This window comes from Sceloporus occidentalis, unplaced genomic scaffold (genome assembly GCF_023333645.1).
Source record: "Sceloporus occidentalis isolate IW3139 unplaced genomic scaffold, rSceOcc1.0.p SCAF_1, whole genome shotgun sequence".
NCBI classification, from domain to species: Eukaryota; Metazoa; Chordata; class Lepidosauria; order Squamata; family Phrynosomatidae; genus Sceloporus; species Sceloporus occidentalis.
In genome coordinates, this window is record NW_028316981.1 from 78707561 (window position 1) to 78762293 (window position 54733).

General features: G+C 42.3%; 1 protein-coding gene across 6 annotated transcripts; it reads right to left on the minus strand.

Annotated features, from left to right (window-relative positions):
• Positions 1-477: 477 nt before the first annotated feature.
• Positions 478-43674, minus strand: LOC149321667 (receptor expression-enhancing protein 2-like). 6 transcript variants are annotated; one of them, XM_089526595.1, is made up of 10 exons: positions 43566-43578; positions 41425-41497; positions 36959-37041; positions 26478-26554; positions 25401-25521; positions 17696-17809; positions 16884-17031; positions 15318-15478; positions 13003-13155; positions 478-4643 (listed from the first exon to the last, which is right to left on the minus strand). In XM_089526595.1, exons 4-9 carry the CDS (start codon positions 26543-26545, stop codon positions 13081-13083), a joined length of 687 nt encoding a protein of 228 aa, XP_089382721.1. In that variant the 5' UTR covers positions 26546-26554; positions 36959-37041; positions 41425-41497; positions 43566-43578; the 3' UTR covers positions 478-4643; positions 13003-13080. The 6 variants fall into 6 exon arrangements, with proteins under 6 accessions (XP_089382721.1, XP_089382692.1, XP_089382700.1 ...); XM_089526566.1 differs by lacking the exon at positions 36959-37041 and having other exon boundaries at positions 43566-43674; XM_089526574.1 differs by lacking the exon at positions 36959-37041 and having other exon boundaries at positions 12965-13155; positions 43566-43674.
• Positions 43675-54733: the final 11059 nt, after the last annotated feature.

Below are 54733 nucleotides of genomic sequence, written 5' to 3' on the forward strand. Positions count from 1 at the left end.
ATGCCTATAATTTGAAATGTCCTGTCCAGGAGACCTATTTGATTCTTGTTTTCTCTCAACATGGCAAAGGACAGTGAAAATAGTATTTATTATTTTATTATTATTTTTTTTAAAAAACACAAAATAAATTAATGATCTTCAGCAATCATGTGTTCATGGGTTCTGATAATTTCAAGCATTGCTGTCTTATCATGGACATTATGTACCTTTCATTTTATATCTTTTATGATGTTGTTGGCATTTTTAGTTTTGCTTTTTTATTGGTTGGCCATATATGTGGAAAAGAAATAACAATTATATACTGTAGAGAAGCACATGAATAAACTAAAGAGAATGGGGAATGTCTCTTCTAAGATAATGCCTGCTGCAAGACATTAGTGCATTATCTAAAAACAAGTTACAACTATTATCTTATGCAAATTTAATGAGTAGAATAGATTACATAAAATTAATCAACCAAGATTTCTGCAACTGGTTGACAGCCTTTACAATTTCAACATCATATTTATTTATTGATGATGATGATGGTGATGATGATGATACTTGAGTGGAGACAGCACTAAACCTAAGAGTAAGTAACACTAAAGACTCATCCAAATGCCACCTCTGATTTCATTATATCAGTTGTCAAAATGTTTTAAAGCCAGTTCTCTACGCTGTTATTTTCTTCTATGCTAATAAAAGCCTGTGAACTGTTGCCAGGAAACAACTGCTTATCTCATAGATGACAGATTTTATCTTACATTTTAGAGACTAACCCTTAATAATGTACAAATATCACTTTATACTTCTGATTTTTTTTACCATTCACCCTATCAAACCCCTCCATCTGCTGCATTACATTTCCCCATAAACAAGATTTTTGAGGCCTTATTATTTCAATTTCCTTTCTTCCAGCCGTTTTTACAAGGACCCCCCTTTTTTAGAGAGGGCAGCATCAGGCTACTATTGTTTAATATTAAAGAATATTCTAAGGTCCTATAAGTTCACACACACACACCTTTTTTTTAGTTGACATTTTAACTTTAATTCCGCACCTCCTTAGTTCCTGAACAGTGTCTGAAGATTTAATATGCTACTGCAAAGGCTTTTAAAATACTTTGCTTCTAAAAAGTATCCAGTTCCAGGTCCATCTGAAAGTGACATTTTTCATAATTTAAGCTCTTCATGACTTGGGACCTAGATTCTGCCTGAAGGATTTCTTCACTCCCTGGTGAGTGTAGTTTAGTTGATAGCTACAGAAAACAGGGCCATATCCATTGTGACTCCCCCAGCTCTGATGTACCTTCCCCAGACATTTTTGCCTGGCATCAACTTTTTATTTTTGTGTAAGACAAAGACCCTTCCCTTTCCCCAGACTTTTTAATGTAATTGATTTGTTTTTACTCTCTGCAGCATGTAATTTTGTGTTATATACTGTGGACTCTTGATATCCACTGGAACTTGGTTCTAGGACCCCCTGTGGATACCAAGATCCATGGATGTTCACATCCCATTAAATAAAATGGTAGTAAAATGGTGTCCCTTATATAAAATGGCAAAATCAAGGGTTGCTTTTGGGAATTTCTCTATTTCTTGAGTATTTTCAAGCTGTGGATCTTTCAATCTGTGGATAAGAATCCGTGGATATGGAGGACCGACTGTGCTTTTACCTAGAAACATGTACATTCAGGAAATATGACGAACAGAAGCCTGTGGTGAAACTGTTTCCAGTGATGTTCAGTTACTTCCCCTGAAAAGTTATGGGTTACTTAGGTAAGGCATCCCACCCTCTCCTTCAGGTCATTTCACCCAATACTCATCTATACTGAAACTTCTGTAATAGTATAACATTTACCATTCACCACTGTTTCTGTTTATAGAATTTGTATAGAATTTTACACTCAGGGACTTAAAATTCATGTTTTTTTCACTGTGTTATTTGCCTTCAAGTCTGCTTCGACTTGCAGTGGCCTAGAAATACGAGACTTTCAAAAGCCCTCATCATTCAGGTCTTGTAAACCCAGGTCTATGGCCTCCTTGGCTAAATCAAGCCATTTGTAATGTGGTCTTCCTCTTTGCCTACTAACTTCAACTTTACTAAGCATTATTGTCTTTTCCAGTGAAAATGTGATGTATAGTACAATAAAAATCAAGTTCAGTATTTGGAATATTTGAGCAGTCTCAACATCCCATTAGGAGATTTTGTGTCTGCATGATATGCACTTGGCCAGGCATAGAATATCATTATATCAGCATGATCTCCAATGGATGTACATAAGCACAGACATATCCTCCAACATTTTACAGGTGTCAGCGGGGACACATGTGGTCAATTATCATCAGAGTGTAGTCAAAATGGCAAAAGTTATTAATAAGGAAGAACAGACATCCTAGGAGAGGCTGGAGCAGTTTGCTTTTGCCTGATACTACTACTTCTCTTCTCTCCCCCTTCCTAATTAGTTGACGGCAAACCACTCTTGTACTTTGGACTCAATTTGCAGTAGCAGAAGTAAGTTGAGGACAAAGGGGGAACTAAGTGGACGAAGAGGAAAAAACATCTCAGACATGCTAAAAGCAGCTGAAAAAGTGGGATGACAGAGAATTAATCAGAAGTATCCCTGCCAAATCAGGATACTTGGAGGGTATGAAAAGACAGTACTCAGGCACTAGAGTGTTGCAAGTCTTCTGCATGCAACAGATATATGAACAGTGTAAAATCACAGGTGCAATAATCCTAATATTCTTGTCAGCAGGCAAGATATATTTCTAAAAAGAATAAAATGATGCAAATTGTGAACATGTTTTAGAATATAGGAAAAATGGACATGGGCATATTACCTCTTGACATTCTGTTGAATTGACAGACATTTACAAACAGCCAAAGGCAGTGGTGAAAGCAAGTTAAAGGGGGGGGGGGGGGATCAATGCTATCAACTCAGTGTTCCTTTATCAGCCTGGGATCTATAGAAATTGAAAAGGTACATTTCCCCACAGAGGCAATATTGGAAGAGAGCTGCTGCCGGAAATCTTGAAAGCTATAGAAATGAGTTGAATCCTGTTTAAAATTTCACCTCCACACAGGTCACAGTAATTAGAATCATGTCAAGGGAATAGCGGGGATGACTCCGTTGGTCCTACTCAATCCAGCGTCCCTGCAGCATTGCAGAGATAATTTCTATAGTACAGAGCCTGCTTTACTTGTGTATGCTCTGGTCCTCCCTGCATTGAAGAACCTATATTATACATGCATACCCAAGTTAACAAACCCTCTTGACAAACAAGCACCTTTTAACAGTCTTTGTATGCCAGTCCAGACCCATTTTCTTCCTCATTCCCTATCTAGCTGAATGTTTTTAGCATCATCAGCAGCAGGAAGATGGTGAAGGAGGGCAGACTTTGGGTGCTGGTTGCAACAGTATGTCTGCAGTAAACAAAGCTACAGCTGGGAAAGAACAGGATTCTATGCCAGCCAATCCTATTGCAGCTGTGTACACCCACCTACATGAGGCAAGGTAAATAGAAGCTGCCTTCAGAATCCTTTGAGCATGAGTGAACAGAAAAAAGTGGAAAGAGATTTAGCCTGCCCCACCAGCTACCCCCCAACATGTTAAAAAAAAATCTATAAATCTGAACAAAAAAATAGATATTATAGAGAAGTTGGAATTGGTGAATGAAAATCATTCCTGGATGCAATTTGAAAGCTTTCAGGTAATCTCTAAAAGGATCAAAATGGTTTTGTTAATTTATGCAAGGCTTACCTGACCGAGTTATACATATTTTTAGTTTTGAATTAAAATGTTTGATGAAAGGTTTTAATTCTCTGCTTCTTTTTTGTGGTGTAGGAAACTATCCTTGTTTGTTCCATGTTATTTCTGCCTTTGGTACCAAATTTTCTGTTAAACAAGTCATGCTCAGGAACCCATCTAGTACTCATATACACCTGTATTAGCACAGTCTATTGCAGACATTTATCCTGTGCTGTGTGGAAGGCTGGAAAAGACAGGTGAGGAGGGGACGGAGCAAAGCCATCAGATTCTCATCCTTGCTCTTCCCTTGCTGTACTTCTAATTCTTGTGGGGAAGGAATAGAATTTTTGTGTCCATGGGAAATAATGGAGAGGGGAGATGGTTTGAACTAGCCATACTTTTAGTGTAAAAAAGCAGCCTCTTCCTAGATCAATATAAGTTGTTTTCAACAGATTTGTCTTTGGCATATTTCCAGTTTAAGAAAGTTGTTTCTAGAAAGACAGACATTCTTTAAAAAACAAACAGACAACAGAAGCAATATAGCAATTGGTGGAAGGAAGTAGGCAAGCTATATGATCAGTCTTTCTAAGGTTGGGGGATGATTCAGTATTGAAGAAACAGAAGCCATGTTTTTTCTACATTCCATATTATTTCTGATTCCAATTTGTCATTGCAAACAGAACAGTAGCAGCTTTAATACTGGACTTTGCTACAAACACTTGTTCAAATATCTGTCATCCTCAGAGACTAAAAGTTCTAACATCAAAGTTCATCTCTGTGGTCAAGAGTGTTTCCAGGAAAGGTTGATTTCACAGTCAGAGCTGCTGTAAACTTTTCTTCTTCTTTGTAATCTCACTACACATTTGATCCCAATACTTTGGTCCCAGACTGCAGCCTTTCGACTGTTGTGACACTCTGTTGAGGAAGGGAGAAATTCAGCCACCGTGGTTTTGAAGTGACAAATATTTAATTAAAGAGAACTCCAGGACTGCTCAGGTTGTAGAAGAGGAAAAGAGACAAAACCCAGTCATGATCTACTTAGCCAGGTGCATTGCAGAAGCTGTAAACCTTTATATAGCCTTCAAACAAGCCTTTAGTACATTTGGTGATATTCCCTTCCCAGCTGCCCATGTGATATGATTCTAGTTAGCACATAAAGTACAAACACACTAAAGAAACTATGAAAATTACCTGTACCCAAATACTTTTTTCTTATTGGTTTCCAACTACATAAAAGGCTCAAGTAAAAACAACACAATTCTAAATAACCTGTTCTGAGAGCATTTAGTTGTACACACTAGTCTAACAGAAGCGTTTATCAATCACTAAGAGCCTGTAAACAATAAATATTGGTGAAAGTTCAAAAATTAATACTGGTGAGTGCTATGTGCACAGACTTAGGGTGATCATACATGTTCTTGATGTGTGAGCACAGATTCCAGAACATTTGCTTTCAAACTTTCCTCTGCCAACCACATCATATTTTCTAAACAAGTCAGATACGGCACAGTACACAGACTGCCACTTGGGGGAACAATAGTTTCCTAAAGAGCTTAAGCAAGTTCTTTCCTGGAATGCAGCATTTTCTTATACAGCAATAAAAGAGAACTGTGTGTTCTCTTCATAGGAGATTAATTATTTTTCTCCCCTGCAAGGATACAGCTTTCTTAGGGGCTGCCCCTGATAGTGAAGATTTTCTTAGTTTGCATGCTCCTAAAAATTTCCATTGAGACAGAACACAGACTCCTGCAAAAAGAAAAGCTCTTGGGACAATCTTTCCTGGGATATCAAAATTACTTGTGCTGGACAGAGTAGCAAGATGAAAGACACAGGCAACAATCCAAATCTGAAAGCACCAGCTGTTGGTACAGTGGGTACAAACAATTGTGCAACATCAAAGGCAATTTGTTTTTCTGAACATCTGGTCCCAGCTGGCAAGTTTGGAATGGTTAGTATACATATACAACACCTTGACAGAGGGAATACGCTGGAGAAGCTTGCAAGGACAAGTGCCTCCTTGCCCATTCAGCTGCAAGACAAGATGCGGCTGAGTGTAAAGTAGCTGGGCTCAGTTAGCAAAATGGCTGAGAACAAAGCTCAGTACACGAGAAGGAAATGGCTTCACTCAGGCTGTCTACTGATATATTTCTCTGTTTCTATTACTTCACATAGCTGACTCATGCTCCAAGTCTAAACAAATCCGAAGAATAACTGGCTGGTATCCCATCTCTGTGGAAATCCCCTTTCATTCTCAGTTTAGTCACACAAATCCCGTGGGAGACCTTCTCTAGCCATTTGCTTAGCATGTTATAGCTCCTTGCCCTGTCCTGCCATGTTCAGAAGTCAAGACATTCTTTGTTTGGGTACCTGTTCTCTGGAATAATAGAAGCAGCCCCAATCCAGTCCTGTATAAAACAGGATGTGGGATACTCCCTGCTGAGGAGGGGAAATTCTTACTCTAACTCCTAAAAACAATAGCTACCCATAGTCCCATAAAAGTCAAGGCATAAGTAACACTGACTAGATCAGATCAAAAGTAACTTCTATCTGATCCATTTCATTCCTAAAGGAATTTTATTTTTTAAAGGATTAAAAGATGTTTTTGAACTGTGGGATGCTGTTCTTATCCATGTGGATATGAGAATAAGCACTCTCACAATTTTGAAAAAACAAAACAAAAATCTTTTACACCATTCCATTTCAGCTCCTTGCCTGAACATGACAGTTACTTATTTTGAACATTATCCACAACAGTATGCAAAGGGATCTTGTAGCACCTTTGAGACTGAGAGAAAGAAGGTGGAGCATAAGCTTTCACAGACTTATGGGTGAAACAGACCGCCCCTCTGTGCTGCTGTCTAGGTGGCGTCAGAGCACAGCACTTTGACAACACATGCTCTGTAGCCGCCTGGAAGCCGACTTTATGCCGCTCGGCTGCCCATATGTTGGCCGGCTTCCAGGCACCCTAGTAGCATGTTGTTTACATGGTGCATGCCGCTGGAGCACCTGAAAGCTGCTTCTGTCTGCAGTGGGGCAGAAAATCCGTTGTTTTTTTTTTGCCAGTGCAAAAAAGAGTGGCTATTTGCCGCTTCTTTTTGGGCTGGGAAAAAGGCAGAATGGAGCTGCAGCATGTGGTTGCCGCAGCCTTAATCTGGCTTTGTCCCAATCCCTTTTGGGGCAGTCCGTTTTGCCCTTTAGTCTACTTCCTCAAATGTACCCACAACCATCTCTAAAACTGTGTGTTTACTTTTGTAATTCTGTTAATGCTGAGAGCATGCTCTTACTCTCCCAAACCTTATACTGTTTGGCATGCTATAATATCTGTAAAATCAGTTTGACCGGAGCCCATGGCAGTAAAAGGGCAGTGGCAGGGAGATAATGTATGTAATACAGACAATGAGCACTCTATAATACTGCCTCCAGCTCTCTGATAAACTGTTCTTTATAATCATCAGTATCTTTACTGAGAACTAGCGCATTGTCCAAAAAAACCCCAAAAACCCACCACTGAAGCAGCTCTAACAGAACAAGTGGACTGGAGCTTAAGAGACCACCCAACAGGTTTAAGACTTTTAAATAAATTTGTTTCATCCAGTTTCATTCACTTCTTTGTTTGCATCCTGCTGTTTTGCTAACAAGAAAACATATGGCTAAAGAATGCTATTGTTGTTGCTTCTGTCCAGGTGGGTGGTGCTTCCATGGGGCAGCGCTTATGAGGGTGGGACCAAAAGGCCAGCCTCCCCTCCCAAGTCCACACTGGACTCAAAAGGCAGACTCCCCCCCATGCCCTTTGAGTCCAAGGTGGACTTGGAAGGCACACTCCCTCCCCCCTCCATACCTTCTCAGTCCACATTGGACTCAGAAGGCAGCTGGAGGGAGCAGCGGTGGCACGCTAACCCTCCACCTCTGTCCTGGGCTTTCTCCCTGGAGAGGAAGTCCTGAAGAGAGCAGCCTGCAAGAGCACATGTGCGTCCCTCTTGCCCCGAAGGTGGGAGGAGGCCCAGCTGAGTGTCACCCAGCGTGTTCCGCAGCCCCACCCCCACCCCCCACCCCCAGGACACCACTGCTTCTGTCTATTTCAAAAAATAAGGTTAAGTAGCTGGCCATCCAAACAATGAGCCTCTCTTCTGGGCTCTATTCCTGTTCAACCATTCAAATCCAACCCAGTCATTTCTAAATCTTTGCAAAAGGATTGCACTGTCCCTTTTATGCAAGTGAAATCTGAATGTTGCTTTCAGAGAAGCAGATCAACAGCTTATCTATCAATCAATGATGCCTAGAAATGACTCTCCAGTGGAAAGTTCTGTGAAACTCCAGTGCTTGTATATGCTTATATCAATGGAAGTGAGATCTTAATTTTTCTGTTCCACACTAGATACAAAGAAAATATTACCTGTTACTCTGATGTATCACAAATATTCCAGAAGGAGAACATAAAGACAACAGTACAGGAGCTATCCTTATAGCAATAAGAAATACTTCAATCTACACCTGGGCTAGGCTGCTTGGAGCCCTCTATATATTTTGGAATACAACTCTCATCAGCCCTAGCCAAAACTGTCATTGAGAATAACTGATGGGAGTGATAGTCCAAAAGGCACTGGCTGGAGGATATTGGCTGGCCTACCTCTGGTCTAAGCAATGCTGCAAGGCACTCTTTACCTGGAACAGGGAAGACTGTATAGATGTCAGGATGAATGTTTTTTGCAGATCACCTCTACCCCTGAAGAAAAGTGCTGTTCAAAACAAGTAGGGAATTTCTGATAGTATCATGTAACAACATGGCTATTTCATTGTATTTGGTTAATTGCACAAGTGCTCTTGCTCTAACCCTTGTAAACTTACTGTCCCAATCACAATAGTGGAATATGGCTGAGGTAGGCAAACAGGAAGAGTATTATGTTATTGCAAGGTCTATACAATCTAAGGTTTTCTATGCTCCAGTTTACTATACGCTGGATCTTGTTTGTTTGTTTGTTTGTTTGTTTGTTTGTTTGTTTGTTGTTTATACGCTGGATCCTCTGAAAGGATCTAGCAGTGTTGCTACTGTGGATTACCCAATGAAAAGTAAATGCTCAATTCTCACATTGCAAACTTCCCAGGAAGGCAGAGGTAGAAACAGAAAGAGTAAAGAATAATGAGTTTTTCCACTGTAATTATATAGATAACATGGTTATAATTTTTTTAACCTTTCCATTTTCCCAAGATACTTTGTCAAAATCTTTTACAGTCCATACTTTTGCTTAGAAATAAGTCCTTCAGGTTCAGTGGAGCTTACTGCAAAACTAAGTTTTCATAGGATTGTCACCTAATTGTGATAAAAAAATCTAAAGGATAATAGCAGTAAGAGGATAGGAGGTCTGCCATTTTCTAACAGAATGTTAGAGAGGTTATCTTAGGACCAAACTAGACCTGATGTTAATTATGTGATTTAACATTCTTTGCATCTTCTCTCCAATCATCCTGTACATAGAAGCTGCGAGGAGGGGCACTGGTTATGGCCACAGTGCATGGGGATAGGGTTACTCCTTTCTTTCCATAGTATTAATCCAACAACAATTCCCCCTGGAAGCTCCCACTGATACCAGTGTGAGCTCCCCTCTCATGTCAAATACCTGGCAAGTTACTTTTGTTGGGACGGCAGTGTGGGAAGATACCTAACACAGTCCTGAACAACTCCCATCAGTGGTTGTTATTTATTTTTAGAAAAATCCACAGAACATTAAACCACCTATTTAATGTCTCACCTACTTTGGCCTGAATCCACTCAGAATGAAGTACAGTTGTCCCTCCATATTTGCTAGGGTTAGGGGAACAAGACCCCCGTGAATATGGAAAAACCACAAATAACAAAAACACTCTCTAGGAATCTCTAGGTCCTCCAGTGCAACTCTGTGGTCAATGTCCAACATACACTGACCATAGAATGACAATGGAGTAGCTACAAATGGTCTTTCAGTGCAACTTTTATTTAAAGTTGACCACAGAGTTGCACTGGAGGACCTAGACAGTCCTAGAGAGAACATATTAATGAAATCCGTGAATAATCAAATCTGCAAATATCAAAGCCGCAAATATGGAGGGATGACTGTAATGTCAAACACACAAATTTCAGCATAATCTTGCTCACTCCAAATCTTTGAAGCACAAAAAAGAAATAGAGCAATGTGAAATATCTTAGAAAGCATTATATTTCCTCCTGGGTGTCAAAGAACAATTAAGAAAATGCATCAAGCTCTTAGAAACTATTCTGATAAAAGCAACTCAGAATGTAACATAGGGGATGCCACAACTCCTAAAACAGTTGCAAAAAACATTAACTACCAAAATCAAGTACAACCCAGAAGCCACATATTACAGCCTGCCACGCACTTGACAAACTCTACCTCTATTTTGGTGACCTAAGACAGACAGATATTTACCAAGTCTCTGCTATGCTGCCATACATGTAACAAGAAGAACAAAGGCAGCTCACTCATAAAATGGTGAAGGGAAAAAAAGGAAAAGTCTACAAAGAAAAGTGAAACAAACCTAAAAATACCAAAGAATACTACCTTTAACTTTAAGATAAACAAACAAAAACCTATATTGACAAATATGATGTGGCAGGAAGACAGACACTCCTTCTACAAGATAAGCATATCCAGAGTAGGTTGCTTTTAAAATATACAGGAAACATTGTCTCAGGACTTGAGCCTTTTTGAGATAGGTTTGATGAGGCAGAAAGTAAAGTTATTTAGTAAGATGCTGTTGCTTACTTCTTTGCAAAATTATTGTACATAGATTATACTGTACAGAGGATCCTGGGAAGAGTCTAATATAAGTTGTGTGAAAAATGCAAGGCAATATGTACAAACAAAAACCACAATGTGCTGTTAAACAGCAATTTGATATAGTAGTCATGCTTCCTCTGTGGAACAGAATGCTCTTCCCTCTCTAATAATGCAAAAATTTAAAGACCTCAATTACAGCCAAGTGAACATCTAAATGCACTTTCCCAATCATATTCTATGTATAAGTGGAGCTGTTTCATATGCATACCACCTCACTTCAAGCCTGGCACTAGTTGCACAATACCAAGAAAGGGTTGTTCAGCTCTGCAAGAAGTACAATCTGTTTCTATGTTCTCATACTGAACAAATTAAAGCCCATCTTCCAGCTCCTAAAAGGCTACTCTGAGATTTAGGGTCAGTATCCTTGACAAATTAGAGAATTTCTTCTATCACTTGCCAAGTCTTTGGCATGAAACAGCTGCTACAAAAAAGAAAGACAAGCCATGTTGTACAGTCTTTTCCTTGTTGTTGCAGAGGCTGAACTGCCAGGTGCCCAAGACAGAAGTGCAACACAAAAGTGCAGATGTGCAACTGATCTGTAAAATATCAAAGATAGTATGTGATCCAGAAATGCCTACCAAATATCAATGAAAGGTAATACAAAACAAGGGAGCTAGCTTAAAGGTACAGTCCTAACAGCAGGCTCACTAGAAGGGAAATCTCTCTGAAGCCAGTGGAGCTTGTCTTCTGATCCAACTCCTTTGAGAAGCAGAAGATGTTAGCTTGCAATGAAACAATGGGATTTAAACCACATAGTGAAGCAACTGCACAGCCCTTCTTTCTTTCTTTCTTTCTTTCTTTCTTTCTTTCTTTCTTTCTTTCTTTCTTTCAGCACACACCCATTCAGACCATGTTGTCACCAACTTCTAAAGTCATGTGAATCAGCATATTGAAAATGAATAAACTGAAATCTGGTTTCTGTACTGTCAAAATCTCAATTTGTTACAACTTTTTAAAAGGCTGGTGGTTTTGGCACATATTCAGAAAACATAGAATTTATCACACACACTAACCTAGGGAACAGCAGGGTTGCAAAACATACTGTGTGCCTCTGTACCATAACCATAGATGAAGAAAGTCATATGTAGGTTTGTTAAACTGGCTACAAAATAATAATAATAATAATAATAATAATAATAATAATAATAATACCAGTATTAATTCACTTGTTTGACTGGACTGAGCTCTGACTTGACAGAACACTTAAGCTCTAAATGATATTGCCTCAAAATACTAATCAGAGTTAGCAGGGAGTGACAGAATGTCATAGCGGCAGAAACAGGTAGTTCCTGAGAGCTGAGTAACTTTATCTAGTTTCTACCCACAGAATCATTAATTCCATTATCACTTTCATTATTACAACATGTCACTCAGAAAACCTTGCCACAGGGGTGCCTACCCAACAGGCTACAGTGATCAAGCTCCTACCTTAATATATTCTCAGTGCAAATAAAGCATAATTGCATACATAGCAAAAATGTAAGTACCATCCAGCAGACTACCTTCAAACATCTTCCACACATGCCTTTCCCAAACAATTCTTACAAAAAACAGACTGACCTGAAAAATTTAAAATATGAAGGCAACTCCAAAGTAGGACCCCAAAGATTTGGCTGCTACATAGTGATTATTCAGAATTCCACCTCTCTGGAGAGATACTGATACCTACTCAAGTGTCCCCACACACCCTGTTCCAATAATGGCCCTCTTAGCCATTCAACAGCTTCTTCATCTTCCTGTTTTTAATCTACTTGGAAAAAAACCATGCAAAAAAGTTTTACCTTCTCAACATTATAGGCTGAGTTATAGTACTCCCATCCAAGAAAAAAAAGACTCTTAAAAACAGGCACTAGATACAGATAAAGATGCCAGCCACTTGCAAACTCATCTTTAGTCCCTCCCCCAAACATATGCAGCCTCCCACAAAAAAACAACATCCTCTTATTCAATCCCACTGTCACCACTAATGAGCCTCTGCCCATGCAGCACAGCACCAAGCAAAACATTGTTTCTGTCTCTTTCTCCTGCCAAAGCAAGTCTGGATGACACATTTTCAGTACCAATCATTTCACGTCAGGCACTTCTTAACAATTCCCCACAGCAGCTACAGCATTGAAATGCTGAAATATTATGGGGAGCTCCCCACCTCCAATTAGAATTTCAGTGGCACAAATCTTCCCCCCCCTCCCCCCCGCCTCTCTGCCAAAGATGGCTCTAACCCTAATTATAGAGTTGTTCCGGCAAAAAGTTTCCCTATTAGGGTTACATACAGAGAGGGAATCCCAAAGCGATAGGCTATATACAGACAGATTAGCTTTTTCTCCATCACAAAGATGAAGAGTAAATAATTCCTGAGGACGGCCATCCTCTGATCTGTGTGCCAAATTTCAATCACTCTCTCGCCTTGGAATGAGCTCTACAAAGCAGTAGCTGTTATGTACATGGTCTCAGCTCCATTTCCTTGGTGAGTGCCCCTTAAAGTGACAGAAGAGCCTTGGGACAGACAGGCTGGGATGTTCTTAGGCTGATTCACCAGGAGTACTAGAGCCTGTAATTTTCTTCTTGGGACGAGCTTTCACAGTCTTTTGTGGTGGCTGCAAAGCAAGGAGAAGGGATATGGAATTAGTTGTAAAGCAAGGAGGAGATTTTTTTTTAAGTGAAGGTCTTTGTTTATATCTTCAGACAGCTATTGGTTCTAGAACAGACAGAGGGCTGGTGAAACTGTTGACTGATTGCAACCTGATTGTCAAGTCCCCTTAACTATATTACAAGTTGAATCTCCCTTATCTGAAATGTTTGAGACCAAAAGTGTTTTAGATTTTGGAATATTTGCACATACATGATGAGATATCTTGGAGATGGAACCCAACTCTAAGCATGAAATTAATTTGTTTCATATAGACATTACACACATAACTTGAAGGTAGTTTTATACATAATATTTTAAATTATTTTGTGCATGAAACAAAGTTTGTGTACAATGAACTACCAGAAAGCAAGGTACTGCTATCTCAGCCACCTGTGTTTATACAATTTTGGATTTTTTTAACATTTCAGGTTTTGGAATTCTGGATAAGGAATGCTCAACCTGTATTCTCATTCATGTATCTACTGCATTATGGCATCAGCCTTAGCTTAAGATGCTGATTATAAAACTGAGGGCACTAGAGAAAAAAAAAGAGATATTTAGGTTTCAAAACAATTTCCCCCTTCACAACCATTTTCTGCTCTTTAACAGTACCTTGAAGCTTAGCTTTTCCCAGAAATAAACTGGAAAATCTTGCATACATGACAACATATTAAAAATATCAAACCAAATAAAAACTTTCATTTCATCTACTTTTGAGAGTATGCCCAGATGTGCAAAAAATATCCCAGGAAGAACTGTGAGTACTTTCACCTGGGGACACCCGAACAATCACTGTAGGAAGCCAGCTTACTCATGAAATGCATGCAGGCTGTGCTCCCTACTTGATCACATGTCAGCAGCAGATCAGGCAAACACAAGATGGGACAGCCATATTTGTTTGTTTGTGTGTCTGTTCTGTTCATGCATAAAGCAGAGGAATGCAATTTTGATTTCAAAGGGGATGCAGAGGAAAAAGGAGCTGAACTGCCTGTCCATTATGGTATCTTCCTATGATCTACAGTCCCAGACAATTTTCACACAGTACGGCCCCATACAGACTGGCCAAAATAAAGCTGCTTTGGGCCGCTTTGGAAGTATGCTGTTTAAATGATGCATGCATCCTAAAAGTCTGGAAGCCGCTCCAAAGCCATGATCCAGTCCTAAGGACTGGAGCGCTGCTTTGACGCAGCTTCTGGACTCTTAGGACGCATGCATCATTTAAACAGCATACCTCCAAAGTGACCCGAAGCAGCTTTATTTTGGCCTGCCTGTATAGGGCCTTGATTAACTTCTGGAAATGCAGCTGGTTGAGTGGATTTCAGACAATGAAGCATGGGAAGGTAAGATGAACAACAAGGAAATGGTCAGCCCCCACCCTCTAATCTATTCCCATTTTGATATTAAAATCAGTTACGCCCACTCACCACTCCTTGCATGATAACATAAATTAGGGAGACACAACCAAGGAATAACCAAACAGCTGATGCCATCATCACATCTATTTTTTATCCTTAGTAAATGCTCAAGCATTTAAGACACTGTAATAGTTTCACTAAAACAAAAGACAGAAAGATGTCTTTACCAGATGATGTCCACAGGCACTGAGTTTGTGAACAGAGTACAAAAAAGACAAACCTAGGCGTGGCACTGTTTTTGCTTCGCAGCCCCCAAACAGTGCACTGCCACTGTGGAGCAAAAAGAACCTGTAATTTCCAGGTTCTTTGTGTGATGCCGCAGTGATGTCGTGAGGCGCCGTGCGGACGCTGCATGATGCTTACACACAATGGTGGCACCTGTGTACACGGGACGCCGCCACTGTTACGACACCGCCACGTAGTAGGGTTGCGGGGTGTGCAGTCGCTCCGCCCCCGGGAAACCCTACTACGTGTCCAGGCCAGCGCAAAGCACTGGTCTGGATCAGGCCTTAGGCAGGTTTCAAGAGAAAGACACACAATTTCAGGTGGAACAGGAGCTTTAGGTGGGACTGAGTGCCAGGCTGAGGGGAAACAGTTTACACATGAAACACTGCAAGAGACACAGCATTTCCCTCACCTGTATTTTCAAGAAGAACAAGATACATCTACAAGGTTCAACTGTTGCCCTGCAAACTATCATGTTTCAACTCACCTCAGCCTTCGTTACTTTCTTAGGAGCTTTAAGGCTCTGAGTTCTTTTGGGAACTTTGTCTCCTGTATCATCATCTGATGGATCTGTTCTGGCATCAGACTGGGCTCCATTATGTCTCTGAGACACTACCATCTCCTCTGATGAAGAGTAGCAGGATGTACCTGAACAGAAAGCCAACAGTACAGCTGCCTTTTATTTTTCAAATATAAATGAAAATCAAAAGATGAAAACACAGACCTTGGTCTAAAGCTCTGGGAGGTGAAAGGTGGAAATGAGAACCTCATATCTACCTAAGTTGAGAGTTAAACTCTCAAGTTCAAACTAAATGTGATGTTAACTATGTCCCTGAATGCCATGCTTGGGATTCTCCTTCTCTTAAAAAGGAAGGAAGGAAGGAAGGAAAGAAAGAAAGAAAGAAAGAAAGAAAGAAAGACAGAAAGACAGAAAGAAAGACAGAGCAGCTGCTCCCCAGCTCCATTTAGTGTAGGTATTTATCCTTTCCTCCCACCATTTTTAATGCAATGTAAAGTGTAAAGGGGAAGTCAAACACTCCCTTCTGCTAAAAGCTTAACCTCTCCAATCCATCTCTCCAGGAGCTTCTCTCCCCATCATACTCATTGAAAAGCATCCCAAGGAACAGATTGTGAGGTTAAACAGGACGTTTATATGTGCCAACAGACAATAGCCTTATGTGTTTCCAGCAGCCATTTTACATATGAATGCAAAGATGAGCTGTTGATATCACATGCAGTCTGGCCAAAAATTACTACATTTTGTTGCTGGAAAAATGTGAAACCATCATGACTGGAAGTATTACATGTAATGTGATCTACTACCTAGTAGGACAAAGAATCATGTAATCCTCCAAATGTTGTTCAACTGCAATGCTCAGAAGCTTAGACAGCACTACCAATGGTGGGGAATGTAGTCCAAAAATATCTAGAGAGTCACAATTACCACCCAAGATTGAGATGAATGCTAATCTGTAGAGATCTATTTTGTGGCCCCTGGGGTCCCCAGCAAAGTCTCTCTCTCCCCTCCCAAGTGCAGGAGAACTCCACTTTCAGGGGTCATTACTCCCTCTAAAACAAGATATGCTCCACATGCAGCCAAAAATCTATTTTTTTAAAAAAAATATTGCATTTTTTTAAAACTAGAAGTCACCTTCTGGAGAGCCAACATGGTGTAATGGTTTTGAGTATTGGACTACAACTCTGGGCACCAGGGACTGAAACCCCACTCAGGCATGGAAACCCATTGGGTTACCTTGAGCTAGTCACACTCTCTCAGCCTCAGTGGAAGACCATGACAAACCCCCTCTGAATAAATCTTGGCAAGAAAACCCTGTGATAGGGTTGCCTTAGGGTCATCATAACTCAGAAACAACCTGAAGGCACATAATAAGTGACCTCCTGGTTACGTCTGCTTTCATTTGGAGGTGGTAGTGCACTTCCCAGAAGATCCTGAGAAAATTGGTCCCCACACCCCAGAACCTGGCCATCTCTGGTTTACTCAAATTCTCATTGATATCTGCCCTCATAGGAAATATAAATTTATGGTTTATACCTGAATCGTCAACAGTTTCAAGAAGGCCTGTGGTAGAGGTACGAATGTGTGACTCAGGGCTCCGCAAATGCACAGTGTCATCATCCCGTATCAAAGTCAAGTCCTGCATACTGAAGCTCCGTAGTTTTTCAGACAAAACTCCCTGGCCCTTTAAAACAGAGCAGGTACTCACAACTCTGCATTTGCACTGTATCTTTCTAAATGTATCATTAGGGGGCTGCAATCCTGCTGGTGACATATGCTGATATATCCTTCCTTTACTGCAGCATGTGTACTTTTCCCCTCACTGCAGGAGGAGATATCACAAAGCTATCTTTACAGTACCAGGGCATACCCTCATGGGCAACCTGGTGAAGAGCTGTCATCTTTCCAACATCCAGCAAGACCTCCACTGGGGTTCCAGAAGGACAACTGCTCTTTGTTTTCCTGGCTGCAAAACTGCAGCTAGGTGGTGCTCAGAAGCCCTTTGCTCTCTGGACATGGGAGACACATACCAGCATTTTAAAACTGTGGTATTTCTTTGAGCAGTAAAGTTGTGTTGCACTACAAGGGTAGAAGTACACCAGCAGAGCTTTATATCCCACCAGCACTGAACAGAATCTTTGCCAGGAACAGGTTAGAAAAAGTTGCAATGGAAGAAATATGGCAGCAAGAAGACAGTACAAGAAGGATAAACCCTGGGCAGATAAGAGAATGAGTCTGTAACATGGACAAGCCAAAGCAAGAAGGAGTATGCAGTGGAGGTATGATACCAAAAGTCAGTCCAACAGAAGGGAACAGAACAGACCTTGCACACAAGTATAAGGAGTTACCTTCGCTGCTGCAGTAACTGCTGCATTTGCTGCCAAATTTAATCCTCGCTTTCCAACTCGCATCATAGTTTCATAACTCTTGTCACGGGCCTGGCTGATATATTCGTCAATTTCCTAGGATTTAATGGGGTCAGGGGGAGGTCACATTAAAAGATTAGAATTGTATACCGTAGTTATATCCCTCTAGCATGAAGCACACTCACACAACAGCTTTTAAGCCTTCCAGAATGTACCACACTCATAGGTCTGAAGAACAAAATGGAACACAAGTTCTCAGATTTGTCATTGTGAGCCATCCTGGGTCAAGAATAAAAGCACTGAATCTTTGTCAAATGTCTCAGTAAAACTTTCCTGTTCAGTGACTACAAACTATTCTTGAATATTTTGTGTACTGGAAAGAGACGGTTGGGGACGAATCACATACTATGGAGTTTATCACACTGAAATTTATGCAGCTCAGATCCAGGGTGACTCCTGGTTCAGCAATGCGAATGTTTTATCACACCTGGTTGCCCTTCTGTTGTCCTTCTGAATCGAGGGGGAACTGAATTCAAGGCAAGTCACGTGATGCGGATTCATGCAAAGCAGGATGAGTGCACATTGTATTATTACACTGATGCATACCATGCGGATTCAACTTGATTCGAATTGGGACCCTTGCTCATGCTCAGTGGGGCTCTGAAGGCATCCTGAACCTTTGCACTTCCGGGGTGAAGAAGGGAGCCTGGTTCCATTTTCACATGAATGCTAGCCTCACGTGAATGGCTGCTTCACCTTTCTTCCTCCCTTCTGTTTTCCCATCCCTGGCAGACAAATTCAAAGGGGTCCTCTGTGTCAAAGCCCTCATCCATTTCAGCCTCATCTACATCTATTCTCCTGTCATTCTCCTCATCTATTTCAGCCACATCTATATCTATCCTCCGTGTCAGAGCCCTCATCCATTTATTATTATTAAGGAATTATTATTATTATTATTCACTGTAAAATAATCAGTGTAGAAGTTGCAAGTTTACTTGGAAGTAAATCCTTTGGATCTGAAGGAGACCAATTTTGGAGTAGTGCAGAAATGATCCGGTTTCCCTTATTCTCCATGCTCCCTAAAATACCACCTCCCTGAATCCAATCTACTCTCCTTCCTTTTGTAACAGTTGCCTTCTCTTAGGTTGCATCCACACTGGGGAGATAATCCGGTTTAACTCCACTTTCACTGTCCTGGCTCAGTGCTATGGAATTCTGGGAACTGTAGTGTTGTGAGACATTGAGCCTTCTCAATGTCTCACAACCTCCGGTGGCCCCCTCCTTTGCTCCCATCTCTCCCTCCAGCCTCCTGTTTATTCCCTTCATACCTGCTTCATCTGAATGTGTCACCTATCTCTAAATGCCCTCTGCTTCATCCGAATGTATCACCGGTAAAATAATAATAATAATAATAATAATAATAATAATAATAATAATTTTACAGTGAAAGAAGTTAATAATAATAATAATAATAATAATAAATTTCTTTCACTGCAAAATAATCAGTGTAGAAGCTGCAGGTCTACTTGGAAGTAAATCCTTTGGATCTGACGGAGGTTGCATCTGCATTGGGAAATAATCCGGTTTGACTCGACTTTAACTGTTCTGGCTCAGTGCTATGGAATTCTGGGAACTGTAGTGTTGTGAGACATTGCACCTTCTCTGCCAGAGCGCTCTGGTGCCTCAGCAAACTAATAACTTTTTATTATTATTAAAAATAAATTATTATTATTATTATTATTTTAAAAACATTTTGGTTTTTTAAATGATAATTATTATAATTATTCTCCATGCTCCCTAAAATACCACCTCCCTAAATCCAATCCACTCTCCTTCCTTTTGTAACAGTTGCCTTCTCCCAGGACCTTATCACACATGGGGGGGGGGGGGGGTTGCAGCTCAGATCCGCAGTCACTCCTGTTCTAGCAATGCAAAGTGTGATGTTTTTCCACACCAGATCCAGAGTCACTCCTCTCTAGCAATTCGGATTGAGGTTAAAACGTCATGTTTTTCCACACCTGGCTGCCTTTCTGTTGCCCTTCTGAAGTGAGGGAGAAGAGAAGTCAGTTTGATTCCAAGCAAGTCACATGATGCGGACTCAAGCAAAGGGGAGTGAGTGCACATTGTATTACCACACCAGAGCATACTTTGAGGGTTCACCAATTCAAATCAGCACCCTTGGGCATGCTCAGTGGGGCTCTGGACGCTGCCCTCCTTCCCTGCCCCCTCCTTAGCTGTCATCCTTCAAGGGGTTCTAGGAGAAGGCAGGGGATGATGGGATAGGTGGCTGGGGGTTGTTGGGGCCAGGATCAGGATGCAGGAGCAGTCAGGGGATGATGGGATAGGTCTCTGGGGGTTGCTGGGGCCAGGATCAGGATACAGGAGCAGTCAGGGGATGATGGGTTAGGTGGAGAGGGGATGAGATGGGGATGCAGGAGCAGTCAGGGGATGATGGGTTAGGTGCCAGGGTGAAGGAAGGGAGCAGATCAGGGTATAGAAGAAGGCAAGGATGATGGGATTGGTGGGAGGCTGAAGGAGGGGAGCAGATCGGGGTCCAAGGGGACGCAGGGGATGATGGGATCGGCTGGTTGGCAGAGAGGAGGAGATGGCATGAAGGAGGAGGAGGGGAATGATGGAGCAGGACGCAGGGGCCAAGAGGGGTGGCACTGGAGTGCTTTTCCACCCAGACCAAATCGCAGTGCAATCGAAGGCAGCCAGGAAGCGAATTCTCTGAAGCCACTTTTTTTCCGTTTTAACCAAAATGAGGGGTGACTTCAGAAATGCTACTGAAGCAATTCACAAGGGGCTCTCATAAAAATCAATGGTGTCTGATAAAACAGTCCCTTTATGAGGTGAAACCGCATTGTTGGAAGTGCAATCACTTTGGAAGTGAGCTGGAACTGAGCTACAAAACCACCCAAAAGCTCCGTGTGATATACTCCCTAGGTTGCATCCACACTGGGGAGATAATTCGGTTTGACTTCACTTTAACTGTATTGGCTCAGTGCTATGGAATTCGGGAACTGTAGTGTCCTGAGACATTGAGCCTTCTCTGCCAGAGAGCTCTGGTGCCTCAGCAAACTAATAATTTATTATTATTATTATTTTAAAAACATTTTTGTTTCTTTTAATTATAATTATTATAATTATTATTCATGCTCCCTAAAATAGCACCTCCCTGAATCCAATCCACTCTCCTTCCTTTTGTAATAGTTGCCTTCTCTTAGGTTGCATCCACACTGGGGAGATAATCCAGTTTAACTCCACTTTCACTGTCCTGGCTCAGTGCTATGGAATTCTGGGAGTTGGAGTTTGTTGCTCCCCCCAGCCTCCCATCTTTCCCCCCAGCCGCCTGTTCATTCCCTCCATTCCTGTCATCTACCCTTCCGAGCAACGGAAGCAATTGGGGCAAAATTGCAGTGCAGCATCATGGAAAATTTGCCTCTTTGGAGGTTTTGGGAGGTGTACCGGGAGGGAAGCAAAGTTGCATTCCACACCAGACCAATTCGGAGTGAAATCGTAGTGAGCTTGAATGCGAATTCTGTGAATTCACTTTTGTACCGAAGTCACCAAAATGAGGAGTCACTTTGGAATCACTGCAGAAACGCCACGGAAGGTGCTCCCATAGAAACGAATCTCGTCTGATAACACATTCACGTTATAATGTGAATCCGCATCGTTAGACTCGCACTCACGTCAGATCTGAGCTGCAAAATCTCCAAAAAGCTCTGTGTGATATACTCCAAAGTGTCTAATTCTGTCAACAGCAATCATAATACTAAAGGCCAGCTTCAAGGAAGCATGACATATGAGTAATTTAGGGCTTCAATGACTTCCATATACCCCAGAGTCTGGGCTATAAAGTATTATTTGTTATTTATAAATCCTTGAAATAAATAAATAATAAATAATTCTCTTCATTATGGTGAGGATAGTGTCCCTGCTTGATGTCCTTTTGGGTTGATCTAATTTTGAAAGGATTAAGCCCTGATAAGCTCCAAATAGAGCGGGAATGGTGCAGCGGTTTCAGTGTTGGACTACAATTTTGGAGACCAGGATTCAAATCTTTGCTTGGTCATGGAAACCCACTGGGTGACTCTGAGCAAGTTACACTCTCTCAGCTCAGAGGAAGGCAAATCTCTGAACAAATCTTGCCAAGAAAAGTCCATGATAGGTTCATTTTAGGGTCACCATAAGTCAGAAACAACTTGAAGGCACAACACAACCTCCAAATACATAAACTAGTAATTATTCAATTGCTACCCTTTGGCTTCTGTCTGGTCACCCTGTCTTCATAAACCCTACTAATGTATGACGTTTGGAATTTACTGTTCACCTTTATTTTTAGTGATTTTTAGTTAGTTACAGTTAGTGCATCACAATAGTGAAAATTATTGATGTTTGGCATGACTAGATGTGGTATGTGCATTGAGGCTTACAGTATTTTCACATAATGATCCCATTTACAAATAAACTGCAAAGAGGGAGAGTGCTGAAACCTCCCTTCTCTAACCTGTCTATGCTTCATTGCTCCAGGCACTTTCTCCCAGCAGGACTCTGATTCCAGATGTGAGCCAGGATGGAGGACAAATCCCTGAAACCAGTGAGCACACTGGCATTTTCCCAAGCAGATGCACTTACTATTCCTACCCTAGTTTATAATTAAACAGATGAGACATGTCAACAAACATGGCTGCCCTTGTCATATTTATTTTGGCTCTGAAACAACAACATTTTAGGAAGAATTAACCAATTAAATGCCAGGGAGCTTAATATTCTTAGTATTAGCCACCCTGGAGCTGGATAAGAAACTGCTGCCTCAAATCTGGGAAGGAATCTTGGTGGAGTATCCAAATAATATCAAAATTATCTGTGTAACTGATTGACTGCCAATCTTTATCCCCCCAGATAAGAGAGGTGGAAGGAACAGAAAGGAGATCAAGCAGAAAATAGAGAGGATGACTGCCATCTAATATTTGCAGGGTTGCCTTTCTGGAATGGAAATTTATTTTGTCTTTTATATTGATAAAAATAATAGGTGGTATTCCTTGGTTACATGGAGTGAGATATCAAAACCTGAATGATCCTGGAGGCAGAAGGGTGGATGAAGGTGATAGTCATGATTACCTCTCTCTCATGTAGCTCCCTAAGCACCTAAAATTTGTTCTGGTGAGTTGGGACCCTCCAGAAACATATGCTCAAGGGTACTGGATACTACAGTGAAGAAACTAGTGAAGATCACTAACCCAGTCTCTGCTAGAACTCAGTTTCCTCTATAAACAGAGTAAACTCTGGATCTCATCTATTTTGTGTCGTTGGCACTGGTTATTTCTAATTGTGTTACATTTTTAAAATGGTTATATTTATTGTTGTTAATTTATTAAGCTCTGAGGTATGGCATATTTCTGAGGGGAAACAGCATACAAATATGAATGATAATGGTGGAGATTAAGATGATGATGATATCAGATCCCCAAGAGAAAATGCCAGGTAAATAACAATTACTGCTGTGAAAATTTGCTGAATTTAGTCTTCTATCTGCATTAATATTAAAGAAAGAACAAACACATACTCACCAAAACCTTGCTACAGAAAATACTTACTGTACTGACAATTGTTTTTCTAAGCCTCTTCTATTGTAAGAGGCTTCAGGTACAATAGTTACCTCTGGTATTCCACAATGAGCAACTGAATCCCTCAGTGGCTATCAAATTAACTGTCAATGTGAGTTTTAATCCTAGTAGATGGGAAGCAACTGGATGCTATTTGATGGGAAATCGACCATATATTCTGTAACTGCTGCTGCCTGTCTTGGTGACTTTCCCTCTGTCCAGCCCAGAATTATCACATAGTTAAAACCATAAAAGTACAAAAGGAACCACTACTGAGTTCATGTTTTGATTCTCTCCAAAAACATAAGCGTTCAAATTTCAGAAACAATAAGTCTGTCTAGCTTTTTCAACACATTTTGGACTTAACTGCACAAGTCTGTTCTTGCAGCAACTGCATTGGGGGTGGGGGGGGATTGGAAACATACCATGTTGAGAGTCCCAATATTACACATCTTCAGAATCATGTGACTGAGGTTGGTGCTCCATTCTGCTCTCTTTGTGAGTCACCTTCAGCCCTGCCTCTCTGCCTCATGCCCTACCCAGCATTGTCAGTTAAAAAAAGTTTTTTAAAAAAGAAAAAGAAATGGGGGATAAATAAATGGCTCCTTGGGAATTGCAAGGGGGTTAGGGGACAGGAAGACATGCTGCTATAACATGACTGGCAATAATGTGATTGCCCCAGCAGTTATGTTTTGCACCTGTGGACTTGTGCTACTAACAGTCATTGATGGGTTTAAATGAAAAATGACACCTTAATTGTAGTTGGGGGATGCAGCAGCTGCAGGTGGGAGGTGGCGGAGTGCAATAAGTATTGCCAAAGCTGCTTTTTTCCCAGGTGTGATTGCGGCTCAATAGCCACGTGTAGGTTATGAAAGAATCAATACTGTACTATACCAGAATATCTTTGTTTTAAATGGAATCTGGCACCATCCTTATCATGAAACTAGTCAGTTCCCAATTGCCAGATCTGTGCATTTTGTCAAGAAAAGTAATCAGTTTTTATGATATTTATAACAGATGCAAGGCACATATTCCATACACTGATCTGTACCAAAATAATACTAAAAAGCAGCATAAAATCAGCAGCCCTCAGACAGAAGTGGAAAGCCTTTAACTTGTGAACTCATGGGGCCTGCCAAGCTCTTTTTTGCATCCCTGAAATACCACCAGAGAAAGTATTCAGTGTAGTTCATGAAATTTTAAATTACCTGCACATTGAATATCATGGTACAATACATGCCATTTTCCAGTGTAATGACAATGTAGACAAAGTATTCCCCCCCCCCCCCCCCCGAATTTCCAGATGCTTTCTGCATAAAATCTTAATCCTTTATTGCACTGTGATGTCATACATCTTGGACCTTCTGCCACCATATAATCCAGAAATCCAGGAAATTGTTTTAGTTTAGTTATTATAGAGGAACGGATCTTATAAATTAAGTGAACTGGCTTATTGTAGTTTAAACAAAAGAAATTCAGTAGTCTAATGAACATGACTCTTCAGGAAGCTCAAAAGCAGCAGTATAGCCTAAAAAGAATAAAAGCTCCCAGGAAAAAGAAAAGATCAATAAAACAACACCATCTGAGTATAAGGCTAGGAGCCAAACTGAATTAAGACTGAGTGGAAAGCACACTTGAGTGCATGTAGGAGCCCCTATTTTCAGTGCATAAAGAAAGCCCTGATTTTCCTTGTGCCTTAAAGAGTTCAACCCAGAAGTGTGGGGTTTCAGAAGAGCAGAAGACATTACCATAAGAAAAGTGGGATAGCCCAGTTGTATATGCAGAACTCAGTGTATGGCTCTATGGGTCACACATATGAATTGCTAGCTCCAGATCAACATTACTGAAATCAGAGCTAATATATTCTCACAAGGTTGAAAATGGTGGTAGATTGCTCCATCTGTCATCCTAAGAATGAGGGATTTCCCCCTTGGTATGCAAAAGAAGCAGTTGCCATCTATTCATTATGAGCAAGCACAGGCATGACTAACATTAAGTATCTTTTTTGCAACCTAACTAAATTGGACATAACTCAACTTTCAGGACTGAAAAACAGGGCAATCTAAAGGAAGTACCTTCTCCTTATTGGAGAGCGTTGGGTGAACAAACTTCCTGTAGAGAACGCTGGAGCCCTTGGTATAAGGAGAGAGCAGCCAGATCACAAATGCGATTTTCAACTCGAAATAGAAAGGAAACCTGAGAGAAATGGAAAAGCTGGAATCAAGCTGAGATTAGAGACAGACAAAAGACTGACAGTCCAGAGAGTAGCACAGATGAGATAAGCAAAGGGAGAAAATGAATACTATAGATGGGACAGAATCAACACAGCAAAGCCAGCTACAGTAGACACCAATCATACATTTTCTGGGATGATCCTTCCTGAAGATTTATTTTAAATCTTCTCTATAGCTTTGATAAATCCATGTGCAGGGTTATCTCGCAACTCTGCAAACAGTTAAATTCTATCTGTTGCACTGTTTAATAATTTGCCAGAAAGTCATAAACTACCATTGGTTTAGGGAAACATATCAAGATTGGTCCTCTGCCTAAGATTCAACAATATTCACAGTATCTATACCAACTAAGTCTTACAGGTAAGTGAAAGTTGGAAGTTTAAACACAGCAACTGGCTATTTAATGCAGATACCTTTGCAGGATTATTTCTTTTATCAATGCCTAGTCAACACAAATAAGTCTCAATGACAGAGGTCAATATTCTCCTACAAGGTGACAGTTTTTCAATATTATTTTGTTAAACATATGACAAATGGTTTTATTTATTGTTATTTAGAACTGAAATCATATTATTATTTATGGAAGAAAAACTTCAGCAAGCAACTCCCAAGTTTCCATTAAGTTTCAGCTTCTTTATTTAAAAAAAAACCCAGTCCCTGAAACTTGAATTCCAGACTTAATTTGTACACTCTGGGTTGGCAGGAAAGGAAGCAGAAGGCCAAAATCATCCAACAGATGAGGAATAGCATTTGCATGAATACGTTAAGAGGAAATGGTGTTTACACTTTTCAAGGACAAGGAAGTTAAACACCTTACTGAATCCCTTCACAGTGCCACATATTAGATGGGAAACTAAAAAACTAATTAATACATTCAGCAGCTCCCCCGCTTAGTTCCTAACATGGGGGAAGACTTACCAAGAAAGAATAATGTCTGTGAGTGTCTCTGCTGTGGTGAAGAAGGCAAACACAATCCAGTACATCATCCATTTGACCTGCAAGATAGCAATCCTGTTAGAAGTTAGTTAAACACTAGGACCTACCTTAAAACAAAGTCTGGATAGATCTCAAACCCAGTCATTTTGAGTCAGTTCAGTAAAAGGTTATAATCATGCCCAAATGTCAGTAATTCAGAGTTTCAAGCAATAGTTGGTTTTGTTCCTACTTCTCATTTTAATAATGTTTGATAACAAAGACTTGAACAAAACTCAAAAGCAGAAATTTTGGTTTTAATCTTTAAGACACTCATAGCATTTCTCCTCACCTTAGTTTTATTATTAATCACATCTTTATCCTTTTTGTTAATTCAGATGAAACAGAAAATTTGCACAGTCCCTTAGTAAACAATTTGTGTTGGTCTGTAACATTTATAAAGCTAATCTCAGCTACCTACTTTCCAATACAATACATCAAGGAACTACAATACTAAACTACTTTCCAGTTCTTACCATGTACACTAACCCATATGTGATGGGTTATTTGCCCATCCCATTTTACAAATAGCACTTGAGCACACAGAGACTCTCTTGTTCCTACTGCTTGCTCCTTTTAACTTTTTCAGATTCTCCCTGCTTCAAAAAGTTGTTTACAGGATTTTCTGCCTTAGTAATGCTGTACAAAATTGTGACATTTGGGAGGATATCCAAAAGTGTCATGATGCTGCTGAAACAGAAAGTAAAGATAATATTGTTGCTATTCCAAAATCTGGAGCTCTCAGCAATAAAATGTTTAGGGTGACCAGACCTAACCATATTTACTTCCCTAAACATTATCCATTTCTCAATAAAAGAGAAAAAGAAAAAGAAAAAAACCCTTTGTATCACAGTTCTGGGCAGCACAATTGAAGAACCACAGTACCCGTGAAAGGGATCTAGGAGGCTTAGTAGACCATAAGATGAACATGAGTCAACAGTGTGATCTGCAGCTAAAAAAAGGCTATGCAATTGTAGGCTGCATCAATCAGGGAAGTATTATTGCCGCTCTATTCTGCTTTGGTTACACCTCACCTGGAATATTGTGTCCAGTTCTGGGCACAATTAAAAATGTTGATGATGAGCTGAAGCGTGACCAGAGGAGGGTGACAAAAATGGTTAAATGTCTGGAAACCATGCCCTATGAGGAATGGCTTAGGGAGCTGGGTATATTTAGCCTGGAGAAGAGAGGGTTAAGAGGTGATATGATAGCCATGTTTAAATATATTAAAGGATGTTATACTGAGGATGGAACAAGATGGTTTTCTGCTCCAGAGACTAGGACACAGAATAATGGATGCAAACTATTGGAAAAGAAATTTTACTTAAACCTTAGGAAGAACTTCATGACAGTAAGAGCTATAGTTTTTTGTGGGTTTTTTGGGCTATGTGGCCATGTTCTAGTAGAGTTTCTTTCTGATGTTTCGCCAGCATCTGCAGCTGGCATCTTCAAGAGATGCCAGTAAGATTTGTTCGACAGTGGAATATGCTGCCTCCAAGTGTGGTGAAGTCTCCTTCATTGGAAGTTAATAAACAGAGGCTGGATGGCCATCTGTTGAGAGTTTTTTGATTGTGTATTCCTGCATAGCAGGGGGTTGGACTGGATAGCACTTATGATGTCAGAATAGATATAGGGTAAGCTGTTAATATCAGAGCATATCATCTTGTATGCTAGAATCAATCTAATTCAACATCACAACAAAACATTTACAGAAATATCAGTGCATGTTATTTTGCTGCAGTGAATTGGTATTAAATATCAGAATTTTTGTAGCTGAGATTACATTCCTCTTTTATACTATTAAACCAGTTTGCTGTATGTAAGAAGCTAGCTCCCTCTGCTGCCCACTAAGAATAAGTGCACTACAAAAAATCCTTTGCCTTTATAGTTGAGTGATATAGCCAGCATGGTGTGTGTTGGATTATGACTCTGGGTTGGATTCCCTGCTTAGCCATGGAAGCCCATTGAGTGACAGTGGGCAAGTCGCACACTCTCATCCCCCCACAAACCCCAAGATGAGGTCATCTTAGGGTCGCCATTAAGCCAGAAATTACTTGAAAGTTTAGCTTCAAGAACATAGCTGAGTGTTGGTGTTCAACTTATACTAAAAGAGGCTGCTGAAAAGCAGTTTCTTTCAGAATAGCCACTTTAAACCCAACTTCCCATTTGGGTGACTCACTTTCTTATAATAAAAATGTGACAGTATCAATTTTTAAAGCCACTTCACTGGTTAAGAACATGGTTAGGAACAATATGCCTAGATTTCATATCACATACCCTTTACTGACTTATATCAGTAATAAGGAGTGTAGCCTGTTGAACAAATGTTGAAGTGGGATATGATTCCCCTTTGGGGATTCCAGACAATCCATTTCATTTCTCTAATGCTCAGACAGCTGTCTAAGCTGGGTTCAGGAAAGGAAGAGACATTCGGGATCATAAGATCATATGCAAACATATGCTGAATAATGGGGTGCACTAAAGAATATCAGAAGAAAATCAGCCTGTGATTTAAAGATTATAGCAAAGCATTTTATTGTGTAGATCATGAAAACTATGGATTGCTCTTAAAGAAATTGGTGCCCCACAACATTTGATTGTCTTCATGTGTAACCTGAACTCTGGCCAACAGGAAAGAACACAGAGAAACAGAATGGCTTCCAGCTGCCAAGGGTGTCAGGCATTTTATCACTCTATCTGTTTAACTTATATGCTAAGCATATATAAAACAGGATTAAACTCAGAGGAAGCAGTGTGAAACCTGGAGAAAGGAACATCAACAATTTAAGATAGACAGCATGGTGTAGTGATTCAAGCATTGGACTACAATTCTGAAGGCACACAACAACAAAAACAACAAGAAAAGACAACACCATACTACTAGCAAAAAAGACTGAAGACCTGGAATGATTCCTGAAGAAAGTCAAGGAAGAATGTGCAAAGGTAAATTCACATCTGAATATTAAGAAAATAAAAATAGTGACCACAAATGATTTACATATCTTTAAAGCATACAATTAAGAATTTGAAATAGTTCAAGATTGTCCTTGCCTTGGCTCATTCACTGATCAGAGTGGAGACTGCAGTCAAGAGATCAGAAGAAAGCTAGAACTTGGAATGGCAGCTATGAAGGAACTAGACAAGATCCTGAAGTGTAAAGATGTATCACTGAATCCTAAAGTTAGGCTTGTTCATGCCATAATATTTCCCATTTCTATGTATGGCTGTGAAAGCTGAACAGTGAAGAAAGTAGATGGAAAGAAAATCAACTCATTTGAAATGTGGTACTGGAGAAGAGTTCTATGTATACTGAGGACTGCTAAAAAGACAAATAAATGGATCCTACAGCAAATCAAGCCTGATCTCTCCCTAGAAGCTGAGACATGAGAAAACATGACTCACTACAGAAAACACAATAATGCTTGGTAAGGCAGAAGACTTCAGGAAAAGAGGAAGGCCACAGAACAGGAGTAGGCAATCTTTTTGAGCCAGGGGCCGGGTTGCTGTCCCTCAGACAACTGGGGGGCCGAAGCCAAAAAATAAATAATTAAATATTTTTTTTAAAAAAAATTAAATATATAAATAAACCAGGACAAATGTAGGACAAAATTTTCAAATGGAAGACACTTTTTTTTTAAAAAAATGGAGGACACGCAAAAAAATTTGCTGATTTTTTAAAAAATGTTAATATAAATGCATGTTTCTGAGGCTTCTATAGACAATTGCCCCCCAAAGGCCCCAGCGGCAATCGGCAGCAGGACCGGGCTGGGGCCAGTCCCAAGGCCTCGCCGGGCCGCATCCGGCCCGTGGGCCGCAGGTTGCCTACCCCTGCCATAGAAAGATAGACTCAACAAGGAAGCCATGGTCCTGAATCTGCCAGGCCTAAACAGGGCTGTTGATAAGAGGATGCCTTGGGGGGGGGGAGGTCTCTCATTCATAAGATCATGATAAATCAAAGCTGACTTTACAGCAGTTAACAATGAATTTTGTTTCTACCAACCATGCTCAGTCCCTATTGGATTATTTTGGGGATTCCTCTCTCCTTGGGATTTTTTTTTCTCTTTTATTTTCTTTTTTGTACTTAGGCAAAATTTGGTGTTCCCTAAGCCTCCAAATCCTCCTTCAGTGCAAGGCAGTGCCATTTGGGCTGCCTACACAATACCACTCTCCCCTAGACTAGTATTAGTATATATGATGAAAACGCTATGCTCTTGTGTAGCTCTTACTACTACTACTACTACTTGTGTAGCTACTCAAACAATCCCCCACCCCATGCCTTTCTATTCTAAACAGTTTTGAAGTTTTTCATTTATGGATATTCAATACCAAAAAAGTTACTGACTGGGTCCTTTTTATTCTGAAGCAGCAGTTATTAAACACAACTCCAGGAAACTCTAGCAGTCCTGATAGGCTTATTAGGAGTTCTTCAATAAGCAGATCAGTAATGGAAGATCTGCTAACTGCAAGGCAGAAAGCAGCAACAAGGAAGTATTGGGTATATTTTAAAGTGTACACAATTCATGAAGGATAGTGGCTGAGCTGTTTGGATCTTAATGTTGTTTAGACTGGGTAAGAGGGAGATTAAATGTATAGACAGATCACAGAATGATTTGTGGTAATTTTGGGAGTGGCTTTCTAATTTAACAACAACAACAATAAAATGCTTTATTTGGATTTTATTAGCCTGTTATAATCCCCATTCTGTAAGAATTCAGAAGTGGATTTATAGTGGTATATACCTGCCATATCAGAATGTGAATCATGAAGTACAGTATTGTAATCAATAAATAGTCTGTATTTCTTTTTCAGTGTTACCTGCTTTGAACTCGCGAAAATGGAATAGAAATGTTTTGAATTAATGATGAGTCTGGAAGACACAAAATTAAGATTATGGACTGGATTTTTGCTACAAGAGACTACCATGGCTACCCTCCTGAAAACTGCTGAATAATTTTTTAAAAAATTCTTGCCAAAGGAGGAGCAGGGGATGATGGTGACAGTAACAAAGTAAAACAGCTTATCTTTGTGGTCTTTATGAATTTGCTTCACAACTGACATACCCTCAAAAAACTGACAACAAATTATTTAAGACAGTGGAAACAAAAAGAGGCACCAAAGTGTTCCAAAAGGAACTTTTTAGACCGGTGGGGGAGGGAATTAAAATGGCAAATGAAGTTCATTTTAAAGTGAGTATCTTGGAGCAAAAAATCTTAACTTCACAGACATAATGAAGGGGTTTAAGCTGGCAGTCACTGACCAGGAAAGAGATTTTGGGGTTGCAATTTGTTGTTGCTGTATCACTTCAAGTTGTTTCCAATTTATGGCAACCCTAAGGCAAACCTACATGGGGGTTCCTTGGCAATTTTCTCCAGATGGGGTTTGTCATTGCCATCATCTGAGGCTGAGAGATTGTGACTTGCCCAAAGTCACCCAATGGGTTTACATGGCTGAACGGGGATTCCAACTCTGGTTTGCAGAGTCGTAGCCCAACGCTCAAATCACTACACCATGCTGACTCTCATTGGGGTTGCAATAGGTATCTCAAAAAAGAAAGAAGCTAATCTAGTGCAGGGGTGGTTCAAAATGTGCCCCCTCTGTACTTATTAAGTCCTTGATTCCCCCAGACCACTTGAATTGCCTTTTCCTGGCTCCCAAAAGGGGTAGGGGTTCTACTCCTGGAAGCTCCTGGGAAAGGCTATTCGTTTATTTATTTTTGAATTCACATCTCATCATTTCCCCAAGATTCTCCCTATTCTACTTTTATAAATAGCTTCCAAGGGCTCCTAAAACATCAAATCAACCCCCCTCCACCCCCCCCCAAAAAAAAAAACAGATCTAGACTTCTAGCCACTTGTTTAGGTCCTTGCTTTTTTGGCATTTTGCAGCAGTCTATGGGGGCCCAGGTGGAAAACTGGCCACTAGACTTAGAACTGTTCCCCACCACAATCTAATTTGTGGCTGAAATACAAACTTCATGCTGGAGATCATTAGGAGATAATAAAAAATAAAATTGCAAGTAACATAATTTCAGTTTGTAAACATCACTTCTTTGGACTATTAAATTGCTTGAAGGTTCTGTAATCTGCAGTTCCCAAAATAACTGTTGCTAACCTTGAAAATACCTGTTTCTTCTTAGTGCATCTTAAAAAAAATATGATAAGAGATGGGAAAGTGGCTTTAGAAAGTGGCAAGCAAGGGAAAAATATGGCTGAGCCGTATCTGTACTGGAAGGAAACCCCTCCATTTGTGCCAGGAGTGGTAAAATCATTAGGATGGTGTGCCCTCAAATGCTAATAAATCCAGATGATTTTAAGTTTACCAAGGGAGATGGCTTAACTGGTTTTAGCAGTGGGTATGTTGAACCCTTAAAATCAGATGGTTGACATGATAGCTTCTAGGCATTCTCTACTGCAGGGAAGGGAATCTTCTAGCCCTTAGATGGGGCAGAACCAATCCACTGTACAGAGTCTAGAGAACTTCCATTCCCTCATTTCCCTCTCTCTGCAGTGAGGAAGATTCCATCATATTCCTTGTTTTCCCAACTAGAAAGAGTGGGGTAGGAAGAGAATTCCCTTGTTACCTCCATTTAGTGACTGGAGGGAACAGAGAAGAGCCCTTTATATGTCCTATGGGACAGTAAAGCACACAAGAAAGCCCCACTCTGGTAGAAAGGTGGCATATAAAATAAATAAATAAACAAAATTAAGGAAGAACTTTTTTTGGTGCAGATAGGCACAGGGAGGCAACTGACATCACAGGCAGATCTTGGGCTCAGAGGTCCACCTCCGGCATCATCTAAACCACCAGCCTGGTCCTGTAAAGAAATCTGTTCCCTGGATCCCACCTTTTCTCTATTTATTGCTCAATCACAGATTTCCCTGCGATTTCTGGGAGCTTCCAAATATTTGTAATACTGGTAAGCACAGGTGGAGGAGCAGAGAGTCAGACTCCTGAAAACAAAGGGCCCATTCAGACTACCTTTTACCCCGGATCAGAAATCGATCCTTCCACGTGAAGTTCATATTCACACCGAATCTGTCACAATCCATTTCGAGGCATGCACAAGGAAATGCCCTTTAGCCCAGGTCATCCAGATTCGGGGCAAAATCTGTCTTTTCTGAAAAAAACCACGAAATATGAACTTGCCCCCGATCATGATCGGGTCAAGTTCAGGGGAGGGATTAAGGTTAGAGGGCGGGCTGAGGGCAGAGCATTCCCTCCCCTCATCGGAGGAGGAGGAGGAGGGAGGAGCCTGGATGCAAAAAGGGGAATCTGACAGGAGGCAGGGTGACAGGAGGCTAAAAGGGGAAATCAGGATGACTGACGGGGGCTGCAAAGGGCTGTCAGAGGGAGGGCAGGGGGGGACTGGAGAAAGTGATGGAGGAGGAGGAGGATGATGAAGGAGCCGCAGGAAGAAAGGAGCCATGGAGGGCATTCTATAACGGAGCAGGAGGAGGAGGATGAAGGAGCCAGGGCAGGGAGGGTCGAAAGGAAGGAGGAGGAGGCTTGCCAAGGGAAATTGAGCTGTGGGGCCCAATGAGGAGGGATGTAGGGAAATCAGGCTGTAGAAGGAACCTCTCTCTCTTTTTATTTTTGACAGTCTATGCGCATGATTTTTTTGGGTGACACAGAATGTGTGTGTGCTTGCTTGTGCTACTTTCATTCCCTCTTGCTCCTGGAACTTAAGAGCCTTTATTATTATTATTATTGTTATTATTATTAGTGTTATATGCGGATGCTACAGTCAGAATGCCTGTGCTGCATTTCCCTTTTATTCCCAATTGATTCCATGGGTCTACTTTAGTTATAACTGACAGGTCATTCTCTCTCAGCCTCAGTGGGAGGCAATGGCAAACCTCTGAAGAGACTGTAAGCAGGAGGAAAAGGGTCAGGTCAGTTCAGGTCAGAGACAGGGCATGAACGGAGTTCACACCAGGAACCTTTCCCCTCTTTTTTATTTTTTTAAATTATTTTTGACAAAAAATGTGCATGTTTTTTGCTTGAGGTAGACATATAGATAGATAGAAGGTGGCTAGCTGCTGGTTCACTTTCCCTTTCATTTCCCCGCTTCCAGAAAAGGGGAAATGTTGCAAAGAGTACTTTGCAAAAAAACATTTTTCCTTTGCGAATGCTACAATTCAAATGTTACAATGTTTCAATTTGGCAAATTGATACATGCTTTTGCTACTGTCTCTAAGGAATTCAGGGGTAGCTTAAAGAATGCATGGCATTGCATCCTTTACTGGCATTCCGAGGTGAGGAATTTATTGTTGTTGTTGTTGCATGTGTATGAGGCATTCTGGGGTGGCAAGGAGGGGGATACAGGATGCAGAAATGGCATTAGCTTGCATTCTGGGGTTGAAAATGGGGCCAAGGGCAGATCATAACCTGCACTAACCCAAATGCCCACAACACACACACAGGAGGTTTTTAAATTTGACAAGTGGTGCCTGGTCCTTTAAAAAAAGGAGGGGGGAAGCACACTTCTGATGCCCCAATGAGTGCTGCAAACGTCACCTTTGACCAACGCTTGATTGACAGCAGGTGCCTTCATGTTAAACCCGATTTCCCCAAGTGGGCATTCGGGTTAAAATGCCCCTGATTTGTAGTGGGCACTTGCTTACGGAGAGATTTGGGAGGCCCCCCCCTGAATCTGTCCAGTTCCTTCCAGGGCAAAACTGCCAGTGGGAATGGGGCCATTGGGAGAGAAGACATCCTCTGGTTGTTTTAGTTTACCAGCCTGTTGACTGATTCCTAGCTGCAGTAGCAGTGACCAACTGAGTAAAAATATGCTGCCATTGAATGCTCAGTTAGTGGCTGGGAAATGAATCTGATTAAATCTGTTCTGACTGAGGAGTTAATCCTTGAAGAGCAAGCTGACCTGGTTTGTGTAACTGAAACATGGCTGGGCAAGGTAAAGGCATAATTTGACACAACTGTTTTCTCTACTAGGGAGTGCAGCAACAGGCACAATCCAATGGAGAAGAAGATGTAGTTGCAGTAATTTCTAATGAATCCATTTCCCTATTAAATATATTGTCTAACATTCAGCAGGGTGCAAGCATGATCACCTAGTAGAGGGGCATCAGGATTGGACTGGGATTCCATTGCTGTATCTAAGTGATGTAAGTGGTCCCAAAATGGCATCAGCCTCCACCCCGCACCCCCCAAACTAACTGTCCTTTCAAACAACCAAGCAATCCTGACAAAATCCTGGCTGGTTTATTGAATGGAGAGAGAGCACAATATCTATCAACCCACCCTTTTCTTTCTGACAAGCCCAAATTCCTTGCTGTTCCAAGGAAGTGATGGTAATAAAATGCTTAGGGAGGTCAGTTCAGTAGCAGTTCTTCTTGGGCTTTAAATCCCTTTCAGAATCTGATAAAAACTATGCCCCTCCCATAAAAAAGCACGTAAATTTTCAAACAGAAAGGAAATCATTTTTCCCCCAAAATCTTTTTTGCTGCCCCTTCAGAGACCACTACAGGTCTCAGGGCCACAGGTGAAAAAGCCCTGCAGTACATTAGTGGTGGAGAAAGAGCTGGAAGAAATTTGACCCAAGCTTTTAACATGACCTCTAAGCAGGCTTATTACGTAGTAGAAGCAGATGCAGAGATTTTTCTTCACTGCCACCACAGCACTTGTGCACTGTCATCCAACTCGTAAGTCGTTTCAAGTTATGAATATTATGAAGCTAGATTGTAGCCCACTGTACATTTTACAGACCATATATCAGTCACACTGGCTACCACTGTGTATTCAGGCCTGATACTAAATTATGGTTCTTTCCTATAAAATCCTAAAATGCTTGGTGTCAGAACATCTGAAATAATGTTCTATATAAACCTTCTCATAATCTATGACCTTCATTCAAAGACCTTTTGTGTGTCCTACCACCAAACGAGAGTGGATTGGTAGCTATATGGAACAAGGCCTTTTCTACCACAGTACTCTGATGGTAAAACTCCCTCCTTAAGTAAATCAGAGTAGCCCCTTAATTGCTTGTTTCTGTCAGACAGTGAAAACTTTTCCATTTCACTCAGCATTTTAAAAAGTGCCACTATCTAGTTCCACTCATGTAATTTCCTTTCATGTTTTTTAAATATGTTGTTTAAAAATGGATCTTAGAGAAACAATATATTGTGTACCATCTTGAGAGTTTGAGATTGAAAGGCAATCTAAAAACCTTAGAATTAACACACAAAATAACTGCAAGAAATTAAACCAGACACACCACAGGACCCAAATGAATGCCTATTTAATGGTAAAGAAAATGTATCTCCAACAAGTTTGCATTATAGAAAAATTATCCATTTTAGCTTCTCTAAGAGGGCAAGGGGTTCTTACAATCTCAGCCCTCTCCAGTAAGAATTAAGTTGCAATTTGCAGCAGGTCTGCTGAAGTTCTTTATTGATAAAACTGCTTACATTCTTTCTGATCTGCACATCTCAGCTGAAACTGAGTACCTTCTCTTACAAGATTTTGTCGGATGTATTTAAATTGTTCACACCTAGGGATGAATACAGAAAGTCTAAAACTGTTCAAGGTACCATTTGCCCCACTTGACTCACACCCAATATGATTAACTGTAAGTGGCATATGTTATATCCGATACAGGAAAGTTAACCTGCTGAATCAAAGGATTCATTTTCATCTGGCATGCTTGAACCCCCCAAAGTGTTCTTCTAGATGCTTCTGAGAAACTAACAAGAAGACATGAAGGCAATAGTCCTCCCACACTGTTTGTTTCCAACCAGTATTCAGAAGCATACTGCTTCAGAACACTTTGCTATTATGTTTTTTTTAATATAGGATTTATGGTCCATAATACAACATATATAATAAAACTGTACAAAATATTATCATTATTAGATTACATACTTTTTGCCCCCCCTCCCCCTCTGATGGCTATGAACAAGTAAATTAGTACCCAGTACCCATAATGTGGAATATCTTATTAATAATTTCTCTAACTTCACTGTACCCTTTTTCAGCTTTAAATTTCTCAATCCAACTATTTTTCCCATTAGGCCATTTCGTTTATTTGACCATTATATTTCCCTTTTCTTTCCCTTAGATATTCAAATAAAAGACATTCTGTAATATGTGACCAATTCCCCCCCCCCCCCAACATTGTTTATTTTTCCAACCCAATGCATTTACAGCACGTGCAACATTATGTAATCTTCTGTTTTATGCAATCTAAATTTTCAGACTTAAACAATTCTCCTTATCAAATTGAAAGTTTCTCCCCATCATCCTGTTTATTTCCTGTATAGCATCTAACCAAAAATTTGATATATGTTCCTTTTTAACGACATCCATGCCAGCAATTTGGAGAAAGTTTTTTTTATTTATCATTGCTATCTGATGTGGAGTTCTATACCATTTGCTAATTAACTTTAGTTGTTGTTCTCTTATACTTATTTACATTTATAATTTATATATTAAATTTAAATATTTATATTTTTAATTTTAGTTATCTGAGAGAGCTGCTATTTGCTATTATGTCTGATAGAAACAGACAGAATTTATGGAGGCTAGCTCCAGTTTTTAAAACCAGCAGCAGCTTACAGCCATTAGCAATGCCAAAGTCGATCACCATACAAATCTTTTGTGGCAAGAAAATTTAATGTTTATTAACTAAACACATTATGCTGCTATGTATTTTGTTTTTAACATGGAATCTGCCCTTCCAGCTGTTATTACATCCTCAGTGGATGCTTTGTTAAGGTAGCCTCAAAAACAGACACAGATACTTTAGAATACATCATAATACATTTGAAACTAATGAGTGTCTGAATGAGTTTCATAACTTTACATTTAAACTGAATTTTGTTTATTTTATTGTAGATTTTCCAGATCTAGTTCAAACCACCAGACTAGCTTATGTTTGGGATTCAGGACTGAAATGGCTTAGCTCATTCTAGGCAGTAACCTATGCCATAAAAACAGAAATGGTGTGACCCTGTTAATCCTTTAAGGCAGTGGTTCTCAACTTTTCAAATGCCGTGATCTTTTAATATAGTTCTTCATGCTGTGATGAGTCCCAACCATAAAATTATTTTCATTGCTGCTTTATAACTATGTATTTCCTATGGTCTTAAGCAAACTCTGTGAAAGGTTCGTTCGACCCCCAAAGGGGTCGCAACCCACAGGTTGAGAACCGTTGCTTTAAGGCCTTTCCAGAGTACCATGCAGTATTTACTTCTTAATTTATTAGTTATACCTACATTGTGTTTTCCTTCAATAAGCTTTAGGTGGTGTATGTGGTTTGTTTTCATCCCTTACTTAGGCTGAATTTGTCCTGCAGAAATAATGCCAGTTGACACCACTTGAATTGCCATGGTTCAATGCCATAGAATTCTAGGAATTGTAATTTGTTGTGACACCAGAGCTCTCTGACAGAGAAGGATATACAGTGCTACCTTGGGTTACGAATTTAATTCGTTCCGCGGCGCCGTTCGTAACCCGATACATTTCGCAACCCGAAAAGGCGCTGGAAAGCCGTTAGCCGCGCTTCACATTTGAATTTCGCGCCGAAATGAATTTCGTAACCCGAAAAATCTTTCGTAACCCGGAACAGTTTTTTCCAATGTAACTTTTTCGTATCCCGGAAATTTCGTAACGCGGTCAATTCGTATCCCGGGGTACCACTGTATGTCCCACAAAACTACAATTCCCAGAATTCCACAGCACTGAGCCATGCCAGTTAACATGGTATCAACCTGAATTATTTCTGCAGTGCAGATGTAGCCTTAGTCTCATAACAGAAATGACAGGCCTAAAGTCACCCATTTGGATCTCCCAAGTCCCAATCCACCAATGTAATCATTACACCACGTTGTTCTGTGATTGTTCAATTCCTGTCTGACCATTTTTTAGAAGGTAGGTTTGAGGAACTATTGTTCTCCCATATGGGAAGTTCTCCTGCAAGATTCCTCAGAATTCTATTCTGTCTCCAGTGTTTTTAAATTAACAGAATATGCTATGAAGAAATTTAGAGTGAGCTGCCATTAGTACATGATGATACCCCGTTCTATTTCTCCTTCTCACTGGAGCCAGAAGCACAGATGTCTCTGAATGAACACTTGAGGCCACTAATGAACTGAATGAGGGTGAATGAATTGAAGCTCAAGATGGATCTGCTTACAAGGAGATAAAGAGGGAGTGTGTGAATTCTGAATATATATATACACATTCCCCAATGTAATTTACTAGCAGTTTTTTTTGTATCTGTGCATTGTGCTGGATTTTCAAGTAGTACTGGTAATCAGGAACATTCTTCATCAGAATCACTAGCATGACAACTATGCATCTTTCTGTATAATAAAGACTGCATTCTTCATTGTATTGCATTCTGTGGTACCCTGTCAACATGACTGCTGCTATGCAGAGCAACACAGAGTCTTCAGCCCAGAATGTGGCAGTTGTCTAAACTGAATTTGGCTAAACTGAATTAGAGAAACAGTGTTTTGTGAATTATGATATCAATTTATTAGTTTCCATGTAGACTTGAATCCATTATATTGTTATTTCATTTTCAATCCAATCTCATATAAATTTATATAATCAATGTTATATCTGGGCTTTCTGCCTTTGTTCTATTTTTGTGTATTTTAAATACATCATTGTATTTAATGGGACTTGAGCATCCACAAATTTTGGTATCCACAGGGGGCTCCTGGAATCAAACCCCAGTGGATTCCAAGGGCCCACTGAATATATTCCTCACTTCAATATACAACAACAAGACGGCTTCTTCAGTGGCAGCACTTTCAATGATGGAGCCACCTTTAAAATGTACCAAAACCACACTAAAACTTTGTCTCAAAAAGACCAAAATATTATTCCACAAGTGGTGGCTAAAAATGCATTTGAATCTCCTACATTTAAAAATAAAAAACAAGCCACTTGGATTTCAAAATAGGTTTCTTGGTTGTTGTTTTTAAATTTCACAGTAATATTCAAGGTGGTCCATTCCAAATTCAATCATTGTTATTCTTAGTATAAGTATTAAAATGCCCTAGTAATTTTGACAGCAACACCAGAGTATCCAGAAGCCCTAGAAATCAGCAGTAGAAGAAAACATGTGTGTTTTCACAAACAATACTAAAGCCTTCCATGTTTTATGCAAACACAGGTGACAGATGCATTTCTTAATGTTCAAATCGCGTTACTAGGCTAACTGAACTGTGTGCAGGAAGATCTTGTGATTTATGAGATCAGAGACACATTCCTGATGTTCTGGATTAGCTGTAACCTTTCCAGCAAAAATGCAAGGCAGCTGAAGCAGTAACTAGGTGACACCATCAAAAATACATGAGTGATAAAGAAAGCTTTTAAAGTCAGTTGTGAAAACAGTCTAAGTACCTTCTCAGGGATGTTCACAGATAAAATCTACATAATCTGGCACTTAAATATGGCTATAATGCACCTAAATTAACTGAAATGTGCGTTTCAGTTATGTACCACATTATTTTCACAAATCCCACACAAATTGCTCAAATATCTTTGGCAATCCACAGGACCATTTTAACATACATTCCCCATTTTCTCTCTATACACACGAACAGCTCTGTTCATAGAATGGGGAGACAAGTTATGGGAAACAGGGTGGTCTATAAATCACAAACGTGGTAACTGCCTCACACTTATAATAATAATATAATAAAATTTTATTTATATACCGCCCTGTGGCGAACCAATCCGGGCAGTTTACAACATTTAAATAACATATAGCATAAAAACAATATATTTCCCTCCCCCCTTAAAAAGTTATTAAAATGTATATCTAAATTAAAACCACAATAACTAGTTAGAACAACAATAAATTAAACAAAATAATACCAACCAATAAACCACTGCAACTTCAGTTCTAAAGAAAACTTACGTATTCCTTCACATTTTTCGTCTTCACAGCTTTGTAAGAGGAATAAGCAGGATACAAGGTGCCAAAAAACAGCCTGGAAGGAAAGCATAACAACAAAAAGATGAGGGAGGGGACAAAAACAAAACAAGGAAATCTCATTAGAGGTGCATTTACATTGTAGAAATAATGCAGTTTGATTGCACTTTAACTGCTATGGCTCCATCCTCCAGGGAATTGTAGTTTTGCAAGCACCAGCATCCTTTGGCAGAGAAGGCTAAAGATGACTACAAAGCCCAGGGTTCCCTAAGATGGAGCTACAGCACTTAAAGCGCTGTCCAGCTGCATGGTTTCTACCGTGTAGATCAGCGGTTCCCAACCTCTTCTATGCCCCACACCCATAGGGAATATTTTGCAGGAAACACCCTACAAAAGCAATATCACATTTGAAGAATAAGAAGTCTAATTTCTAATTTTTTGAACCACACACAATACTGCAGGCAAACAAACTGGAGGATTGAAGATGTTAGTCATAGGCCTGCATTTTGTTGTTGTTGTTCTCAGTTCAGATTGTATGGAGGGGTTATAATCTGAACTGAGAGCAACAACAACAAAATGTAGGCTTCATGATTAACATTTTGAGGGGGAGAGAGGCCTGGCCTGAAAGACTAAGAGCCCTCCTTCTGACCACCATCTTGAGGGGGAGAGAGGCCTGTTATGTTTTATTTTGACTTTGTATTGTACTTCCTGTTGTACACCGCTTTGGTCTAATTTGGAAAAGCGGTATATAAATAAACATCATCATCATCATTATTATTATTATTAACATCTTCATTTTTTCCCTCCTGGATGATTTTTTAACACCTTGCCTGATGATGATGAAGCCAATGGAACTTCGAAAGCTTGCAACACATGTATTGTGCGTTTTGTTTGGCTCAATAAAGGTATAACTGTTTGGTGGACTTGGGATGTTATTGGATTTTGCTATATGGCCCACATGGCTACCCCTGCATATGTTTCCCCAAGCTGTCCATTTATGCAGGTTTGGGGTATTGGTGAATGGGGATAGTGGCTTAAGGCTCACCAAGTCCTGACCTCTTCCAGCCCCCCCCCCCAGCAGCCCTTCCCTTCCAGGGCCACCAGATGTCCTCCTAACTGCAAAAGAGTAGGACAAGGCACCGCAAAATGCAGGGCATCCAGGAACACTGTGGGATGTGCCTGAATAAAAGCTCAAAACACTGGCCTTTATACAGAGGGTGGATGGCCGTCTGTCACAGGAGTGTGTGTGCCTTGGTTGTGAGTTCCTGCATGGCAGAATGGGCTTGGGCTGGATGGCCCTTGGGGGTCTCTCTGAACTCTCTGCGACGGTGGATGCCATGACCCTTTAATGCAGACCCCAAGCGATAGTCTCAGTTCCTAAGGCCATCGGGAATATGTGTTTCCAATGGTCTTAGGCGGCCCCTGTGAAAAGGTCGTTCGACCCCCCCCCCCAAAGGGGTCATGGCCCACAGGGTGAGAACCGCTGCTCTATGAGGTCTGTGCTTCTGAGTAGAGGACACTTTGAATGCCTCCTGGACATGTAGGGCATGTCCGGGAAAAGGAGGGCAGATCTGGTCCTCTCCCAATCCTTTTCCTCAAGAGAGCCTCCCAGGAGGCAGAAGGCGTCCTGGAAAAGGAGGGCTCCCTTCCCTTCTGCCAGTCGCTAACAGCAACTTCATTTATAGACCTCTTCATACCACCTAAGACTCCCTCAGTCCGGGTGCTCCTTTAGCCACCTGGGAAGGAGGCAAGCCTGAGGGGAGCTTGAGCCCTTGCCTGGGGCTGAACTCAAACCTTGGGGCTTGGGAGGGAGGGAGGGAGCCAGTGGCTGCAGCACAGGCATGTAAGCGCTGCGCCCCCGGGGCTCCTGACTAGGCCAAGGCGGGGCTCGGACCCACAGCCCTGGGATCGCAAGGCCACCCTTCCCCTCTCCCTCCCTCCTTCCTTGCTGGCCCTGGCTACGGCGGCCGAGGAGGGTCCACCTTGGGCGCCCCTCAGGGAGTCCGGCGAGGGCCCTGGGGCGGGTCCAGAGGACTGGCGCCCAGGGAAACCGCCTCCCCATCGCCATCCGTCGCCTAGCAACGGGGAAGGGCAGGCCTAGATGACACCGCCTCGGCCTCGCTTACACCACCAGCCGGGAGATGATCCAGGACACCATGGCCAGGCCCCTCCGGGGAACGAAGAAGAAGAGCGGGGCCGGCTCCGTCAGCAGCACCAGCAGCACCGGCCTCGGACTCGGCGGCGAAGAAAGGGAAGGGAGCGCGCTTAAAGGGCAGGTTTCCTGCAGCAAGCGTGGCCCCGCCCCGCTCCCTTAAAGGGGAGGAGGAGCCGCGGAGACTGAGTCGGTCGGAGGGAAAAGGCCTGCCCCCGGCGGTCCTTCTGCCAGGGTCCAGGGAGGGATCCAGGATGCCCGGCATCTTGGGCACCAGAGCAGCGGGAAGGCAGATGGGCATTATTAATACGACCTACGTTTTTATCCAACCGGGAGACCAGGCACGTCCTCCATTCCAGCCTCCTGTCCGGGAGGAATCCAAAAGCGCCCTCAAGCATGGATTTACATTTCCCTGTTTGTCACGTCCTCCATTTTGCGGCTAGGACGCTTGGGGTGACCCCCCGAGGAAGGGCTTGTGGAGGCCCCAGGGAGAGATCCTGCGGGGCTGGCAGTGGGCGCCCCCCGCTGGGGAATGCAAGCACAGGAGAGGAAAGGCTGGCAGGGCCTTGGCGCCTTGAGAGTCAGCCACCACAGCCCTCTCTCCTCATGGCTCCACAAAGCCCCTCTTGGCTGAGGCCCCTGCAAGGCCAGGTGGCCGCACCCCAAAATAAGACGGGAATCCAGGCTTCTTCGTCCTGCTCAGAATGGAGGACATTTTAATTCCTCCTGGATGGAGGTTGAGATGGAGGTGACACCCTGGAAAAGGCGGTGTTAGGCCTGGGCCTTAGGGCTTTGGCTGCATTTTGTATTATGGACTTGTATTATTATTATTATTATTAACCTTTATTTATGAAGCGCTGTAAATTTACACAGCGCTGTACATGCAATCTTTTTAGTTAGACGGTTCCCTGCCCTCAGGCTTACAATCTAAAAAGACATGACACAGAAGGAGAAGGGAGTGGTGACGGGAAAGGGTAAGAGGTCCAGCAGTTCCTCTCTACCTCCGAGGCCTGGACCAAGGCAGATGGACTGGAGGGAGGGCTTGGCTCCAAAATGGAAGGTTAATCATTATCCAGGGAAAATACATACTCACAAGTAGGATAATACATATACAGTACATAGCAATACAGGAAATGGATCGATAAACAGCCAACAACAGAACATCAGATAGTAAGCGACAATTATGCGATGCCTGGGAAGGCTTCTCTGAACAGGATGGTTTTCAGCTCCGTTTTGAAGCTGGTTAAAGAAGTGATGGCTCTTGCTTGTGGAGGAAGAAGGTTCCAGGAGTGAGGGGCAGCAAGTGAAAAGGGGCGAATCCGAGATGGGGCAGAGGAAATCCTGGGCTGAGACAGGAACCCTTGACTACCAGAACGGAGGGCCCTGGTGGGAAGGTGAGGAGAAAGAAGGTCAGATAAGTAAGGAGGGGCCAGTCCATGGAGGGCTTTGAATGTCGACAGCAGGAGCTTATACTGAATGCGGAAAGGGAGAGGGAGCCAGTGAAGGGATGCCAACACAGGAGAGATGTGGTCAGAGCGGTGGGTGGAAGTGATAATGCGTGCAGCTGAATGCTGGACAGAGATTAAGGGATGGAGGTGAGAAAAAGGAAGACCAGCCAGGAGGACATTACAGTAATCAAGTCGTGAGACCACTAGGGCATGGACCAGGATCTTGGCAGTAGAGGCGGAGAGATATGGTCGGATTTTGGCAATATTGTACAAAAAGAATCTACAAGCCTTGGCTGTGGTCTGGATCTGAGGGATACACGACAGAGAAGAGTCAAAGATAAAGCCAAGACTGCGGGCTTGCTGGACTGGTTGAATGGAGATGTTGTCCACAGAGACAGAAAAGGAGTGTTGAAGGTTGGGGTTAGGAGGAAAGACAAGAAGCTCCGTCTTGGACATGTTGAGCTTCAACCGCCGATGGCGCATCCACTGCGAGACAGCTGTAAGGCAAGACGAGACTTGCTGTTCAAGCCTTGGAGAAAGGTCAGGGGCAGAAAGATACAGCTGGGTGTCATCAGCATACAGATGGTAGGAAAAGCCAAAAGAGCTGATGAGTTTTCCTAAGGACAGTGTGTAGAGAGAAAATAGAAGGGGACCCAGAACAGAGCCCTGGGGAACTCCAACAGATAAGGGAACAGGAGAAGAAGTCTGACCCCCTGCAACTACTGCAAAAGATCTGCCAGACAAGTAAGATCTAAACCAGTCGAGAACAGAGTCTGAGAACCCAAGGTCAGAGAGTATGTCAATTAGGAGACAGTGATCAACAGTGTCAAAGGCTGCAGACAAATCGAGAAGAATGAGAACAGAGTAAAGGCCATTAGCCTTGGCCTGTAAAAGGTCATTCGAGATCTTAGTGAGAGCTGTCTCTGTAGAATGCCTTGGGCGGAAACCAGACTGAAAGGGATCGAGAATGGAGTTGGCTTCAAGAAACTCAAGACAGCGTGAATAGACAACCCGTTCCAAAACCTTAGAAAGAAAGGGGAGAAGAGAAATCGGACGATAGCTAGACAAGGAGGAGGGGTCAAGAGAAGGTTTTTTCAGAATTGGGGAAATGAGAGCATGTTTGAAGTCCGAGGGGAAGGAGCCTGTAGAGAGAGAGAGATTGAAGATATGGAGGAGCGAGGGCAGAAAGGAGGGAGCTATAGAGATTAGAAGACGAGTAGGAATAGGATCAAGAGGACAGGTAGCAGGTTTGGAAGAGTTCAGAAGTGTAGAGAGTTCATCCAAAGAGGCAGGAGGAAAGACAGAAAATTTGTTAGGCGAAGGCGATAGAAGATTAAGAGCAGAAGAATCAGGAGGGACTATCTCAGAGCGAATAGTGGTAATCTTAGAGATGAAATAGTTAGCAAAGTCATTAGGAGAGAAAGATGAAGAGACAGGAGGAGAGGGAGGTTTAAGCAAAGTATTGAAGGTGGAGAACAAACGCTGCGGGCACCTCTCATTGGCAGAGATCAATGATTTGTAATAATTCTGTTTTGCCATAGAGAGGGCGCGTGAGAAGGAAGAAAGAACAAATTTGAAATGGATAAAATCAGCCCACTTTTTGGACTTTCTCCAAAGACGTTCGGCCGCTCTAGAGCAGGACCGGAGAAACTTAATGTTGGGGGTAAGCCAGGGCTGAGGTCTAGTCTTGGAGGAAGAAGTGTGTACAGAGACAGGGGCAAAATGGTCAAGAGTTGAGGAAAGAGTGGAGTTAAATAAAGACATAGCTGAATCAGCAGAATCCCCGAGATTTAGGGAAGAGAGAGATGAATCCAGGGTCAGACCAAGATGGTTAGAGTCAACAGATTGAAGATCACGAAAAAGACGTTGAATAGTATGGCGAGGAGGAGGAGTATAAGTGAGAGCAAAGGAGATTAAATGATGGTCAGAGAGTGGAAAGTCAAGTGCCAGGTAGTCAGAAATGGCGCAGTTTGCAGCAAGAACTAGGTCAAGACAGTGACCAAGAGAATGAGTTGAAGAGTTGGAGTGTGGTTGGAGGCCAAAAGAAGCTAGCAGAGAGTTAAAGCGAGATGTTGTAGGGTTATTGGAATCGTCAACGTGGATATTAAAGTCACCTAGGATCAAAGTGGGGACTGAATCCGAAAGGAAGAATGTCAGCCATGATTCAAAGTCAGATAGGAACTGGGTGGCAGAACCAGGGGGGCGATAGATGACTGCAACCCGGAGCTGTAGAGGAGAAAAGAGTCTAATAGGATGAAACTCAAAGGAAGAGAAATGATAGCTGGGGGGGAAAGATAGAACTTGAAACTGGCAGGAGTTAGATAGCAAGATACCAACCCCTCCTCCTCGACCCTCAGGGCGGCTTGTGTGCGTGAAGGAGAGACCACCAAAAGAAAGGGCAGCGGAGGTTGCAGTATCATGGGCTGGGAGCCATGTTTCGGTGAGAGCGAGGAGGTTAAAGGATTTAGAGAGAAAGAGGTCATGAATTGCTGTTGCTTTAGGGGCAGCAGAGCGGCAGTTCCAGAGGGAGCAGAGGAAGGGAAGCAGGGAGACAGGGAGAGGCCGAATGGGGATCAGGTTAGGAGAAATGTGGCGAGCCATGGGAAGGATGGGGTTGACAGAGAAAAGAAAGAGGTGAAGCTAGCTTTACAATTAAAGGTCAACAACAACAACAATAACAATAATGACAAAAACAATAATAATATAGCCAGCTCAGGCCTTCTGGGTAGGAGTCCGATGCAAGCAGGAAGTTCTACCAGGGAGCACAGGTTAAACTTGTCCTTCTTCCTGTGGAGAATTCTGGGACAAGCAGGAGAGTGAGATGGAGCAGGGCCTTCTGGGAAGGAGAGAGTTCCTTTGTGTAGGGCTGATGGGAAGCCCTCCTTCCTTCTTTCCCCTCAGAGGCAGAGATGGAGCAGGGCCTTCTGGGAAGGAGAGAGTTCCTTTGTGTAGGGCTGATGGGAAGTCCTACCTTCCTCCTTTCCCCTCAGAGGCAGAGATGGAGCAGGGCCTTCTGGGAAGGAGAGAGTTCCTTTGTGTAGGGCTGATGGGAAGTCCTACCTTCCTCCTTTCCCCTCAGAGGCAGAGATGGAGCAGGGCCTTCTGGGAAGGAGAGAGTTCCTTTGTGTAGGGCTGATGGGAAGTCCTACCTTCCTCCTTTCCCCTCAGAGGCAGAGATGGAGCAGGGCCTTCTGGGAAGGAGAGAGTTCCTTTGTGTAGGGCTGATGGGAAGTCCTACCTTCCTCCTTTCCCCTCAGAGGCAGAGATGGAGCAGGGCCTTCTGGGAAGGAGAGAGTTCCTTTGTGTAGGGCTGATGGGAAGTCCTACCTTCCTCCTCCTTTCCCCTCAGAGGCAGAGATGGAGCAGGGCCTTCTGGGAAGGAGAGAGTTCCTTTGTGTAGGGCTGATGGGAAGCCCTCCTTCCTTCTTTCCCCTCAGAGGCAGAGATGGAGCAGGGCCTTCTGGGAAGGAGAGAGTTCCTTTGTGTAGGGCTGATGGGAAGTCCTACCTTCCTCCTTTCCCCTCAGAGGCAGAGATGGAGCAGGGCCTTCTGGGAAGGAGAGAGTTCCTTTGTGTAGGGCTGATGGGAAGTCCTACCTTCCTCCTTTCCCCTCAGAGGCAGAGATGGAGCAGGGCCTTCTGGGAAGGAGAGAGTTCCTTTGTGTAGGGCTGATGGGAAGTCCTACCTTCCTCCTTTCCCCTCAGAGGCAGAGATGGAGCAGGGCCTTCTGGGAAGGAGAGAGTTCCTTTGTGTAGGGCTGATGGGAAGTCCTACCTTCCTCCTCCTTTCCCCTCAGAGGCAGAGATGGAGCAGGGCCTTCTGGGAAGGAGAGAGTTCCTTTGTGTAGGGCTGATGGGAAGTCCTACCTTCCTCCTCCTTTCCCCTCAGAGGCAGAGATGGAGCAGGGCCTTCTGGGAAGGAGAGAGTTCCTTTGTGTAGGGCTGATGGGAAGTCCTACCTTCCTCCTTTCCCCTCAGAGGCAGAGATGGAGCAGGGCCTTCTGGGAAGGAGAGAGTTCCTTTGTGTAGGGCTGATGGGAAGTCCTACCTTCCTCCTTTCCCCTCAGAGGCAGAGATGGAGCAGGGCCTTCTGGGAAGGAGAGAGTTCCTTTGTGTAGGGCTGATGGGAAGTCCTACCTTCCTCCTTTCCCCTCAGAGGCAGAGATGGAGCAGGGCCTTCTGGGAAGGAGAGAGTTCCTTTGTGTAGGGCTGATGGGAAGTCCTACCTTCCTCCTCCTTTCCCCTCAGAGGCAGAGATGGAGCAGGGCCTTCTGGGAAGGAGAGAGTTCCTTTGTGTAGGGCTGATGGGAAGTCCTACCTTCCTCCTCCTTTCCCCTCAGAGGCAGAGATGGAGCAGGGCCTTCTGGGAAGGAGAGAGTTCCTTTGTGTAGGGCTGATGGGAAGTCCTACCTTCCTCCTTTCCCCTCAGAGGCAGAGATGGAGCAGGGCCTTCTGGGAAGGAGAGAGTTCCTTTGTGTAGGGCTGATGGGAAGTCCTACCTTCCTCCTTTCCCCTCAGAGGCAGAGATGGAGCAGGGCCTTCTGGGAAGGAGAGAGTTCCTTTGTGTAGGGCTGATGGGAAGTCCTACCTTCCTCCTCCTTTCCCCTCAGAGGCAGAGATGGAGCAGGGCCTTCTGGGAAGGAGAGAGTTCCTTTGTGTAGGGCTGATGGGAAGTCCTACCTTCCTCCTTTCCCCTCAGAGGCAGAGATGGAGCAGGGCCTTCTGGGAAGGAGAGAGTTCCTTTGTGTAGGGCTGATGGGAAGTCCTACCTTCCTCCTTTCCCCTCAGAGGCAGAGATGGAGCAGGGCCTTCTGGGAAGGAGAGAGTTCCTTTGTGTAGGGCTGATGGGAAGTCCTACCTTCCTCCTCCTTTCCCCTCAGAGGGAAAGTCTTGTTTGTCTTGTTAGGGAATAGGCCAGGGAAAGCTCTCCCCTGCATTTGGATGGCACAGAGCGGCGGAGGAATGGTATCCGAGTGCCAAAAAGACAAGACGTTGCAGCTTCTCTTGGCCCCTGGTAATTGGTAAACAACGTAGTAGTAGTCAGCATGGGAAGGCCTTCCCTTTCTTGGCCCCAGATGTTTTAGGAGGTTATTTGACCTGGTATATTCTAGAAGGCTGGAGAAGACACTCTTCAATCTAGCCGTTCAAATGCCTGTCAGAATATTGACCCAACTGTGAAAAAGTAAAGCCAGTCTGGCTGGGGCAATGGCTTAAGTGAGAAAGACTAGACTCCACACTCATCCAAGGAAACTCACTGGGTGACACTGGGCAAGTAACACTGTTAGCCTAAGACAGGGATAGGCAACCCTTTTGAGCCGGGGGCCGGGTTGCTGTCCCTCAGACAACTGGGGGGCCGAAGCCAAAAAATAAATAATTAAATAATTTTGTAAATAAATAAATAAATAAACCGGGACAAATGTAGGGCAAAAATTTCAAATGGAGGACACTTTTATAAAAAAATGGAGGGCACGCTAAAAAATTTGCTGATTTTTAAAAAAATGTTAATATAAATGCATGTTTCGGAGGCTTCTATAGACAATTTCCCCCCTTTCCCGCCTCCTCCTGATAGGCCAAAGGCCCCACGCCCTCACGCAACAGGCCAAAGGCTCCGGCGGCAATCGGCGGCAGGACCGGGCTGGGGCCGGTCCCAAGGCCTTGCCGGACCGCATCCGGCCCGCGGGCCGCAGGTTGCCTACCCCTGGCCTAAGACAAAGGCAACCACAAATCACTTCCCTAAGTTAGAACCGACTTGAAGCCACGTAACACAAAACATGAAAGGTGAGGTGGGCTAAATGTGAGCGGCCATGTAATGCTTTAAAGGTCATTACCAACACTTTTAATTTTGCCTGGGAACACACTCTTGACCCCATGACACTCTGATAACACACTGTTAAAACAATTTGAAGATGTCTCTCAGTTAAAAAGATAGCAGAAATTTTGTTTTACGGTGCAGGGATTCCAAGGTAACCCTATCAACCATCCATTATTCATTATGAAATCAGGGAAAGCTGTTTTCTGACAATTCAAGCTAATACAGTCCACCCTTGCCTTACACAGGGGATCCATTCCGGACCTCCCCACATAAGGCAAAAAGAGCTTATGCTCGAGCCCTATTAGATATAATGGGGTCCATGCATGCCGTGTGGCCATGAGCTTCCCCTGTTCTCCCAGTGGCTTCTGCATAAGCTGAAAGCTGCCTATAATGAGCCCACGTATGGCGCAAGCTCACTGTAGTACAGCGGGCCCTTGTTATCTGCTGGGGCTTGGTTTCAGGACCCCCCGTGGATAACAGAATCCATGGATGCTCAAGTCCCATTAAATATAATGGCAGAGCAAAATGGTGCCCCTTATAAAAAATGGAAAATCAAGGTTTGCTATTTGGAATTTATACTTTTGTGGAATATTTTCAAGCCGTGGATGCTTGAATCCATGGATAAAAATCTATGGATAAGGAGGGATGACTGTAACACTGAAATATGTACGCATTTTCTCAAGCCGTGTTTTTTATTAGGATATTCTGGCCATTTGATATTTAGTAATTAGTTACTCTAAGCAACAGTAACTGAGTCTACTCAGTCTACTGAGAGTGAGCAACAACAACACGAAAAGAGTTAATTGGAACCTTCAAAGCTTTCCAAGGGGCCAGACCTCCTGACGCTGGTCCCTTAGCCAACTGGTTTGCTGAACATAATAGGGATGAGAAAGGAGCAATGAAGGCCACGTTATTCTGATGTGTCCCTGTCCCTAGGCAATTACCCATTGCGGGCCTGCTTACTGCCTCTGAAATGATTATTCAGCAAAAATATAATTGCCAACAGAATGAGCCAGAGAATTACAGCAACTCCAACAAAAACTATAAAAGAAAAAGTGAAAGGGGTTTGAGGAAAGCAAATTTGATGTTCGACAACTTTTATTTCTATTTGCTTATATTAAAAAGGAAGCAGAAACTTGTGTTAAGATTCGCCGTCCCACAACTTACACACTTTTCCATTAGAGGCAGAGAAGACTGGACAGCCTTCCTTTTCAGCTTTGTACATGTTTCCTATTCATTGTGAGGAGAAAAGCACAGAGAATGGCTTTTGCCGAGATTGATTTACGATATAGACTAGGGATGGAAAGATGGTGGTGCCACAAAGTTGGACTGACTCCTGAAAACAGGGTCTGCAGTAAGTGCTTCATTATCAAATCCAAGGATTCTGATCAACATACATCATAGAATGAACTTGGCCATATTAAGGTAATACACTACTGGTGAAGACACCAACCTATTGCTGCACCCAGTGAGGAGATGGAAGCAGTGGTGTCACTAGAATTGGTGTCATCCGGTGGAGTAACTTTGAAAGGGGCAGAAGCAGTGATCTCACTGCCAAATGATTTTTGAAGCTTGGGCACTGCTTGTCAAGGACCTGTGGGTGGGCAGCCCACGGGGCATGTGGTGGGGGACCCCGGCTGGGGGGGGGGAGTGGAGATAAGGGGCCCCTCTGAAAGAGAGGGTGCTTCAGGGCAGATTCCAGAGTAAATACTGCCAGCTCTTTGGCAGTGGCAATAGCCTGGCAGTTCAACCAGGCAGCGCAGAGGCAGGTGCAGAGAAGGGGCTGTTCAGCTGACTCACCAAGCTACTGCTGTTGCCAAAAGCTGGAGGAGCAGCAGCAGCAGGAGGAGGAGCTGGTTGGGTGAGAGAGGAAGGAGACTCCCTATCCCACCTGGCCAGCAAAATCAGGGACTTCAGCTGCCACTCCTGCTGCCTCATAGCATTTTCAGGTCTGAGGGAGCTGCTGGAGTCGCAGAAGAGGGAGATTTCCTTTCTCAACTAGCCAACAAAGCTGCCAAACTCAGAATTTTAGCATGCCTTCCTACCAGTGTACCAGGTGACACTCCCCTCTGATGTGTCACCTGGTGTGGTCTGCACCCCCTGCTCCTTCTAGTGATGTCCTTGGTTGGAAGAAAAGTGAACAAGGGAAGAGAAATAAAAACTATAATAGTCTACATTTTGAACCCAGAGGAATTGATATGGCTTCTCAAAGTACAAGTGCACTGTCATTGGGAGAGAATATCCTTATCAGTACTGTTGCTGGTTCACTGCTAATGATGTTGTGACCAGTACTGAAAAAGTTTACTCCTGACTGGAAGAAGTAGTTAGCAGAATAGCAGAGAAACCAATGAAACAGACCCCCATGGGATCTGTGAGAAAGGAGAAGTAGGCAAGGGAGGAGCCAGTACCCTATTTCCAAACCAGACTTGTTTGGATTTCCAGCAAGAGTGCCACTGCATTGCATTGTACTTCTGGGGGCATTATAAGGTTCTTCTGCCCATGCACACTTTTCTAACTATGAATATCCAAGAGAGTTGGCATCAAGCATGAGAGTTGTCATTCAACAAAAATGTGATTTAAAAACAATTGTACAGTTATATACCATTGATCATGTCTTCTCTAATTTGTGTGTAAATAACTTCATTTGGTGGCTCAAGTGGTTAAGATGCTGACTGTTGATTACAAGATCGGCAGGTTGGCAGTTTGAGGCCCGGGTGCCGCATGATAGAGAGAGGTCCCATCACTAGTCCCAGCTTCTACCATCCCAGCAGTTCCAAAGCAAGCAAATGCAAGTCGATAAATAGGTACCACTCCGGTGTGAAAGTAAACAGCATTTGGTGGCCACATGATCACAGAGTAGTCTCTGACAATGCTTTTTGGCTTAGTAAATGAGATAAGCACAGCCCCCTATGGTTGGACATGACTTGACAACCTTGTCAATGAGGAATACCTTTACCTTTAACTTCATTTGACTGCCTAAGATTTATAGGATGGGATTTGTTACATGCCCCTCCAGCATTGAGTTCCACATTATCATTTTAGTAGCACAATTGTGTGGTTTAGAACAATGTTGATTACATTATATAAATATTTAGGGGTTTTTTGTTATTGGAAATCAAAGAAACACTATTTACAGCACATATGCATATGGCTGGCTTTTTAGTACTTATATGCTGGCTCACAGATGAGGAAAGCTGGAATCCAGGACAGCTTGAAACCACCACAAGTGAAATATGGTTTGCAATTCAAGCTGCTTCAACTGCTGTGATTTCCACTAGCATTTCTTGCCCCGAGCTTAGATGCTTGACAGTTCTTGTTTAAATCACTTCAGAGAGAAGATAGTTCAAGAGATCCTGGAGGGCAGAGAGCAAAACGAGTTACAGATGCAAAAACAGGATAGGGGAAACAATCAGGAGGAGGAAAAGGAAGGAAGCCCAAAATTGCCAAACGAGAGAAAAAAAGAGAACCATAGAAAAAGACAACAAACCAAAATGGAAATGTGGAAAAATGAAAGAACCTAAAATTATGAGACTTCAGAGAAGAAAATTCAAAAAACCTGAAAGGATGCCAAATTAATATTTTATTTGCACACTCATATTGTTGTTTATCAAACCAATTGCTGAATTATCCATAATCTGCTCAAAATAGAACACGTGTAGTTTACAGTGTCACTCCAAAAGTGTAAAATAATATAAACCTAGAAGTAAAAGTGGCCCACAGAATGGAAACACATAGTATATATTCTAATCCCCAAGAAAGGGCAGTAACCACAGGATCATTGCATTGATTTTTTATACAAGTGAAGTGATGTTTAAAATTCTACAACGAAGACTCTTACCATATACGGAGCAAGAATTGTCAGATAACCACACAAGGTTCAGGA

What these genes read in the sequence shown, in the direction of transcription:
- LOC149321667 (XM_089526566.1), bottom strand. Translation starts at nt 43,597, where the DNA reads ATGGTGTCCTGGATCATCTCCCGGCTGGTGGT. An exon ending in CGCTCTCCAATAAGGAGAAG is followed by an intron (nt 17,810 to 25,400) that starts GTACTTCCTTTA and finishes ATTAAATCCTAG; the next exon opens with GAAATTGACGAATATATCAG. An exon ending in AGAAAGTAACGAAGGCTGAG is followed by an intron (nt 13,156 to 15,317) that starts GTGAGTTGAAAC and finishes CTTGCTTTGCAG; the next exon opens with CCACCACAAAAGACTGTGAA.